We start from the raw sequence: 72,089 nt of genomic DNA, 5'->3' as shown, positions 1-72,089 counted from the left end.
TTATATGTTGGGGGCTGCCTATTGCTTTGGGGTCTACAATCCGATAGCTGCCAACCTCTCTGTTTTTTTCTGGACTTAGCTGGTATTTTGTTTTTTCCTCCTTCGGTGACTCATCATAACAGAATCACCAGCCATACCGCAGATCCTAGGGTACTCAATAGCAGGAGAGAATGGTAAAAAAAAAAAAAGTGTCAGAATATTTTTTTTTTTGTGTGTGCATATTTTTTCCTCTATATCTCTGAGGCCGTAGGGGGAATTTTTCTCTCAACGGAGATGAAGCAATTGTCTGATCATGTGGAGCAGCTCGCTGCTGAAGTGTGGGGAATTTCCGCCTATCTTGCTCATTCACATGCTGCTGAACCAAAGATTCCCACTCCGGATGTGCTTTTTGGGGATCGGTCTAAATTCTTGAATTTCAAGAATAATTGTAAATATTTTTTGCCTTGAAGCCTAACTCATCGGGGAACTCCGCGCAGCAGGTTAAAATTGTCATCTCTTTGCTGCGCGACGATCCCCAGGATTGGGCGTTTTCTTTGAAACCTGATGATCCTATTCTGAATAATGTGAATGCATTTTTTCAGGCCTTGGGGTTGTTGTATGATGAACCTAATGCTATTGATCAGGCTGAAAAGACCCTGTTGGCATTAAGCCAGGGTCGGGATTCGGCAGAGTTGTACTGTCAAAAATTCCGAAAGTGGGCGGTCCTTATTACCTGGAATGATGGTGCCTTGGCAGCCCTCTTTCGGAAGGGTTTGTCAGAAACTGTAAAAGACACTATGGTGGGATTTCCTGTTCCCTCTGGTCTTGACGATTCTATGTCATTAGCCATTCAGGTGGATCGGCGTTTACGTGAACGCAAAACTACACGAGAGATGTTGCCATCTGTTGAACAAATGTCTGAACCTATGCAATGTGATAGAGTTTTGTCTAGGGCGCAACGTCAGGAGTTCAGAAGGCGTAATAAGCTGTGTTTTTTTGTGGAGATGCCTCGCATATTATTTCTGTCTGCCCTAAACGAGAGAAACGTTGTGCACACACGTTTTCTGTGGGTGGTGTTCAACCTAAGTTTCTTCTGGCAATTACTCTGATCTGCTCGCTGTCCACATTTTCCGCCAAGGCTTTTGTGGATTCAGGAGCAGCTCTTAACCTGATGGACTTGGATTTGGTTAAACGTTGTGGATTTCCTATGACACCTCTGCGGATGCCTATCCCTTTGAGGGGTATTGATGATACTCCTTTGGCAAAGAATAAACCTCAGTTTTGGACCCAGGTGGTAATGCGGGTCGCCTCAGACCATCAAGAAAATTGCAGATTTTTGGTGTTGCATAATTTGCATGATACCATTGTTCTGGGGTTTCCCCTGTTGCAAATCCATAATCCAGTTCTGGATTGGAAATCTTTGTCTGTGGTGAGTTGCGGTTGTCGGTGTGCCCTTAGTGATGCTCCTGTTTTCTCCACCTCTCTCCAGTCGCATGATGTTCCTGACTATTTGGCTGACTTTTTTGATGTATTTAGTGAGAATGAGTCTGCGTCTTTGCCTCCTCATAGGAGTTATGACTGTGCAATTGAGCTGAACCCGGGGTGTAAATTCCCCAAGGGTCGGCTTTTCAATTTATCTGTACCCGAACACGAGGCTATATGCGATCCTATATTAAGGAGGCATTGGAGAAGGGTCATATTAGACCATCCTCTTCACCCTTAGGTGCTGGGGTTTTTTTCGTGGCTAAGAAGAATGGTTCATTAAGGCCTTGTATTGACTATCGTGCCCTCAACAAAATTACTGTTAAATATCAGTATCCGTTACCCCTGATTTCTGATCTATTCTCCAGAGTTAAAGGTGCTTGCTGGTTTACCAAGCTTGACCTCAGGGGGGCGTATAATCTTATTCGCATTAAGCATGGGGATGAATGGAAGACGGCGTTTAATACTCCGGAGGGACATTTTGAGTACCTGGTGATGCCTTTTGGGCTCACTAATGCCCCTTCTGTCTTCCAGTGCTTCATGAACGATATATTCCGAGACTTTGTGGATAAATTTTTGATTACCTATCTGGATGATATTTTGATCTTCTCCAAGAATTGGGACACTCATGTGGAACATGTTCAGACTGTGTTCCGGATTTTGAGGGAGAATTCCCTGTATGTCAAGGGATTGAAATGCCTTTTTGGGGTACAGAGGATTTCATTTTTTGGATTTATTTTGTCTCCGTCAACTATTGAAATGGACCCGGCCAAGGTACAGGCCATTTATGATTGGGTTCAGCCCACTTCTTTGAAGGCCCTCCAGAAGATTTTGGGTTTTGCTAATTTTTATCGGAAATTTATAGCTAATTTTTCTGGTATTGCCAAGCCATTGACGGATTTGACTAGGAAGGGTGCTGATGTGCTGAATTGGTCTCCGGAGGCTGTTTCTTCCTTTCAGGAACTGAAGCGAAGATTCACTTCTGCTCCGGTTTTGCGGCAACCTGATGTCTCACTCCCGTTTCAGGTGGAGGTGGACGCTTCTGAGATTGGTGCAGGAGCGGTGTTGTCCCAAAAAGATCCTGTGACATCTAAAATGAATCCTTGTGCTTTCTTTTCCCGAAAGTTCTCTCCATCCGAACGTAACTATGATGTGGGGAATCGGGAACTGTTGGCCATGAAATGGGCATTTGAGGAGTGGAGACATTGGTTGGAGGGAGCCAAACACCAAGTCGTGGTCCTTACTGACCACAAGAATTTGATTTACCTTGAGTCGGCCAAGCGCTTGAATCCTAGACAGGCTAGGTGGGCCTTGTTTTTCACACGTTTTTATTTTGTGGTCTCTTTTCTTCCGGGCACTAAGAATGTCAAGGTAGACGCCCTCTCTAGGAGTTTCCTTGCTGATTCTCCTGTTGTGACTAAGCCTGCTACCATCTTAGGCGAGGGGGTAGTTCTTTCTGCCATCTCGCCCGATTTGAGACGTGCTCTGGAAGAGTTTCAGGAGGACAAACCTGAGCGTTGTCCCAGTGGAAAGTTGTATGTTCCTGACCAGTGGAGGAAGAGAGTGATGTCTGAAGTTCATTGCTCTGCATTGGCTGGTCATCCAGGTATTTTTGGTACTAGAGATCTGGTGAGTCGGTCTTTTTGGTGGCCCGCCTTGTCTCATGATGTCAGGAATTTTGTGCAGTCCTGTGGGACTTGCTCCCGGTCTAAACCTTGTTCTCGCTCTAGTGGCTTGTTGATGCCTTTGCCGGTGCCCAGGAGGCCATGGACCCATATTTCAATGGATTTTATCTCTGATATGCCTGTCTCTCAGAGAATGACTGTTATTTGGGTGATTTGTGATAGATTCTCTAAGATGGTCCATCTTGTACCACTCCCTAAGTTGCCATCTTCCTCAGAGTTGGTGCCCTTGTTTTTGCAACAGGTGGTTCGCTTGCACGGGATTCCTGAGAACATTGTATCTGACAGAGGAGTTCAGTTTGTGTCTAGATTTTTGAGGACTTTCTGTTCCAAGCTGGGAATTCAGTTGTCCTTCTCCTCTGCGTTTCACCCTCAGACCAATGGGCAGACGGAGAGAACAAACCAGACTTTGGAGTCGTATTTGAGATGTTTTATTTCTGCCGATCAGGATGATTGGGTTTCATTTTTGCCCTTGGCCGAATTTGCTTTAAATAAAAGAGCTAGTTCTGCCACTTTGATGTCACCTTTTTTTGTAACTTTGGTTTTCACCCCCGATTCGCTTCAGGGCAGGTGGAGCCTTCTGCCTGCCCAGGTGTTGACACTGTGGTGGAGAGAATGCACCAGATCTGGGACCAAGTAGTGGATAAGTTGTCTCTCTCCCAGGAAAAGGCCCAGCGGTTTTCCAACCGGCGTAGGACCGTTGGTCCCCAGTTTAAGGTGGGTGATCTGGTTTGGTTGTCATCAAAAAATATCGCTATGAAGGTGGCTTCTCCTAAGTTTAAGCCTAGATTTATTGGACCTTACAAGATTTTGGAGATTATTAATCCGGTCTCTTTTCGGTTGGCTCTTCCTGTCACATTTAAAATTCATAATGTGTTTCATAAGTCCTTGTTGAAGAGGTTTGTTGAACCAGTAGTTCCTGTGGTGGCACCTCCTGACCCTATATTGGTTGAAGGTAACATGGAATATGAGGTAGAGAAGATACTGGATTCCTGTCTGGCTAGACGGAGACTCCAGTATTTGGTTAAGTGGAAGGGTTATGGTCAGGAGGATAATTTCTGGGTCTCTGCCTCTGATATTCATGCCGAAAGATTGGTGCATGCCTTTCATCGGGCTCACCCGGATCGCCCTGGTGGCATGGATGAGGGTTCGGTGACCCCTCCTCAAGGGGGAGGTACTGTTGTGAGTTCATTTTTCCCTTCATTATTGAGGTCTGATGAACTCCCTCCTCTGGTGAAATCAAGGTAGTGAGGCTGATTATCAGACACCTGGGCAGCTAGATGATGACTGGGTGGCTGGAATTGAGGACTGGATATAAGGCTGCCGACGCCCTTCTTCCTGGCTGGTGATTTTCCTGCTGGATTCTTGGAGACCAGTCTGATTCCTGCATCTCAAAGCTAAGTTTTCTGCTCTTCTTTGCACTCTTCAGTTTTGTTTTTGTTTTGCCTTGCCTTTTTGGGAGTTCTGCCATCCCCGGTCGGGGGTGAGCTGAACTCCATTTTTGTCTCTGATCTGTTGATATTTTGCTCTGTCTTTTTATAGGGTTTTTGCGGATGGCAGACAGCAGCTTTCCTATCCTGTCCTATGTAGTTAGCTTGGGCCCCATCATTTGCTCAACCTTTCTTTCTATCTGTGTTAGTGTTTTCATCTTGCTTCACTGTCATTATATGTTGGGGGCTGCCTATTGCTTTGGGGTCTACAATCCGATAGCTGCCAACCTCTCTGTTTTTTTCTGGACTTAGCTGGTATTTTGTTTTTTCCTCCTTCGGTGACTCATCATAACAGAATCACCAGCCATACCGCAGATCCTAGGGTACTCAATAGCAGGAGAGAATGGTAAAAAAAAAAAAAGTGTCAGAATATTTTTTTTTTTGTGTGTGCATATTTTTTCCTCTATATCTCTGAGGCCGTAGGGGGAATTTTTCTCTCAACGGAGATGAAGCAATTGTCTGATCATGTGGAGCAGCTCGCTGCTGAAGTGTGGGGAATTTCCGCCTATCTTGCTCATTCACATGCTGCTGAACCAAAGATTCCCACTCCGGATGTGCTTTTTGGGGATCGGTCTAAATTCTTGAATTTCAAGAATAATTGTAAATATTTTTTGCCTTGAAGCCTAACTCATCGGGGAACTCCGCGCAGCAGGTTAAAATTGTCATCTCTTTGCTGCGCGACGATCCCCAGGATTGGGCGTTTTCTTTGAAACCTGATGATCCTGTTCTGAATAATGTGAATGCATTTTTTCAGGCCTTGGGGTTGTTGTATGATGAACCTAATGCTATTGATCAGGCTGAAAAGACCCTGTTGGCATTAAGCCAGGGTCGGGATTCGGCAGAGTTGTACTGTCAAAAATTCCGAAAGTGGGCGGTCCTTATTACCTGGAATGATGGTGCCTTGGCAGCCCTCTTTCGGAAGGGTTTGTCAGAAACTGTAAAAGACACTATGGTGGGATTTCCTGTTCCCTCTGGTCTTGACGATTCTATGTCATTAGCCATTCAGGTGGATCGGCGTTTACATGAACGCAAAACTACACGAGAGATGTTGCCATCTGTTGAACAAATGTCTGAACCTATGCAATGTGATAGAGTTTTGTCTAGGGCGCAACGTCAGGAGTTCAGAAGGCGTAATAAGCTGTGTTTTTTTGTGGAGATGCCTCGCATATTATTTCTGTCTGCCCTAAACGAGAGAAACGTTGTGCACACACGTTTTCTGTGGGTGGTGTTCAACTTAAGTTTCTTCTGGCAATTACTCTGATCTGCTCGCTGTCCACATTTTCCGCCAAGGCTTTTGTGGATTCAGGAGCAGCTCTTAACCTGATGGACTTGGATTTGGTTAAACGTTGTGGATTTCCTATGACACCTCTGCGGATGCCTATCCCTTTGAGGGGTATTGATGATACTCCTTTGGCAAAGAATAAACCTCAGTTTTGGACCCAGGTGGTAATGCGGGTCGCCTCAGACCATCAAGAAAATTGCAGATTTTTGGTGTTGCATAATTTGCATGATACCATTGTTCTGGGGTTTCCCCTGTTGCAAATCCATAATCCAGTTCTGGATTGGAAATCTTTGTCTGTGGTGAGTTGCGGTTGTCGGTGTGCCCTTAGTGATGCTCCTGTTTTCTCCACCTCTCTCCAGTCGCATGATGTTCCTGACTATTTGGCTGACTTTTTTGATGTATTTAGTGAGAATGAGTCTGCGTCTTTGCCTCCTCATAGGAGTTATGACTGTGCAATTGAGCTGAACCCGGGGTGTAAATTCCCCAAGGGTCGGCTTTTCAATTTATCTGTACCCGAACACGAGGCTATATGCGATCCTATATTAAGGAGGCATTGGAGAAGGGTCATATTAGACCATCCTCTTCACCCTTAGGTGCTGGGTTTTTTTTCGTGGCTAAGAAGAATGGTTCATTAAGGCCTTGTATTGACTATCGTGCCCTCAACAAAATTACTGTTAAATATCAGTATCCGTTACCCCTGATTTCTGATCTATTCTCCAGAGTTAAAGGTGCTTGGTGGTTTACCAAGCTTGACCTCAGGGGGGCGTATAATCTTATTCGCATTAAGCATGGGGATGAATGGAAGACGGCGTTTAATACTCCGGAGGGACATTTTGAGTACCTGGTGATGCCTTTTGGGCTCACTAATGCCCCTTCTGTCTTCCAGTGCTTCATGAACGATATATTCCGAGACTTTGTGGATAAATTTTTGATTATCTATCTGGATGATATTTTGATCTTCTCCAAGAATTGGGACACTCATGTGGAACATGTTCAGACTGTGTTCCGGATTTTGAGGGAGAATTCCCTGTATGTCAAGGGATTGAAATGCCTTTTTGGGGTACAGAGGATTTCATTTTTGGGATTTATTTTGTCTCCGTCAACTATTGAAATGGACCCGGCCAAGGTACAGGCCATTTATGATTGGGTTCAGCCCACTTCTTTGAAGGCCCTCCAGAAGATTTTGGGTTTTGCTAATTTTTATCGGAAATTTATAGCTAATTTTTCTGGTATTGCCAAGCCATTGACGGATTTGACTAGGAAGGGTGCTGATGTGCTGAATTGGTCTCCGGAGGCTGTTTCTTCCTTTCAGGAACTGAAGCGAAGATTCACTTCTGCTCCGGTTTTGCGGCAACCTGATGTCTCACTCCCGTTTCAGGTGGAGGTGGACGCTTCTGAGATTGGTGCAGGAGCGGTGTTGTCCCAAAAAGATCCTGTGACAGCTAAAATGAATCCTTGTGCTTTCTTTTCCCGAAAGTTCTCTCCATCCGAACGTAACTATGATGTGGGGAATCGGGAACTGTTGGCCATGAAATGGGCATTTGAGGAGTGGAGACATTGGTTGGAGGGAGCCAAACACCAAGTCGTGGTCCTTACTGACCACAAGAATTTGATTTACCTGGAGTCGGCCAAGCGCTTGAATCCTAGACAGGCTAGGTGGGCCTTGTTTTTCACACGTTTTTATTTTGTGGTCTCTTTTCTTCCGGGCACTAAGAATGTCAAGTCAGACGCCCTCTCTAGGAGTTTCCTTGCTGATTCTCCTGTTGTGACTAAGCCTGCTACCATCTTAGGCGAGGGGGTAGTTCTTTCTGCCATCTCGCCTGATTTGAGACGTGCTCTGGAAGAGTTTCAGGAGGACAAACCTGAGCGTTGTCCCAGTGGAAAGTTGTATGTTCCTGACCAGTGGAGGAAGAGAGTGATGTCTGAAGTTCATTGCTCTGCATTGGCTGGTCATCCAGGTATTTTTGGTACTAGAGATCTGGTGAGTCGGTCTTTTTGGTGGCCCGCCTTGTCTCATGATGTCAGGAATTTTGTGCAGTCCTGTGGGACTTGCTCCCGGTCTAAACCTTGTTCTCGCTCTAGTGGCTTGTTGATGCCTTTGCCGGTGCCCAGGAGGCCATGGACCCATATTTCAATGGATTTTATCTCTGATATGCCTGTCTCTCAGAGAATGACTGTTATTTGGGTGATTTGTGATAGATTCTCTAAGATGGTCCATCTTGTACCACTCCCTAAGTTGCCATCTTCCTCAGAGTTGGTGCCCTTGTTTTTGCAACAGGTGGTTCGCTTGCACGGGATTCCTGAGAACATTGTATCTGACAGAGGAGTTCAGTTTGTGTCTAGATTTTTGAGGACTTTCTGTTCCAAGCTGGGAATTCAGTTGTCCTTCTCCTCTGCGTTTCACCCTCAGACCAATGGGCAGACGGAGAGAACAAACCAGACTTTGGAGTCGTATTTGAGATGTTTTATTTCTGCCGATCAGGATGATTGGGTTTCATTTTTGCCCTTGGCCGAATTTGCTTTAAATAATAGAGCTAGTTCTGCCACTTTGATGTCACCTTTTTTTGTAACTTTGGTTTTCACCCTCGATTCGCTTCAGGGCAGGTGGAGCCTTCTGCCTGCCCAGGTGTTGACACTGTGGTGGAGAGAATGCACCAGATCTGGGACCAAGCAGTGGATAAGTTGTCTCTCTCCCAGGAAAAGGCCCAGCGGTTTTCCAACCGGCGTAGGACCGTTGGTCCCCAGTTTAAGGTGGGTGATCTGGTTTGGTTGTCATCAAAAAATATCGCTATGAAGGTGGCTTCTCCTAAGTTTAAGCCTAGATTTATTGGACCTTACAAGATTTTGGAGATTATTAATCCGGTCTCTTTTCGGTTGGCTCTTCCTGTCACATTTAAAATTCATAATGTGTTTCATAAGTCCTTGTTGAAGAGGTTTGTTGAACCAGTAGTTCCTGTGGTGGCACCTCCTGACCCTATATTGGTTGAAGGTAACATGGAATATGAGGTAGAGAAGATACTGGATTCCTGTCTGGCTAGACGGAGACTCCAGTATTTGGTTAAGTGGAAGGGTTATGGTCAGGAGGATAACTTCTGGGTCTCTGCCTCTGATATTCATGCCGAAAGATTGGTGCATGCCTTTCATCGGGCTCACCCGGATCGCCCTGGTGGCATGGATGAGGGTTCGGTGACCCCTCCTCAAGGGGGAGGTACTGTTGTGAGTTCATTTTTCCCTTCATTATTGAGGTCTGATGAACTCCCTCCTCTGGTGAAATCAAGGTAGTGAGGCTGATTATCAGACACCTGGGCAGCTAGATGATGACTGGGTGGCTGGAATTGAGGACTGGATATAAGGCTGCCGACGCCCTTCTTCCTGGCTGGTGATTTTCCTGCTGGATTCTTGGAGACCAGTCTGATTCCTGCATCTCAAAGCTAAGTTTTCTGCTCTTCTTTGTACTCTTCAGTTTTGTTTTTGTTTTGCCTTGCCTTTTTGGGAGTTCTGCCATCCCCGGCCGGGGGTGAGCTGAACTCCATTTTTGTCTCTGATCTGTTGATATTTTGCTCTGTCTTTTTATAGGGTTTTTGCGGATGGCAGACAGCAGCTTTCCTATCCTGTCCTATGTAGTTAGCTTGGGCCCCATCATTTGCTCAACCTTTCTTTCTATCTGTGTTAGTGTTTTCATCTTGCTTCACTGTCATTATATGTTGGGGGCTGCCTATTGCTTTGGGGTCTACAATCCGATAGCTGCCAACCTCTCTGTTTTTTTCTGGACTTAGCTGGTATTTTGTTTTTTCCTCCTTCGGTGACTCATCATAACAGAATCACCAGCCATACCGCAGATCCTAGGGTACTCAATAGCAGGAGAGAATGGTAAAAAAAAAAAAGTGTCAGAATTTTTTTTTTTTTGTGTGTGCATATTTTTTCCTCTATATCTCTGAGGCCGTAGGGGGAATTTTTCTCTCAACGGAGATGAAGCAATTGTCTGATCATGTGGAGCAGCTCGCTGCTGAAGTGTGGGGAATTTCCGCCTAGCTTGCTCATTCACATGCTGCTGAACCAAAGATTCCCACTCCGGATGTGCTTTTTGGGGATCGGTCTAAATTCTTGAATTTCAAGAATAATTGTAAATATTTTTTGCCTTGAAGCCTAACTCATCGGGGAACTCCGCGCAGCAGGTTAAAATTGTCATCTCTTTGCTGCGCGACGATCCCCAGGATTGGGCGTTTTCTTTGAAACCTGATGATCCTATTCTGAATAATGTGAATGCATTTTTTCAGGCCTTGGGGTTGTTGTATGATGAACCTAATGCTATTGATCAGGCTGAAAAGACCCTGTTGGCATTAAGCCAGGGTCGGGATTCGGCAGAGTTGTACTGTCAAAAATTCCGAAAGTGGGCGGTCCTTACTACCTGGAATGATGGTGCCTTGGCAGACCTCTTTCGGAAGGGTTTGTCAGAAACTGTAAAAGATACTATGGTGGGATTTCCTGTTCCCTCTGGTCTTGACGATTCTATGTCATTAGCCATTCAGGTGGATCGGCGTTTGCGTGAACGCAAAACTACACGAGAGATGTTGCCATCTGTTGAACAAATGTCTGAACCTATGCAATGTGATAGAGTTTTGTCTAGGGCGCAACGTCAGGAGTTCAGAAGGCGTAATAAGCTGTGTTTTTTTGTGGAGATGCCTCGCATATTATTTCTGTCTGCCCTAAACGAGAGAAACGTTGTGCACACACGTTTTCTGTGGGTGGTGTTCAACCTAAGTTTCTTCTGGCAATTACTCTGATCTGCTCGCTGTCCACATTTTCCGCCAAGGCTTTTGTGGATTCAGGAGCAGCTCTTAACCTGATGGACTTGGATTTTGCTAAACGTTGTGGATTTCCTATGACACCTCTGCGGATGCCTATCCCTTTGAGGGGTATTGATGATACTCCTTTGGCAAAGAATAAACCTCAGTTTTGGACCCAGGTGGTAATGCGGGTCGCCTCAGACCATCAAGAAAATTGCAGATTTTTGGTGTTGCATAATTTGCATGATACCATTGTTCTGGGGTTTCCCTTGTTGCAAATCCATAATCCAGTTCTGGATTGGAAATCTTTGTCTGTGGTGAGTTGCGGTTGTCGGTGTGCCCTTAGTGATGCTCCTGTTTTCTCCACCTCTCCCCAGTCGCATGATGTTCCTGACTATTTGGCTGACTTTTTTGATGTATTTAGTGAGAATGAGTCTGCGTCTTTGCCTCCTCATAGGAGTTATGACTGTGCAATTGAGCTGAACCCGGGGTGTAAATTCCCCAAGGGTCGGCTTTTCAATTTATCTGTACCCGAACACGAGGCTATATGCGATCCTATATTAAGGAGGCATTGGAGAAGGGTCATATTAGACCATCCTCTTCACCCTTAGGTGCTGGGTTTTTTTTCGTGGCTAAGAAGAATGGTTCATTAAGGCCTTGTATTGACTATCGTGCCCTCAACAAAATTACTGTTAAATATCAGTATCCGTTACCCCTGATTTCTGATCTATTCTCCAGAGTTAAAGGTGCTTGGTGGTTTACCAAGCTTGACCTCAGGGGGGCGTATAATCTTATTCGCATTAAGCATGGGGATGAATGGAAGACGGCGTTTAATACTCCGGAGGGACATTTTGAGTACCTGGTGATGCCTTTTGGGCTCACTAATGCCCCTTCTGTCTTCCAGTGCTTCATGAACGATATATTCCGAGACTTTGTGGATAAATTTTTGATTATCTATCTGGATGATATTTTGATCTTCTCCAAGAATTGGGACACTCATGTGGAACATGTTCGGACTGTGTTCCGGATTTTGAGGGAGAATTCCCTGTATGTCAAGGGATCGAAATGCCTTTTTGGGGTACAGAGGATTTCATTTTTGGGATTTATTTTGTCTCCGTCAACTATTGAAATGGACCCGGCCAAGGTACAGGCCATTTATGATTGGGTTCAGCCCACTTCTTTGAAGGCCCTCCAGAAGATTTTGGGTTTTGCTAATTTTTATCGGAAATTTATAGCTAATTTTTCTGGCATTGCCAAGCCATTGACGGATTTGACTAGGAAGGGTGCTGATGTGCTGAATTGGTCTCCGGAGGCTGTTTCTTCCTTTCAGGAGCTGAAGCGAAGATTCACTTCTGCTCCGATTTTGCGGCAACCTGATGTCTCACTCCCGTTTCAGGTGGAGGTGGACGCTTCTGAGATTGGTGCAGGAGCGGTGTTGTCCCAAAAAGATCCTGTGACATCTAAAATGAATCCTTGTGCTTTCTTTTCCCGAAAGTTCTCTCCATCCGAACGTAACTATGATGTGGGGAATCGGGAACTGTTGGCCATGAAATGGGCATTTGAGGAGTGGAGACATTGGTTGGAGGGAGCCAAACACCAAGTCGTGGTCCTTACTGACCACAAGAATTTGATTTACCTGGAGTCGGCCAAGCGCTTGAATCCTAGACAGGCTAGGTGGGCCTTGTTTTTCACACGTTTTTATTTTGTGGTCTCTTTTCTTCCGGGCACTAAGAATGTCAAGGCAGACGCCATCTCTAGGAGTTTCCTTGCTAAATTCTCCTGTTGTGACTAAGCCTGCTACCATCTTAGGCGAGGGGGTAGTTCTTTCTGCCATCTCGCCCAATTTGAGACGTGCTCTGGAAGAGTTTCAGGAGGACAAACCTGAGCGTTGTCCCAGTGGAAAGTTGTATGTTCCTGACCAGTGGAGGAAGAGAGTGATTTCTGAAGTTCATTGCTCTGCATTGGCTGGTCATCCAGGTATTTTTGGTACTAGAGATCTGGTGAGTCGGTCTTTTTGGTGGCCCGCCTTGTCTCATGATGTCAGGAATTTTGTGCAGTCCTGTGGGACTTGCTCCCGGTCTAAACCTTGTTCTCGCTCTAGTGGCTTGTTGATGCCTTTGCCGGTGCCCAGGAGGCCATGGACCCATATTTCAATAGATTTTATCTCTGATATGCCTGTCTCTCAGAGAATGACTGTTATTTGGGTGATTTGTGATAGATTCTCTAAGATGGTCCATCTTGTACCACTCCCTAAGTTGCCATCTTCCTCAGAGTTGGTGCCCTTGTTTTTGCAACAGGTGGTTCGCTTGCACGGGATTCCTGAGAACATTGTATCTGACAGAGGAGTTCAGTTTGTGTCTAGATTTTTGAGGACTTTCTGTTCCAAGCTGGGAATTCAGTTGTCCTTCTCCTCTGCGTTTCACCCTCAGACCAATGGGCAGACGGAGAGAACAAACCAGACTTTGGAGTCGTATTTGAGATGTTTTATTTCTGCCGATCAGGATGATTGGGTTTCATTTTTGCCCTTGGCCGAATTTGCTTTAAATAATAGAGCTAGTTCTGCCACTTTGATGTCACCTTTTTTTGTAACTTTGGTTTTCACCCTCGATTCGCTTCAGGGCAGGTGGAGCCTTCTGCCTGCCCAGGTGTTGACACTGTTTTGGAGAGAATGCACCAGATCTGGGACCAAGCAGTGGATAAGTTGTCTCTCTCCCAGGAAAAGGCCCAGCGGTTTTCCAACCGGCGTAGGACCGTTGGTCCCCAGTTTAAGGTGGGTGATCTGGTTTGGTTGTCATCAAAAAATATCGCTATGAAGGTGGCTTCTCCTAAGTTTAAGCCTAGATTTATTGGACCTTACAAGATTTTGGAGATTATTAATCCGGTCTCTTTTCGGTTGGCTCTTCCTGTCACATTTAAAATTCATAATGTGTTTCATAAGTCCTTGTTGAAGAGGTTTGTTGAACCAGTAGTTCCTGTGGTGGCACCTCCTGACCCTATATTGGTTGAAGGTAACATGGAATATGAGGTAGAGAAGATACTGGATTCCTGTCTGGCTAGACGGAGACTCCAGTATTTGGTTAAGTGGAAGGGTTATGGTCAGGAGGATAATTTCTGGGTCTCTGCCTCTGATATTCATGCCGAAAGATTGGTGCATGCCTTTCATCGGGCTCACCCGGATCGCCCTGGTGGCATGGATGAGGGTTCGGTGACCCCTCCTCAAGGGGGAGGTACTGTTGTGAGTTCATTTTTCCCTTCATTATTGAGGTCTGATGAACTCCCTCCTCTGGTGAAATCAAGGTAGTGAGGCTGATTATCAGACACCTGGGCAGCTAGATGATGACTGGGTGGCTGGAATTGAGGACTGGATATAAGGCTGCCGACGCCCTTCTTCCTGGCTGGTGATTTTCCTGCTGGATTCTTGGAGACCAGTCTGATTCCTGCATCTCAAAGCTAAGTTTTCTGCTCTTCTTTGTACTCTCCAGTTTTGTTTTTGTTTTGCCTTGCCTTTTTGGGAGTTCTGCCATCCCCGGCCGGGGGTGAGCTGAACTCCATTTTTGTCTCTGATCTGTTGATATTTTGCTCTGTCTTTTTATAGGGTTTTTGCGGATGGCAGACAGCAGCTTTCCTATCCTGTCCTATGTAGTTAGCTTGGGCCCCATTATTTGCTCAACCTTTCTTTCTATCTGTGTTAGTGTTTTCATCTTGCTTCACCGTCATTATATGTTGGGGGCTGCCTATTGCTTTGGGGTCTGCAATCCGATAGCTGCCAACCTCTCTGTTTTTTTCTGGACTTAGCTGGTATTTTGTTTTTTCCTCCTTCGGTGACTCATCATAACAGGAGATCTTGTGAAGATCAGAGGTTGCGTGCAGGTGAGTACCAGGAGACTAGGTCACAGATGTATGGAGGTTTTAGATGGCTGTGTATGTCAAACTTAGGATTTTGAACTGGAGTCTCTGGGAAATGGGGAGCCAGTGCATGAATTGACAGAGGGGAGAAGCCACGGAATAGCAGGGTGGCAGGTGAATCAGTCAGCCAGCAGAGTTCTGGGATAGATTGGAGGGGTGCGACAGTGTTAGAAGTGAGACCACAGAGCAGGAGGTTGCAGTAGTTGAGGCAGGAGATCATGGTGATTTTAGGCACTAGTGTTTTTATAGATTCATGGTTGAGGAATCTGCAGATTCGGGAAATATTTTTGAGTTGGAGTCGTCAGGAAGGGGAAAGGACTTGGATCTAAGAATTGAAGGAGAGATCACAGTCAAGCTTGCGGACTGGGGAGAGTGGGCAGCCATTGCCTATGATGGATAGGTCAGTTGGGGGGACTTAATGAGATGATGGAAAGATGATGACTTCAGTTATATCCATGTTAAGTTTTAGAAATATAGCAAAGAAGAAAGGTAAAATAGCGGACAGACATTGTAGGATTCTCGTTAGAAAGGAGGTGATATCAGTGCCATAGAGGTAGATCTGTGTGTCATCAGCATAGAGGTGATATTGAAAGCCGTGAGACTATGAGCTGCCCAAGGGAAAAGGTATAAATGGAGAATACCAGGGATCCTAGAACTGAACCTTGGGGGACACCGACAGATAGGTGGTGAGATGAGGATGTGGTGTGAGTGGGAGACACTGAATGTGCAGTCTGTTAGGTATGAGGAGATCTAAAATAGGGCCAAGTCTGTGTTGCCAAGAGATCAGAGAGTCGATAGTAAGAGGGAATAGTCTGTATAGGTTGGCCAGGGCAGTAGTCGTGGCTGAGATTGTTGGGCATTGTATACCCTGGCCTCCCTCTACAGGAAAACATTACTTTCTATCTTGCATGAAACGGTCAGTACTCACTGTGCTGTCAGCATCTTCTTCGCCGCACTGGCAAGCTGCTATTCCTGGTTTCCCATTAATTGAATCACAGTCCAGTATAACTCTTAACTGAATCATTTTATTCACTTCAGGACACAGCACATCCACGTGGTTTCCAGCATTTCCATCATAAGAGAAACGGTACAACACTTCACCTTTCCTTTCACTGTTTCTTACTTCACTAAGTGTTTCCGTGGGATGGAGTGTCTCAGTTGACCCCCCAGTGTCTTCTCTGTCGAGTGTTACCATGGTGAAGCACTCTCCCATCCGTTTCACCCTGGACATCAGAGACTCAGCCCTCAAAGCAATACGCCACATTATGAGATGACCTGCCCATACACTTTTACAGTGGCCGGTGTGCCTTCTCTACTACTTCCTTTCTTCTTCCTACAAGGGAAACTACTGTGCTCCCATTCTTCCAGTGTAACCTGGATGGCTGGACACACTCTTAAACTTTGCAGGGTTATAAGGCAGGTCAGGAATATAGCCCTTCCGAGCATGATGGGGGCTGGCACCTAACTAACTATAACAGGAAAACCTTTTTAACTTATTCCCCCATGAACCCCTCCTACAATTAACTCCTATATGTCCTACAGTGTACCTAACATGTAATGGACTCAGTGCCCCCATCTAGTGACTACTTTACAAGCTGCACTGTCCCTATCATATACATGTTACAACATATTATACATGGGTAATACAGCAACAACAGTATATATACATAATAGATATATACACCGTATGAAGGATTACAAAGGATTAAATCCCCAACCCCCTTACAAGTCCACTGTGTCAAAGGCAGATGACAGGTCCTCCAGGAGGAGGACAAAGTAGTGTCGCTTGGATGTGGCAGTTAGTAGGTTGTTGGTGACTTTATTTAGGGCAGTTTCAGTGGAATGGTGCTGTCGGAAGCCAGATTGTAAGCGGTCAAAGAAGGAGCAGGAGGAGAGGTGGGACGACAGTTCAAAATGGATGAGTTGTTCCAGTAGTTTTGAGGCATAGGAGAGAAATGATTTGGGGCTATAGCTATACACAAAGGATGGGTCAAGGGAGTGCTTTTTGTGGATGTGTGATCGAGGTATGTTTGAAGGATGAGGGGAAGTCACCAGTTTTTAATGACAGGTTGAAGAGGTTATTTAGGATTGGAATGAAGACTGTGGTAAGGTTTGGAATGATGTAGGATGGGATTGGGTCAAATTCACAGGTGGTGAGATGTGATTTGCAGAGTAATAAGGAAAGTTTATCATCCGTGATGGTGAAGAAGTTGGTTTTGGAGGAGGAGAGTTGAGTAGTTATGAGGAGGGGCTATGGGGACTTTAAGCAAAAGCTTTGTCTTATGTTGTCAATCTCCTGCTTGAAGAATGAGGCAAAGTCTTCAGCTGATATGAGTAGATGGGGAGCTGGGAGAGGGAGGAAAGAATTGAAAGTACTGAATAGCTGTTTAGGATTGTGAGACATGGAAAAAATGAGAGATGAGAAGTATATTTGTTTTGTTGCAGTGAGTATTTGCACAGCATTTTGACAACTTCTATTACTGGAAGAGCTACTCGACTCCCTTTCTTTGGCAGCCGCACAGCGATACACCTTGTAGATGCCAGAAAGAGCATGTGCTCCAGTAGGTGGCAAGCTCTGAATCAAGTGGCCTCTTCTACTCTTGCTCCACCTTAGCATCACACACAGTATAGTACTTAGAGGTAGAATTCCAATTACCCTTGTTTCCCCTGCATCACAGCTCTCCAACCGCCCAACTGACTGAGGGAAACAACACATAGGTGAGTCTGCAGTCTATTCAATGGGCATCAGAGTTCTGCTCCAAAGATTCAAGAGGAAGACGAAAGAGAAAAAAAGAAGCTGTACCGATGGGCAAATTTTTTTCAGTTGGATCCAGGGCTGGACAAAGTAAGATCCGAGCAGAATCCAGACCCTTGTCACCAGATGCTGACTTTACTGTGCTGTCGGGGCAAGAAGAGTGACTCTCAGAGCGAGGAGTGGTAGAACAGAGAGGATAATGATGAGGTTGTAGATTTCACTTTGTGTGAACCCAAAAGCACAAAGCTGAGTAGCTCAGCAGATGAAGTGGAGGAGGAGGAAGACAGGTAAGTTATATTGGGCTTCCCGAACAGACACAGAGTGACACAACCATGATAAGCACTGCATCCTCAGCCTCAACTCTGGCTGTGGCAAGCAGCAGTCGCACGGATCTGCAGCTTGCAGGGGCAGCAAGGGTTGGCTAGCCTGGCCCCTTTTTGAGACTCCAAAGGATGAAACAACTCACGCTATCTGCCATCTTTGTAAAAAGCGACGGAGTAGAGGCCAAAAATTCAATAATTTAACTATTACATGCATGAACCGGCACATGTGCAATCAACATGCATTACTCTGGGAATCTCACTGTGCTAAAATGCAAACTAGTGGGCTACCTCATCAACCGCATCTCCTGCTTCTTTCTCCTCCATCACTGTGGAAAGTGTTCTAGCACAGGTCTCCATCCGCAGAATCTCCATGTGATGGTCAACGTGTGACTGGACACACCGCCTCCAGCAGGGCGAATTTCTATTTCACACGTGACCCTGGATACACCGCCTCCAGCAGGGCGAATTTAAATAATATAACGTGCAGCCGGATACACCACCTCCAGCAGAGCGAATTTAAATAATAAAGGGAAACACCAGGGAAACTGATACAATGGAGGGCCCTGCGATAGGGAACGGGGACGTGGAGACCTCCTGCACTCCCCTGAGTCAGTGTCTCTACACTCCTAATGATCCCTAGGCCGGTTCCACACCAGGCGCCGATCAGGAACCTAAAAACCCTAGCTCGCTCTGCACCTAGCCCTTTCTAGTGAAATGGACGGTGCAGAAACTAATCCCACCACTGCACTGAAACACACAAAAGGAAAGTTACAAAACAGGGGTAACACCACTTAGCTTTGCTCTGTTTCTCTTGCTCCCAGCAACAGAGTCCACCACCAGAATGCAGCTTTCCTCCAGAATAGCTGCTGCTTCACCAAGCTTTGTCAGAGCTGCAAGGAACTCTCTCTAGCTCCTTCCACACCAGGGCTCTGACTGAGCTGCCAGGAACTCTCTCTAGATCCTTCCTCTACCAAGGATGGTTGAAATGAACACTATCACCAACAGTGATTGCAACACCTGACACTCTTTTATAGCAGAGCCAGAGCAATCACACCTGCTTTATAATCACATGCACTAAACTAAAGAAACCAGAGTGCAATGACCCTAACGGCCACCGGGGGCAAAACTAGAACTGAAACCACCACAATGCAATGACCCTAATGGCCACCGGGGGCAAAACTATCTTTAAGCACCACAGCTTAAGGAAAAAAAAAGGTTACTAGTGCATTTTATCTGTCATGATCCAGCATGGATCATGACATTACACTTGTTTACCTGCTACCATCGGGGTGAGTGAGAGCCCGTCAGCTGTTACAGAAGTGAAGATGTCTCCTGACCGATCACAGACACTGAGCAGATCAACTCTTTATCAGTCCACCAAAACATCCCCACCTGCATGTAAGTCAAAGTCCAGCAGTTTGTTGCTATCACTCTTCTCCACTCTGCCATCACAGCAGCCAGCCCTCATTCCTGCAGTTGAGGTCATGTAAAACACTGTTTCTTCCCACACATGGCAAAGCTAAGAGCTTGAACTTCACCATCTCCAATTTGTTGGCAATGGAAATGCTGCTTTTCTGCTTATTGTATACAGATTTAGGTCTTCAAAATTGGAAGAGTAGCCTGAGCTCACCAGTTACATCTTGGAGATTTTTCATATCTCTCAAAACGTGTCTCTAGCACTGCTGTTGGTGTCCTAACAGATAAGCAGCTGTCCCCTGAAAGTGTAGACCACCTAACTTTCATCAAGATGAACACGTCATGAACCTCGAATAACTTTTGCGCCCTAGGTGCAGACTGGGCAGAATAGGCGATTGTGTTGTTTTTAGTGTGCTGCATTGATCTTCCGTTATTGCAGTCTGTGACACCTTTGTTGTGGCTTCTGTGCCTGCTGTTGTTACTGCTGTTGATGTTACTGACTATTTTATGAAATGTGGAGACTCCTAGTTGGGTCTCCATCTGATGGGCTGCCTTTAGTGGAAGGAGTGTCTGAGCCTCATATACAGTACTATTTTTACTGTGGGGAAATTGATAATGTCTGTAAAGTGCGGTGGAATTAATGGTGCTAATTGCATAAGTAAAATAAATTAAATAAATTGATGCCACTTTAGTGGTGTCTGTCCCTAATTTTTGGAAATGTTTGGACTCCAAGTTGGGTTTCCTTCATGTGTATTGCCTGAATTTGGAAGGATTCTCAGATCACCAGGCCTACACCTGTCACTCATCCACCTGTTACTGATCAATGTTTAAGCTAGAAATGCTGGTCCAAGCCCTGTCCCAGGCCCTGTCCCATGCTAAAATTTGGCCTGCTGGCTGGACAACACAATTAGCACAAAGGATTTATTCAGCTCTGGCAAAAATTAAGAGACAACTGCAAAATTTTCAGTATGTCTGATTTTTGACTGTATAGGTATATTTTTTAGTAAAATGTAAATTGCTCTTTTATTCTATAAACTACTGACAATATATCTTCGAATTTCCAAGCACTAAATTTTGTATTTATTTTCAGAAAATGAAAAATGGTGAAAAGAACAAAAAATGCAGTGCTTGCAGATGTCAAATAATACTGTCAAATAATGCTAAGAAAACAAGTTCATATTAATTTAGAAACAACAATACAAATGTCTTAACTCAGGAAGAGTTCAGAAATCAATATTTTGTGGAATAACCATGATTTTTAATCACAGCTTTCATGCATCTTGCCATGGTTTCCACCAATCTTTCACACTGCTTTTGGGTGACTATCCATCTTCCTCTTGATTACATTCCAGATGTTTTCCATGTGGTTTAGGTCTGGAGATTGGGCTGGCCATGACAGGGATTTGATGTGGTGGTCCTTCATCCACACATTGATTGACCTAGCTGTGTGGCATGGCGCATTGTCCTGCTGTAAAAACTAGTCCTCAGAGTTAGGGAACATTGCCTGAGCAGAAGGAATTAATTGTTTTTCCAGGATAACCTTGTATGTGGCTTGATTCATACGTCCTTCGCAAAGATTAACCTGCCTAATTCCAGCCTTGCTAAAACATCCCCAGATCATCACCGATCCTCCACCAAATTTCACAGTGGATGCAAGATACTGTGGCTTGTTTGCCTCTCCAGGTCTCTGTCTAACCATTAGACAACTGTCATGATCCATGCTGGATCAGGACTGATAAAAAGCTCAGGTAACCTTTCTTTTTCTTAAGCTGTGCTTAAGTTTGGGTTTTTGCCCCCGGTGGCCATTAGGATTATTGCACTGTGGTGTTGTTTGTTCTAAGTTTGCCCCCAGTGGTGGTGAGCGTCATTGCACTCTGGTTTCTTTAGCTAAGTGCACATGATTATAATGTAGGTGTGATTGCTGGCTCTTACCTATAAAAGAGTCACAGGTGTTGCAATCAGTGTTGGTGATAGTGTTCATTTCAACCATCCTTGGTGGAGGAAGGAGCTGGAGAGCGTTCCTTGCAGCACTGTCTTAGCCCCGGTGTGGAAGAAGTCATAGGAGATTTCCTTGTAGCTCTGACAGAGCTTGGTGGCAACGAATCGGGAGGAGAGCTGCATTCTGGTGGTGGACTCTGATGCCAGGGGCAAGTGCAACAGAGTAAAGCTAAGTGGTGTTTCCCTGTTTGTGTTTTTCCTTAGTGTGTATTAGTACAGCGGTGGGGCCAGTGCCTGCGCCACCCAGCTCCCTAGCAAGGGATAGGTGTAGGGTGTGCTAGGGCGACAGGTTCCTGATTGGCACCCGGTGCGGAACCGGCATAGGGAACGTTAGGAGCGTTAGGGACATTGACTCAGGGGAGTACAGGAGGTCTCCACATCCCCTTTCCCTATCGCAGGGCCCACCGTTGTAACTGTTTCCCCTTTCCCCGTGTCTTGATGTATTACTTACTGGCCTGCGGGCCGTGTCACACAGGACAGTATCACGTGCCGCGTCTTGTTGTTTTAGTTACCGGCCTGCGGGTCGTGTCACACAGGACGGGTCATCGTGACAACAACCAGGTGTTGGGCAAAGCTGAAAATTGGACTCAACAGAAAAGATTACCTTACTCCAGTCCTCTATGGTCCAATCCTTATGGTCTTTGGCAAACATCATCCTTGCTTTCCTTTGCTTTCTCATTTATGAAAGACTTTTTCCTAGCTTTACATGACTTGAACCCTTCCTCTTGGAGCCTGTTACGAACTGTTCTTGCATTTCACCCCAGCTGCCCTTTGTCATTCCTTTTGTAGGTCAGTTCATGTCATCCTGCGGTTGCTGAGTGACATTCGAATAAGATGACGGTCATCCCGGTCACTGGAGAGTCATTTTTGCCCTCTGCCAGTCTGTAGCTTTTTTTGTCCCAATGTCTGCTGCTTGACCCTGTTGTAATGGACTGCCATCTTAGAAATTTTAAGGATGGAGGCAACATGACTCTCACAGTATCCCTCTGCTAGTAAAGCCAGAATTGAGCCCTTCTTTTCCTCACTCAAGACTTTTCTTTTCAACTCCTTTGGCCTGGTTAAGTTATTTTTCATTCCTATTACTTTTGGGATATAACTAGCACTTGATTTGCCATCCAGCTTGTCATCTTGCAAGTGGATTGTGAACACCACAGCAGGGTTTTTTATACTTTCCTTCATTAAATAAAATTTGGTTCAGGTGATCACCTAATCAGAAGTACCTTAAGTTTTGGAAAACTGTGCAGTGTTTTCTTAATTTTTGCCAAAGCTGTATATTGTCTATGTACTCCTGGCTGACCAAAACTATTACCTACCAATCTGAATTTTCAAATCTGTACTACTGGCTGGCCAAAAATATTACCGGCACAAAACATTTTTCTGCAGAAATGTGGCCTGGTTTTAGGAACATACTATTAGCACAAAGAATTTGTATTTGCAAATGTGCACTCCTGGCTGGCCAAAACTAGTACCAACACAAAATATTTTTCTGCAGAAATGTGGCCTTCTTTCTGGAGCATATTATTAAAACAAACAATTTAGATTCTCAGATGTGGACTCCTAGCTGAAGCACCATATTTGCAGCACTAAAAAGTTGAAATATGCCTTTGTGTCTTTGAACCACACAATTAGCAATAACGATTGATCTGCTGGAAGGTTGATTTCACAGCCACACAGGATACTATGTATCTGAAGTAGTTAACTGACAATCGACCGCCTACCTATCTGATGATCCAGTAGCAGCAGCGGGAGCGGCCTCTCTGTACTGTTACACTGACAAAATGGTGCCAAAACAAGATGTCCGCTCTTTATTTTGCGAGAGACATATGACTTGTGCTACGTTCATGCCAAATTTGAGATTGACAAACATTTTCCAAAAAAGTTCTCTCCTCTCTATTGGTGACCTATCTTTATGATAGGTCATTAATATCACAGCAATGGAGGTCTGACATCTGGCACCCCCCATCAATCAGCTAGCAATAGCTTTGGCGGTGAGATAGTTACCAACTTGCTGATTAGTGGAGTTGTGATCTCTAAGACCCGTACTGATCAGCAGATCAACAAATTTTTATCTAAGGGCTCATACTCACTTGCGAGAGACTCACACGATTCTCGTGCGAGACTGTCGCATGAAAATCTGGCACTGCCGCCGGCACTTGGACCGGAGCGTGCGGGTACATGCATTTCTATGTAGCTGCACGCTCCGGTCCGACAGCCGGCGGCAGCACCAGGTTTTCATCTGAGAGACTCGCAAGTGAGTATGAGCCCTAAAATGTATCCCTTTTTTGGGAGTAGAAACAGGTTTTTGGAAACTAAAAAATCAACATCTTTGCTTCTTTTAACTGTCAAAAAAATTATTATCCCATTTGATGGACTTCCAAAAAGTTTGATGTTTGTTTTTTTGTAAAGTGAATAAGGCCGGGTTAATACTGCGTTAAAGCAGCCCGTTCAATGCATAGTGTTGACGGGCTGCGTTAACGCTATAGCATAATGTGATCGCATTATGCTATACCGCTAGCACAGATGATTCATCTGCGCTAGCGGTGATGGAGCCTCAGACGCTGCAGCCCACATCCGAGTCTCTGTCACTGAATGACGGCACATCTCTAGCGCATGCCGATTATGGCATGCGTTGGCGATGCACCCAATAATAGAGGTTAATGGCAGCGTTAACAGACTGCGTTACACTGCGTTATGCCGCGGTGTAAAGCAGTCCATCTAACGAACTGCCATAACGCAGTATGAACCCAGCCTAAGCAATCATTAAAGGGGTTTACTCATGAGCAAAGTTAATTTTAATCAACATTTTAATCAATAGATCTTTGAATAATAGTGGAATAATGATAAGTTCCACAATTAGATGTGTTAAAAAAAATGTCCCTGTGCTGAGATAATCTTATAAATGTGCCTCTGCTGTGTACGTGTAATGGCTGTGTCTAGGGGCCCCTGTTATGAATGGGCACTGAGGAGGATAGCAGGCCCAGGCTAAGCCACAGAAACCCAGAGAGGTTGGTAACTAAGCGGATGCAAACCCCTGATCCTGTCCACACAACTAGCAGTAGCCATGGAGCGTACCTACGATGATCCTAGACACCTCAGCATAGCCGGAGAGCTAACTAAGCCTAAAGCAAGAAAGGGGAAATCTAAACTGCCCCAGAGCAGACCCCAAAGGAATAGATAGCCCCCAAAGATATATTGTCGGTGAGACAAGATGAAAACACCAATGCAGCCAGAAAAATAGACTGAGCAAACGATGGGGCCCACACTGAATAGACAGGACAGGAAAGGAAAGACAATGTCTGCAATCACGCAAAAAACCCTGCAAAAGTCCAACACGTCTGATGCAAAAAACACTGAAGTCACACGACTTCGCCCCCAACTATATCAGCACTCTGGTATATTCTGAAAGCAAAGCAAAAAGAAACCAATATAAAAGGGGACAAAACAAACTGGCACATGCAGTAACATATGGGTGGTGATTCAGCACAGCCCCAGCCGGAGCTTGCAGACCCGCACAAAGCAGAGATAAGCAAAACCAGATCCAATGCAAACAGAATAGCAAATGAACCACTTAGCTGAACTTGCAGGGAAAGAGCAGGAGACATCAGACCTCAGGAAGTGCAGGAAATAATCACCAGCAGGGATAGAGGGAGTCAGCTGTCTTAAATCCCATTGAGAAAACCAGATCACCAATCGTCTTCCTCATTATCAGATGGCAAGCCTCTGTCAGTCAGATCAACTCCACTACCTCCAGTAACCACCAGAGGGAGCCCAGAAAGAGAACTCTCAATCTGACCAGCTCCACTATCTTCAGTAATCACCAGAGGGAAGCCAGAGAGAGAATTACCAACAGGCCCCATTACATTTAGTGATGCACCAGCGATGCCGACCACGATATGACCCGGTCAGGATCGCTAGTGCATCGCTAAATGGTCGCTAGTGAGCTGCCAAACAGGCAGATCTCACTAGCGATGCAGCTGCGGTTGGCGGTCGATACTTACCATCAGACGCAGCGATGATGTCTTCAGCCTGTGTCCATGGCTCGCTCGTCGGCACCTGCTCTCACGCGATCACCGATAACCAGCGGGGGGCCGGTCGGAGGTGAGTGTCACATGTAGCGTTATCGCTAGCGGTATCGCTATGTGTAAAGCCCCCTTTACTGTGCAGGAACAAGGTCTGATCATATCACAGCTCCTGAGCAGAGAAGGATACAAAAGAGAGTATACAGACAGGACAGCAGGTGACCGTAGCTTGATTCTTTATATGAGGCACACATTCATTAACAGGCAGTGAAAAAAAGAATCAGCTGTAATCCCATGCTGTTCTGTCTGTATACTCTTTTGCTTCCTCCCTTCCCCAAGACGTGTGGTACATTTGTAGGATTGTGGAAAGTTTAACCGACAGGGATGGGGGTAACCCGCTTCTTGCCGCAGACAGACACGAGACTGAGACAGAGTTTGTATTCAACAGGTCCGTTTTTATTGGCCGTCTTTCTGACGACCACCCCAATTCACCACAGCAACTTTACACTTCTCTTGTACACAGACCCAGGTACCTTCACTTCCTTTGTTACTATAATTGTGGCATCCTCTGTGGCTCTTTTCACTGTGGCTGCTCTAGGCCCATCCACCACAGCGCTTCACCAGTCTGAGTACACCGTCCGTTCAATACCCACAGGCCGTCTTCGTCTGTGGCTACCATCCTCTGGGCCACCCCCCGTGACCACCTAAACTGTCAGTTCTCTCTGAAGCCTTTCTACTGTCTCTATCTCTGCAGCAGAACTTCCTATCTAATGTGCTCCCCTCGCTGACTGAACCTTCCAGAACCTTCCCTCAGCCTTTTATACTCCCAGTACTGGTAGCTCCACCCACTATCCCCTGACAGTTCCTCTGACCAATGGCAGTTATTCAGTCCCACTCTTACACTCTCTACTGCCCTCTACTGGTCAAACTATAATACGGCACCCTTTCTCTTTATCTCAGCTCTTTCACAACTACACTGCGCTACCCCTCTGCCTCTCAATACAGGCAGGTCTGTCCATCAGTCCAACTTCCATACACATTCAGAACATATTTCTGTATGGTCAGACACAGCCATTACACAGTACACAGCAGGGGCACATTTATAAGATTATCCCAGAACAGGAACATTTTTTGAACACATCCAATTGTGGAACTTATTATTATTACAAGATCTATTAATTAAAATGTATTTTGTTCATGGGAAAACCCCATTAAGCACCGGGGTTAAAACAGTAAAGTCAATGCAGAAGCAGTGAAAAGGCCAGGGACCAGATGGTATGCCCCATGAAAAAGCCTGTCGCACAATCATTGTAGTTGTGACTAAATAAATTTTATAAAATGGCAGATAAACCTAGAACTCTTGGGAGTAAAAATGCTGCTTTCTAAATGTCCATTTTATGGAGTTTTTGTAGGGTTTTTCATGCTTTGTTTGCAGCAGTTTTTGGGGTGCATATTACATGTGTGCTTTGTCTATGGTACATGTTTAATAAAGTTTATTGTATTCACCAAGTACACTTCAAAAATGCCTCGAAAAAATTCCTCAAATGCGTTTTGTTGCATTTTTTGCAGCATTTTTTTATTTTCCTATTACTTTCTATGGGTGAAAAAAAGAAAAAACACTGTAAAAAGCTGAAAGAATTGATATGATGCAGATTTAAAGAACATGGCCGTTCTCAAATTAATTCAGGAAATAAAAAACAAACATGCATGAGATTCCTGAACTCTAATAGCTTTTGATGATACTGTAAAAAGCTGCTTTTACTTTGCCTTAAAAAGGCAGCAAAAAAATGCTTCCTGTGAGCATAGCCCTATACCTCCCAACTCTTAGGGTATGTGCACACGCTGCGGATTTGGCTACAGGTCAGCAGCGGATTTGGCCCTGCGGATCCGCAGCAGTTTTCCTTGCAGTGTACAGTACCATGTAAACCTATGAAAAACCAAATCAGCTGTGCACATGCTGCGGAAAATTCCACGCAGAAATACAGCGGTTTATTTTCCGCAGCATGTCACTTGTTTGTGCGGATTCCACAGCGTTTTTACATCTATTCCATTCTAGCAATCCACAGGTGTAAAAACGAAGGTGAAAGCAGCAGAAAATCTGCAGTAAATCTGCAGTGAATCCGCAGGTAAAACGCAGGTCATTTTACCTGCGGATTCTGCAGATTCTGGTGGAAAAATCCTCATAGCAATCCGCAACGTGTGCACATACCCTTACTGAAGAGAAAGAGGAACAAGCAATGCTGTACACATATTTTTGACCATATTCTGATCAACACCCCTATTCATCCCCATTTACAGTAGGGTGTAGACCCAAATAAGGCACTGAACCGCTGTCTCCGGGATGGTTGGGACCTATGGATATATTTTTTGTTCATTCATTCAAAGTTATGGCAGCCATAACTTTTTCATTTTTACAATAACTTTACTATATGAGGTCTTTTGTTTTTTTGTGAGATGACAGCAGGTTTTTAACCCCTTAATGTCCATTGATGGGGATAGCCCATCATGGCAGGATGTAGCTTCCCATACTATGACGGGCTATCCCCGTCATGCATTTGAACTACCACTGCGTGTAAACACACAGTGGTAGTTCAGTGCCGACAACTGTCATAGACAGCTGAGAGGCATGGCAAGGGGTGCAGGGACCCTTGCAGTCGGTCCCTGCATCCCAAGCTCTGTGATTGGTCAGTCAATCTGACTGACCAAACACAGCATCGATCAGGCAGAAGATGCTGAAATTTCAGCATCTCCTGCTCGATCAGTGCAGTAGCTCAGCGCTGCAGTGGCTGAGCTTCCTGCACTGACAGCCAGGAGTGGCACCCCTGCCGCTGATTAGAAGGGCCAGCTCTGTCCTGGGATGCCCCCTTGATCCAGTTCAGGAAGTAGGCGACAGGAGGATACTGGCCAAGGTGAGCTACATGGTGCAGAATGATTCCCATCCCATGCATGAGACCGTGACAAAGATGTGCAGTACTGTCAGTGACCGGCAACTTCATCCTAAATGTGAGAGGGAGCACTATCGAAAGTCGTTCCTTCCTGCTGCAGTTAGGCTGTATAACCTGTATAACAAACTGTATATACAGCAGTTAGGCTGTATAACAAACACAGACAGCCCCCTCATGCCCTCTCCTGCTCCCACCTGCTAACACTTTCTCTGCTCCTTCTCACTGCTGGTGATATCTCTCCAAATCCTGGTCCTCCTCACCACATTCCCACAGTCATTTCTACCTCCCATCCACACTCTATCACAACCTTCCGTAACCTCTCCAACCTTATACCCATTCACCCAGCCCCCGCTTCCCCAGTCCCACTAACAGGAGCTCTGTGGAACGCTCGCTCTGTCTGCAACAAGCTTTCCTACATCCATGATCTTTTTGTTACTACCAAACTCTCCTTCCTCGCCATCACCGAAACCTGGCTCACCCCTTCTGACACAGCCTCTCCTGCTGCACTTTCGTATGGCGGCTTCCACCTTTCTCACACCCCCCGCCCCAGCAGCAAACATGGTGGAGGAGTTGGTTTTCTCCTGTCAGATACCTGCTCCTTCACCCCAATCCCACTGCCACCCTCTGTTACCCTCCCTTCCTTTGAGGTGCACTCTGTGCACATCTACTCCCCCTCCAACCTCCAACTGGCTGTCATCTACCGCCCCCCAGGGCCAGCCACCACCTTCTTTGACCACTTCACCACCTGGTTACTTCATTTCCTTTCCGCGGACATCCCTACTATCATCATGGGCGACTTCAACATCCCCATTGACACTTCCCTCTCAGCTGCCACTAAACTTCTATCTCTCACTTCCTCCTTCGGCCTCACTCAATGGTCTTCTACAGCCACCCACAAAGATGGCCACACACTGGACCTCATCTTCACCCGCCTCTGCTCCCTATCTAACCTCTCTAACTCACCTCTTCCTCTCTCTGACCACAACCTGCTCACATTCTCTTCCCTCTTCACTCCATGTCTACAATCCCCACCCCACAAACTTTCACACCCTCGCAGGAATCTTAAACACCTTGACCTACACTCATTCTCTGAATCCCTCCTCCCTCTTACAGATATAAGTTCCTTACACAATGCGGATGACGCTGCCGCTCTATATAACACCACAATAGCTGTAGCTTTGGAATCCGCTGCCCCACTTACACATACCAAAACTCGCAAAATCAACAGACAGCCCTGGCACACCAGCCTGACCAAAGAGCTGAGGCGAGCTTCCAGGGCTGCTGAGCGCAGATGGAAAAGATCCCACTCCAACGAGCACTTCATCGCATTCAAACAGTCCCTCACTACTTTCAAGACCACACTCGCCACAGCTAAACAAACCTACTTCTCATCTCTCATATCCTCCCTGTCTCACAACCCTAAACAGTTATTCAACACCTTCAATTCTCTCCTCCGCCCCCCAGCACCTCCTCCCTCCCCACTCATCTCAGCTGAAGACTTTGCCTCATTTTTCAAGCAGAAAATTGATAACATCAGGGACAGTTTTGGTCAACAACCCCCAGAGCCCTTCCTCCCGACTTCCCAGCCCTCCACCTTCAAAACCAACTTCTCCACCATTACAGAAGATCGACTCTCCACTCTACTCTCAAGATCACATCTCACCACCTGTGCACTCGACCCGATCCCATCCCACTTCATCCCAAACCTCACCACAGTCTTCATCCCAACCCTAACCCATCTCTTCAACCTATCACTAACAACTGGTGTTTTCCCCTCAAGCTTTAAACATGCCTCCATCACACCTATCCTCAAAAAGCCCTCTCTTGACCCATCCTCTGTATCTAGCTATCGCCCTATATCACTTCTCCCATACGCCTCCAAGCTACTGGAACAACACGTCTACCTTGAACTGTCCTCCCATCTCTCTTCTTGCTCCCTCTTCGACCGCTTACAATCTGGCTTCCGGTCACACCACTCCACTGAAACTGCCCTTACTAAGGTCACCAATGACCTCTTAACTGCCAAGAGCAAGCGACACTACTCTGTCCTCCTCCTCCTGGACCTGTCGGCTGCCTTTGACACAGTGGACCATTCCCTATTATTACAGACCCTCTCATCCCTCGGCATCACAGACTTAGCCCTCTCCTGGATCTCATCATACCTAACAGACCGGACATTCAGCGTCTCCCACTCACACACCACCTCCTCACCTCGCCCCCCTATCTGTCGGAGTCCCACAAGGTTCAGTCCTTGGGCCCCTGCTGTTCTCTATTTACACCTTTGGCCTGGGACAGCTCATAGAATCTCATGGCTTTCAGTATCATCTTTATGCTGATGACACACAGATCTACATCTCTGGACCAGATATCACCTCCCTACTAACCAGAATCCCTCAATGTCTGTCCACTATTTCATCCTTCTTCTCCACTAGATATCTGAAACTCAACATGGACAAAACAGAATTCATCATCTTTCCCCCATCCCACGTGACCCCCCCTACGAACCTATCAATTACAGTAAATGACTGCCCACTCTCCCCAGTTCCACAAGCTCGCTGCCTCGGAGTAATCCTTGACGCTGATCTCTCCTTCAAACCACATATCCAAACCCTTTCCACTTCCTGCCGACTTCAACTCAAAAATATTTCACGCATCCGTTCATTCCTCACCCAAGAATCTGCAAAAACCCTAGTCCATGCCCTCATCATCTCTCGCCTTGACTACTGCAACCTCATGCTCTGTGGCCTCCCCTCAAACACTCTCGCACCCCTCCAATCTATTCTAAACTCTGCTGCCCGACTAATCCACCTGTCCCCCCGCTATTCCCCAGCTTCTCCCCTCTGTCAATCCCTTCACTGGCTCCCAATTGCCCAGAGACTCCATTACAAAACCCTAACCATGACATACAAAGCCATCCACAACTTGTCTCCTCCATACATCTGTGACCTCGTCTCCCGGTACTTTCCTGCACGCAACCTCCGATCCTCACAAGATCTCCTTCTTTACTCCCCTCTTATCTCCTCTTCCCACAATCGCATACAAGATTTCTCTCGCGCATCACCCCTACTCTGGAACTCTCTACCACAACATATCAGACTCTCACCTACCATCGAAACCTTCAAAAAGAGCCTGAAGACCCACCTCTTCCGACAAGCCTATAACCTGCAGTAACCACCGATCGACCAAACCGCTGCACGACCAGCTCTACCCTCACCTACTGTATTATCACCCATCCCTTGAAGATTGTGAGCCCTCGCGGGCAGGGTCCTCTCTCCTCCTGTACCAGTTATGACTTGTATTGTTTAAGATTATTGTACTTGTTTTTATGTATACCCCTCCTCACATGTAAAGCGCCATGGAATAAATGGCGCTATAACAATAAATAATAATAATAATAATAATAATAATAACCAGCACTGTCCAAAACGGAGAACGACCCAAACAATGTACTGATAGATCCAAAGTTGTAATACTCCGGTTATATCTTTTCTTTTTTTTTTTCGTATATGTACCTACCTACTGTCAATGTAATGCCTGCTGCTGTAATGCTCTGAATTTCCCCATGGTGGGACGATTAAAGGATTATCTTATCTTATAAACATGGTACCGCTGAATACGTCATCTTGGCCCGCAAAAAACAAGCTGCCATACAGCTCCATCAGTGGAAAAATAAAAAAGTTATAGCTCACAGAATAAAGTGATGCAAAAATAATTATTTTTTCTATAAAAGTTTTTATTGTGTAAAAAACACCAAAACATAAAAACCGATATAAATGAGGTATCACTGTAATCGTAGTGACCTTTGGTCTGGTCAGGAAGGTGAAAACAGGCTTGGGATGATGAGGTTTAGGATAATGCAAGAGTCATTTAGGCCTCTTTCACACGTCAGTGGCTATGGTACATGTAGTGACAGTTTTCTCACGCACCGGTTACACTGACACACGAAGACCCATTTAAATGAATGGGTCTATGCAGATGTCAGCGTGTTTTCACGGACCATGTGTCCGTGTGCAAAACATGAAGACATGTCCGTTTTAACACGGACACATGGCCCACAACACATGCTGCACATGTGCACATGGAGAACAGTTCACACTGTCCTCCGTGCTCACTGACGGCCGCCGGAAAGAAGCGGCTACAATAAACGCTGTTCCCGGTGACTGTTGTTGACCGCGGCTGTGATTCTTCTCTCCTGCTCTGCCGGCAGGAGAGAAGAATGAATGAAAACCCCACGTGGGGTCCCCCTCTGTTTGTGAACCACCCAGACGAAACACAGCTGGGGGCTGCAACCCTCAGCTGCCAGCTTCATCAAGGTTGGTTCTCAAGAATAGTGGGGTCCCCATGCTGTTTTTTTAATTATTTAAATAAATAATTTTAAAAAACGGCGTGGGGTCCCCCCTATTTTTGACAACCAACCTGACTATTAATCTTGGCCCCCCCACAGCCTAAAAACAGCAGCCCCCAGCTGCCCAGAAAAGGCGCATCTATTAGATGCACTTATTCTGGAGCTTTACCCAGTTCTTCCCACTTGCACTGTAGCAGAGGCAAATGGGGTAATAAGGGGTTAATGCCATCTTTCTTTTGTAAGGTGACATTAAGCCCGGATTAGTAAGGGAGAGGTGTCAATAAGACACCTCTCCCTTACTAATCCTATAGTAAATAAATGGCTAAACAAACACAGTTTGCAAATGTTCAATAACTAGCGATGATGTCACTGCTCATCATTGAGTCTGCGCTCTGCTTCCATTCATTACCCAGTCATTTACAGTCGGCTGTGTTAGTAGCGTTCCGCCTGTAAACATATTAACCCCCTGAGATGGTTTTACGCCGTGGGACGTGACTGAGCACCGGACAGGTAATGTACAGTCATGGCCAAAAGTTTTGAGAATGACACAAATATTAATTTTTACAAAGTCTACTGCTTCATTTTTTCTAATGGCAATTTGCATATACTTCAGAATGTTATAAAAGAGTGATCAGCTTAACAGCAATTACTTGCAAAGTCAATATTTGCCTAGAAAATGAACTTTATCCCCCAAAACACATTTCAACATCATTGCAGCCCTGCCTTAAAAGGACCAGCTAACATCGTTTCAGTGATTGCTCCATTAACACAGGTGTGGGTGTTGATGAGGACAGGGCTGGAGATCAATCTGTCATGATTAAGTAAGAATGACACCACTGGACACTTTAAAAGGAGGCTGGTGCTTGGCATCATTGTTTCTCTTCTGTTAACCATGGTTATCTCTAAAGAAACACGTGCAGTCACCATTGCACTGCACAAAAATGGCCTAAAAGGGAAGAGTATCGCAGCTAGAAAGATTGCACCTCAGTCAACAATCTATCGCATCATCAAGAACTTCAAGGAGAGAGCTTCCCTTGTTGCCAAAAAGGCTCCAGGGCGCACAAGAAAGACCAGCAAGCACCAGGACCGTCTCTTAAAAGTATTTCAGCTGTGGGATCGGGCTACCAGCAGTGCAGAGCTTGCTCAGGAATGGCAGCAGGCAGGTGTGAGAGCATCTGCACGCATTGTGAGGCGGAGACTCTTGGAGCAAGGCCTGGTCTCAAGGAGGGCAGCAAAGAAGCCACTTCTCTCCAGGAAAAACATCATGGACAGACTGATATTCTGCAAGAGGTACAGGGAGTGGACTGCTGAGGACTGGGGTAAAGTCATTTTCTCTGATGAATCCCCTTTTCGATTGTTTGGCACATCTGGAAAATGGCTTATTCGGAGAAGACCAGGTGAGCGCTACCACCAGTCTTGTCTCATGCCAACTGTCAAGCATCCTGAAACCATTCATGTGTGGGGTGGCTTCTCAGCCAAGGGAATGGGCTCTCTCTCAGTCTTGCCTAAAAACACAGCCATGAATAAAGAATGGTACCAGAATGTCCTCCAAGAGCAACTTCTCCCAACCGTCCAAGAGCAGTTTGGCGATCAACAATGCCTTTTTCAACATGATGGAGCACCTTGCCATAAAGCAAAGGTGATAACTAAATGGCTCAGGGAACAAAACATAGAGATTTTGGGACCATGGCCTGGAAACTCCCCAGATCTTAATCCCATTGAGAACTTGTGGTCAATCATCAAGAGACGGGTGGACAAACAAAAACCTTCAAATTCAGACAAAATAAAAGCATTGATTTTGCAAGAATGGACTGCTATCAGTCAGGATTTGATCCAGAAGTTGATTGAGAGCATGCCAGGGAGAATTGCTGAGGTCCTGAAGAAGAAGGGTCAACACTGCAAATATTGACTTGCTGCATTAACTCATTCTAACTGTCAATATAACCTTTTGCTACTCCTAATATGATTGCAATTATATTTCTGTATGTGATAAAAACATCTGACAAACACACATAAAAACCAGAGGCCAGCAGATCATGTGAAAATATAATATTTGTGTCATTCTCAAAACTTTTGGCCATGACTGTATATTGTTGGTTTATTACAGTATGTTCACCTTTTTTCCAGGAGAACAAGGGCATCGCAAAGGGATTATCAGTGTAATAAAGATTTAAACAATGTGTGTGTTGCCTTCTTTCATTAAATACTTTGCTCTTATTGTGTGTGTGTTTTCTTAACCCTTGAACAACTCTAGGATTAATAATGGACAGGTGTCTTATTGACACCTCTCCATTACTAATCCGGGCTTAATGTCACCTTACAATAGAAAGGTGGCATTAACCCCTTATTTTCCCACATGCCATCACTACAGGGCAAGTGGGAAGAACCAGGTAAAGCACCAGAATAGGCGCATCTAATAGTTGCACCTTTTCTGGGCAGCTGGGGGCTGCTGTTTTTAGGCTGTGGGGGGCCAAGATCAATGGCCCCTTACCAGCCTGAGAATATCAGCCCTCAGCTGTCAGCTTTAGTCAGGTTGGTTGTCAAAAATAGGGGGAACCCCATGACTTTTTTTTTTAATTATTTTTTTTTTTATTTTTTTAATTAAATAATTAAAAAAACAGCATGGGGACCCCTCTATTCTTGAGAGCCAACCTTGCTGAAGCTGACAGCTGAGGGCTGCAGCCCCCAGCTGTAAGTTTTGTCTGGTTGGTTCACAAACAGAGGGGGACCCCACGTCGGGTTTTCATTCATTCTTCTCTCCTGCCAGCAGAGCAGGAGAGAAGCATCACAGCCGCGGTCAGCACCAGATGCTGGGAACAGCGCTTACTGTAGCGCTTCTTCCCGGTGCCGTCCGTGTGGTCTTGATGTGGCTCACATGTGGCCCACGGTTGCCACATGTGTGCCACATGGAGGTACCGTAATTATCTGGACGTGTGAAACTGGCCTAAAGAGAAGAGGAAATGTTTACCGGAGATATGAATTTGAGGCAGACATACAGTGGCTTGCAAAACTATTCACCCCCTTGGCTGTTTACCTATTTTTTTACATTACCACCTGTGTTTAAATATTTTGTAATATAATTTGTGTGTGATATCTCAGCACTAAAAAATCTAAGTTGTTGAAGTGAAGTGAGAAAAATATAGGCATAAATTGAATTTATGAGATCAAATAACGAACAATTGGCATGTGCATATCTATTCACCCCTTTTGCGGTGAAGCCTCTAAAAATTTCTGGTGCAAGAAAATACCCTCATAGGTCACATGCTCAGTGAAAGGAAGTCCACCTGTGTGCAATCTAAGTGTCACATGGTCTGTCAGGATATACACAACTTTTCTAAAAGGCCACAGAGACTGCAACACCGGTTTTGATATCTTAATTATAGTAGCAAATATTTACAATACATTTTAAATATTATTTTGATGATTGGTCGCTGAGGCTGTGACATACAGTGGGGAAAAAAAGTATTTAGTCAGTCAGCAATAGTGCAAGTTCCACCACTTAAAAAGATGAGAGGCGTCTGTAATTTACATCATAGGTAGACCTCAACTATGGGAGACAAACTGAGAAAAAAAAATCCAGAAAATCACATTGTCTGTTTTTTTTTCATTTTATTTGCATATTATGGTGGAAAATAAGTATTTGGTCAGAAACAAGCAATCAAGATTTCTGGCTCTCACAGACCTGTAACTTCTTCTTTAAGAGTCTCCTCTTTCCTCCACTCATTACCTGTAGTAATGGCACCTGTTTAAACTTGTTATCAGTATAAAAAGACACCTGTTCACGCTCTCAAACAGTCTGACTCCAAACTCCACTATGGTGAAGACCAAAGAGCTGTCAAAGGACACCAGAAACAAAATTGTAGCCCTGCACCAGGCTGGGAAGACTGAATCTGCAATAGCCAACCAGCTTGGAGTGAAGAAATCAACTGTGGGAGCAATAATTAGAAAATGGAAGACATACAAGACCACTGATAATCTCCCTCGATCTGGTGCTCCACGCAAAATCCCACCCCGTGGGGTCAGAATGATCACAAGAACGGTGAGCAAAAATCCCAGAACCACGCGGGGGGACCTAGTGAATGAACTGCAGAGAGCTGGGACCAATGTAACAAGGCCTACCATAAGTAACACACTACGCCACCATGGACCAATGTAACAAGGCCTACCATAAGTAACACACTACGCCACCATGGACTCAGATCCTGCAGTGCCAGACGTGTCCCACTGCTTAAGCCTGTACATGTCCGGGCCCGTCTGAAGTTTGCTAGAGAGCATTTGGATGATCCAGAGGAGTTTTGGGAGAATGTCCTATGGTCTGATGAAACCAAACTGGAACTGTTTGGTAGAAACACAACTTGTCGTGTTTGGAGGAAAAAGAATACTGAGTTGCATCCATCAAACACCATACCTACTGTAAAGCATGGTGGTGGAAACATCATGCTTTGGGGCTGTTTCTCTGCAAAGGGGCCAGGACGACTGATCCGGGTACATGAAAGAATGAATGGGGCCATGTATCGTGAGATTTTGAGTGCAAACCTCCTTCCATCAGCAAGGGCATTGAAGATGAAACGTGGCTGGGTCTTTCAACATGACAATGATCCAAAGCACACCACCAGGGCAACGAAGGAGTGGCTTCGTAAGAAGCATTTCAAGGTCCTGGAGTGGCCTAGCCAGTCTCCAGATCTCAACCCTATAGAAAACCTTTGGAAGGAGTTGAAAGTCCGTGTTGCCAAGCGAAAGGCCAAAAACATCACTGCTCTAGAGGAGATCTGCATGGAGGAATGGGCCAACATACCAACAACAGTGTGTGGCAACCTTGTGAAGACTTACAGAAAACGTTTGACCTCTGTCATTGCCAACAAAGGATATATCACAAAGTATTGAGATGAAATTTTGTTTCTGACCAAATACTTATTTTCCACCATAATATGCAAATAAAATGAAAAAAAAACAGACAATGTGATTTTCTGGATTTTTTTTTCTCAGTTTGTCTACCATAGTTGAGGTCTACCTATGATGTAAATTACAGACGCCTCTCATCTTTTTAAGTGGTGGAACTTGCACTATTGCTGACTGACTAAATACTTTTTTTCCCCACTGTAACTATGTCATGATACAAAAAAAATAAATTTCCAGAAGACAATCACCTAAGCCTTTAGGTGTCCTTTTGGCACAAACTGGTTTAACTTGTAGGCGTTAAAGGAAAATTTACATATCAGAATATGTTTAATGGTGCAACATAATTTTGTTTTAACAAATACATCTAAATGTTTACTTTATACTTACCAGGGAACAATTACAGTACTTTTCTGTTGCTTTTCTTTACATTTTAAAAACTTGTACCATAGCATGGTGATCTGTCAGATGTTTCGATTGGCAGAAGTAGGACCGCTCGGCCGAATGTGGTGCCCCTTCAGTTATATTGACTTTTTCAGGCTGTGTGTAACCTAAATACAGCTAACCATTCCTCTCTGAGTAAAGCTTCTTTAGCTTTTTTCTAGGCTTACCGTACCTGTACTTCCACCAATTAAAACAATAGTTACCCTTTGGCCTTTACTAATAGTAATCTTTATTTTTATATAGCGCTAACATATTCCACAGCGCTTTACAGTTTGCACACATTATCATCACTGTCCCCGATGGGGCTCACATTCTAAATTCCCTATCAGTATGTCTTTGGAATGTGGGAGGAAACCGGAGTACCCGGAGGAAACCCACGCAAACACGGGGAGAACATACAAACTCCTTGCAGATGTTGTCCTTGGTGGGATTCGAACCCAGGACCCCAGCGCTGCAAGGCTGCAGTGCTAACCACTGAGCCACCATTGTTATATTAAATATTGACAATAATAATAATTTTGTCATTTAAGCTAACATTATATGATACATTGATGAATGCAGAATAGGATCTGAACACCATATTTTTTGACACTTTTAATCCAAAAGTGATCATTCTGATCTATTTTCTTCTATATAGCATAAAACTGACTACAACTTTATCCAGTCCTTAGTATGCAGAACTATTGAATAGCTTTCTTTTCACAGATGTTGGAGGCCAAGTTTGAAGGCTGTGTAGTGAGTAAAATTCTGTTCTGTCTAGCACCGTAGTGTTGAGAAATCAATACACGTATATATAGTATAGCTGAAGTTGTTATGGTTGAGGTCAAAGATCAAAAAAGCTATTATGCTAGCACCCTGACATAAAAACAGTGCAATAACAGGTTTAGACTTCTGGGGCTGAGACCTCCTGGTTTAGGAATTAAAAAGCAATGCCATAGAAGGAATGAGTTGTCACAAAACTAGCCTTACTACACAGCAATGCTATGGAAACCAATCAAACCCGTAAATATGGGAAATTCAAGCAAGTTTTCTGTAAAATTTTGCAGAGGCCAAAAAGTCCCTATTAGACTGGTCTTAAATTATAGGATTTTGTCGAGATCTAACTTGGAATGTGAATAGTTTGATGATATTGAATGATTGTATGAGGCCTATTGTTATACAATGACTTTTAAATATTTTGCCATTTGGAAACCATCTGTTCTATCCATCCCTTTATTCCTCTCTACCCTTGGTATTTTTTTCTGTAAGTTGCTTTTTGTTATCCCTATTTGTCTTATATGTTTATACACTAACATATCTGTCCCTGGCCTACTGGGAGAGGGGGAGGAGACAGCTTAGGTCATTAACAGGAGCATAGAAAGGTCGGAGAATCGGCTATCTCTACCTATGCCGAAGACCGTTACAGCGTGACACATACCTACTATTACTCCCAGCTTACTCCTAGGATCTGCCAGATATAGGTTATCTACTCTTGTTCAGTCCTGTGTTTTCAGCTTCTGCTTTGTTCATTTGTATTTCTGTTATTTGTCTTAAACCTGTTTCCTGACCATTTTGTTGCCTTCTCATTTTGTACCTTTACTGCTCTCTTAGTATTGACCCAGCTGCGTCACCACTCCTGCCAGCCTGCACCATCGGCAAGCAGTAAACTCTATGGCCCAACCCAGTGGCCCTTGTGTATGCCCAGATTCCCCTATGATCTGGTACTCAGAATTGCTGCCACTAGCCCTGTCTGGGTTAGTCACAGTATATCTGGTAGCACCAAACAGTAAGCCATGAGTATTAATAGAGTGTGGTGCTGTCCCATTGGCAAAAGCAGGGAGATGGTAACTCCTGCTAGACAGCGCACAACCCTACTGCCAGACTGAATGGCAGTAAAGGTCCCAGCCACCCTAGTCCCAATGGCTGAACAGAGAATGAACATCTCACAGCTTCAGAAGTAGGTGTCACAAGAAAAGTTCCTGAAGGAAATGTACTCTGTCAGTAGATAGAAAAATATTAGATTTGAAGGAAATGTGACATTAAGATAATGACTAAAATATACTGATATGTTTAAATGTGTCCACAATAGAGATAAATCTGCTTAATGTCAGACTAATAGTGGTAGTCTTTATCATTAAAACAAAACAAAAAAGTGATTCTGAGCAGATGAGACTGAGAATTAGGCCACGTTCACAAGTTCAGTATTTGGTCAGTATTTTACATCAATATTTGTAAGCCAAAACCAGGAGAGTAACAATCATTTGAAGAGTATAATAGAAACTCATGCTCTGTAACAGAAGTAGAATAGAAACTTTTGCATTTTTCACCCCTCCTGATTTTGGCTCACAAATAGTGATGGGCAAACCCAAACGCTAAAGTTTGGGGTCCTTACCTGACACCTAGTGTCCATGCTTGGACTCCGAACATTCACTTCTCATGGAAGTCCATGTTAATGTTTGGGTTTAGCAGCCCAAGCATGGCTTGTTGAAAGGCTGCAGCCAGTCAACAAGGTTTTCCATTTTGTGGGCACTCCCTGTCCCATCAAAGCCACGCCAAGTATTGGCAAGGCTTTGATTGGCTGGAGTACCATGTGAAAAATTAAATAAATAAATATAAAAAGTTGTAGTGTCCCCCCTATTTTTGATAACAAGTGGAAGTAAAACAGACAGCTGGGGGCTGGTATTCTCAGGCTGGAAAGGTCCATGATTATTGGGCCCTACCCATCCAGAAAATAGATTAAAAACATATTAAAAACATATGTGACGTGCACAAGTGTGAACAAGTCAGTAAGACAATGCTCACACCACCCAATGGCTGAAACACACCAAGAGAACACAAAATGACAAATTTGCAAAAATACTCTGCAGTAAAAAACATGACAGTAATCAGCAAGTGCTGTATAACAAATACAGGGTATTTAGTCGATACGTTTTTTGCAAAAAATGTATACCAAGCCGCTTCACCACGTCACGGAAACCCTTCACGAAGCAGTCCCTATCTAATGTATTTAAGACCTGAACATGGTCTAAATGAACAGGATACAGACAGGCACCTCCTAGTATATGGGCTTGTGGTGTAAGACAGCTCATTTATGTGCATGTCACACAGGAGAGGGGTGGGGCCTCCCAAACCATGTTTAGCAAGGAAAAACGGATTAAAAACATAGGTGACATGCACAAGTCCAGAAAATAGCAGCCCACAGCTTCTCCAGAAAAGGTGCATCCATTTGATGCACAAATTCTGGCGCTTTGTCCGGCTCTTCCCGCTTGTCCTGGTGAGTTGGCAAAAGAGGTAATATTTTGGGGGTGATGTCAGCGGTGTAATGTCTGCTGACCTCAATACCAGAGGTTAGTAATGGGGTGGCGTCGGTGGTCGGCACTCATAGCAAGTGAGCATTTCTGTTACACACAGGCAATCTGATCATTACCTATATGTAGCAGAGCCGATCAGTCAACTGCAGCTTCTAGTCTTCCATGGAGACTATTGAAGCATGCAAAAAGTAAAAATAGTTAATAAAAATAAAACAATAAAAAAATCAAATGTACACATATTTGGTATCGCTGACCTCATAATCGCCCGATCTATCAATAAAAAAAGGGATTAACCTTATCGTTAAACGGCATAAAGAGAAAAAAAAGTCAAAATGCCAGAATTACGTTTTTTGATTGCTGTGACATTGCTTAAAATGCAATAATGGGCGATCAAAAGATCATATCTACACCAAAATGATATCATTAAAAACTTCAGCTCGACACGCAAAAAATAAGCCCTCACCCAACCCGAGATAAAAAAAAAAGGGAGATGCTACTGGTATCGGTAAATGGCGCAATTTTTTTTTTAGAAAAGTTTGGAATTTTTTTTCACCACTTAGATAAAAAGAACCTAGACATGTTTGGTGTCTATGAACTCGTAATGACCTGGAGAATCATATTGGTAGGTCAGTTTTAGCATTTAGTGAACCTGGTTAAAAAAAACAACTGTTGACTTGCACTTTTTTTGCAATTTCACTACACTTGGAATTTTTTCCTGTTTTCCAGTACATATATGATATGCTAAAACCAATGATGTTGTTCAAAATTACAACTTATCTTGCAAAAAACAAGTCCGCACATGGCCATTTTGACAGAGCAATAATAAAGCTATGGGTCTGGGAAGAAGGGGAGCAAAAAACAAAAAGGCAAAAATTAAAATACCTCCGGTCATATAGGGATTAAGGTTAAAATTGTCTCGGTCACTAACGAGTTAATATGTAATTTTGCAATATAATTAATCACAAATGCACAAAGTGTAGAAAAATGTCAAACTCTTATTAGCTTATCAATGGTATTAATAGACAATATTTATTTTGTTACTACAGAAACCTTTGTTTTCCTCATCCACTTCACTATTAGATCACAGGAGAAAGATTATCTTTTGTGTAAGGTATTTCTGCACCTATTTATACTGCTGCTTGAGTAATGTGTTAAAATGGCAATACACATCAGATAACTGTCAGTTGAATGCTTGTCCAGCTGACAGTTATCTTCCCATGCACACGCTCACTTACGTAAAGGTATATATATGTTCTGTAGGACAACTTTATATCCATCAACAGGGCCGTGTTAGCGGCAGACAGACCAGGCAGCTGCCTAGGGAACCTGCTCCCCCAGGGGCCCCCAGCTAGCGGCACATCACGCAACTGCTATGGGGCCCGTGAGGCAGGGGGTCCCACCGCCACCGCATTGAACTATACCAGCGATATAGACGCTGGTAGAATTCAAAGCAACGATGGAGGAGAAAGCGGCAGCTGATGCTCCCTCTTCCATCATTCCCCTCTGACACTGCGGGTGCGCGATTATGTCATATCATCATGCCCCCACTGTGTGCCAGGCAGACTGCAGTGCAGCCTCTGAGACCGGAGCCAGGAGCAGCGTGGGGCATGAGAAGAGGTGAGGATTGTGGGTTTTTTTAATATAACCCTGAGTACTGGACTGTCTGTGGTGCTATTTGTTGGGGGGAGGCTGTGCTATATACTATGGGGGGGTGAGGAGGATGTGTTATATACTATGGGGGGTGAGGAGGCTGTGTTATATACTATGGGGGTGAGGAGGCTGTGTTATATACTACGGGGTGAGGAGGCTGTGTTATATACTATGGGAGGTGAGGATAGTGTGTTATATACTATGGGGGGTGAGAAGACCGTGTTATATACTATGGGGGGTGAGGAGGCTGTGTTATATACTATGGGGCATGAGAAGGCTGTGTTATATACTATGGGGGGTGAGGAGAGTGTGTTATATACTATGGGGGGTGAGAAGACCTCAAAGCGGGTATCCTTACCAATGACGTACTATTCCATCATCGGTAAGGAAGGGGTTAAAAAAATGAACATTTAACTTTTTTTTCACAAAAAATCTACTTCAGATCCAATTTGTTTTATTTTACCAAGGGTAACAGGAGAAATTGGACAGTAAAAGTTGTTGTACAATTTGTCCTGAGTAAGCTAATACCCCATATATGGGGTAAACCGCATGGCAGATCTCGAAAGGGAAGGAGGGCCGATTGACTTTTCAATGCAAAATTGGCTGGAATTGAGATCAGATGCCATGTTGCATTTGGAGAGCACCTGATGTGCCTAAACAGTGGAAACCCCCCCAATTCTAACTCCAACCCTAACCTCAACACACCCCTAACCACAATCCCAAACCTAACCCCAATACTAACCCAAACCCTAACCCTAATGGGAAAATGGAAATAAATACATTTTTTTAATTTTATTATTTTTCCCTAAGGGGGTGATAAAGGGGAGTTTGATTTACTATTTATAGCAGGTTTTTATAGTGGGTTTTTATGTTTGGAAGCTGTCACACACTAAAAGACACTTTTTATTGCAAAAAATAGTTTTTGCATCACCACATTTTGAGAGCTATAATTTTTCCATATTTTGGCCCACAGAGTCATGTGAGGGCTTGTTTTTTGCAGGATGAGTTGACGTTTTTATTGGTACAATTTTTGGGCACATGACTTTTTTATCACTTTTTATTTCGATTTTTGGGAGGCAGAAAGTGCAAAAATCAGCAATTCATGAATTTCTTTGGGTGGGGCGTTTATACCATTCCCCATGTGGTAAAATTGATAAAGCAGTTTTTTTCTTCGGGTCAGTACAATTACAGCGATACCTCATTTATATCTTTTTTTATGTTTTGGCACTTTTATACAATAAAAAATATTTTATAGAAAAAATAATTATTTTTGCAACGCTTTGTTCTGAGAGCTATAACTTTTTTAGTTTTTCGCTGATGATGCTGTATGGCAGCTTGTGTTTTGCAATATAAGATGACATTTTCAGCGGTACCACGTTTATCTATATCCATCTTTTTGATCGCGTGTTATACCACTTTTTGTTCAGCGGTATGATGATAAAGCATTGTTTTTGGCTTGCTTTTTTTTACGGTGTTCACTAAAGGGGTTAACTAGTGGGACAGTTTTATAGGTCGGGTAGTTACGGACGCGACAACACCAAATATGTGTACTTTTATTTTTTTTATTTACATAAATATATGTATTTATTGGTAAAAAAAAAAATTTCTTTATTTGGAGATTTTTTTAAAAATATTTTTAGGTTGGTACATTACTATATAAAGTCAGATCACTGATCTGACACTTTGCATAGCACTGTGTCAGATCGAATATGACAGGCAGTGTAGGAGGCTTGCCACCTCACTGCAGGACCTGGAAGGACCCCGTGGCCATCTTGGAGCTGGGGATCGCCATGGAAACCACAGGAACAACACGATCGCATTGTGCTGTTCTTGGAGGAGAGCACAGGGAGCCCCCTCCCTGCGCAATTGTTCTGTATGCCACTGTCAGTTCTGACAGCGGCATCATAGGGGTTAAATGCCCACAATCGGTGCTAGCACTGATCGTGAGCATTGCTGTGGGGTGTCAGCTGTCACATACAGCTGACACTCACACCCGATCACCGCAGCACTCAGCGTGAGGCCGCGGTGATCGGGCCGCCATACTAGTACTGCTTTGGTCAGAAATGCAGTTCCCGCAGAGAGGTACTAGTATGGAAAGGGTCGGGAAGGGGTTAATTTTAACACTGCCTGATTGTGGTGAGCCCTGGCTGCACAGTATGCAGAAAGGGAGGAATCTATGTGCACTGTTGGAAAATGTGCCCTATAAAGGGAGAGGTTGAGGGAACAGGTGGAGGCCCTAGAGGAGGTGGAGGAGCCAGAAGCAGTGGAGGAACTGTTAGATACAGAGGTTTGTCCTGCAAGCTTTGGGGTTTTAAAGACTTGTGGAGCAGCCTCTTAACCGCCTGCCCCCACAGCCACCAAAGTCACCCAGTTCCCAGTCAGTGAGATGTAACGTCCTGTCCATGTTTGCTCATCCAGGTGTCAATGGTGAAATGCACCCTGGAAGACATAGATTTTTTAAGGGAATGGGTGGTGATGTTGTCAGCGACTTGCTGGTGTAGCACAGGCACAGCTTTCTCAGAGAAGTAATGGCGACTAGGCAACTGGTACTGGGGGGGCTGCGACGAACATCAACCTTCTGAATCCGTCTTTATCCACCAGGCAGAAAGGCAGTATTTCTGATTTCAACAGAGTGGAGATGGTAGAGTTCAAGTTCTTAGCTTTGGCATGTGTAGGAGGAAACATTCTTTTACGTGACCACACCTGAGGGACCAAAGAATGCCTGCTGTGCTGAGTGAGGGTGGAGTACAGAGAATGGAGAACAGGACAAACTGCTGGACTATGAGTGAGGTGCAGGTGGAAATGTTATGGTGGATTGAAAAAGATGTGTTGTGCTAGGTGACAAAAGCAGCAGTCATGTCCACTTCCATAACAGCTGCCGAGCTCTCACTCACCCCAACTGTAAGGGGTAATCAATAGTGATGAGTGAGTATACTCGTTGCTCGGGTTTTCCCAAGCATACACGGGTGTCCTCGAAGTATTTTGGCTTGCTTGGAGATTTAGATTTTGTCTCATCTGCATGATTTGAGACTGCTAGACAGCTTGAATACATGTGTGGAATGCCTGTTTGTTAGGGAATTCCCACAAGTATTCATCCTGCTACAAGTCGCAAATCATGCAGATGAGACGACAAAAACAAAATCTCCAAGCACACCAAAATACTCGGAGGACACCCAAGCATGCTCGGGAAAACCCGAGCAAGGAGTATACTCACTCATCACTAGTAAACAAGTGAAGGTTCTGCGGCTTGAGACCTGTGTGAGAAGACCTAGTATGGTGACAGAGGAAGAAGAAACAGCATATGGGGTTGATGGGATGGGCGCTGGTTGGCGTGGATTGCTATTCAGCATTTTAGTGCAGTAAGATTCCCATATAGTTGTCAAGTTATTGCAAATTTCGATTCTACTTGAGGTTTTTTTTTGCAAATTTCCCAGATTCCATTTCACCTTCTTAGGAGACACCAGCCCACAATGACTATATTTTAAAACCAGCACAGATAAAGCAGACAGCTGCAGGATTCTATGGCTCAAAAAAATTAAAAGAGAACACTGAAATACTGTATTATAGATATCACTGAATGAAATATTCCAGTTGAAAATCTTCACTCATTACATAGTGAAATACATTAAGAACAACAAAACATAAAAATGGCCTGGCACTGCTCCACCTGTTCCTCCTTACACAAAGTTGTTAAGACCAAGCAACACAAGAACAGGACATTAGCTCAGTGAAAATTTGTACTGTGGTCTGAAGAGTCAAAATTGAGATTTTTGGTACCAACCACCATGACTTGCTGAGACGCTGAAAAGGTGACCTAATGGTTAATACATGTGTGGTGCTCACTGAGAAGAATGTATGGGAGGATGTGATGTTGTGAGGTGAGCTTTTCTGTTGACACTGTTAGTGATTTATTCTAAACTCAACACAAGTACCAAGCATGACTACAACAGTTTTCTGCAATGACATATCATCCCATCTAGTTTGCACTTTGCAACAGGACAAAGACCTAAATCACACCTCCAGGTTATGTAACCAAAAAGGAGAGGGATAGAGGGCTCTGTCACATGACCTGGCCTCCACAATTCCGCAATTTTAACCCAATTGAAATGGTTTTGGATAACTTGTACCACACAGTGAAGGCAGAGCAGCCGTCAAGTTCACAGCACTACTGGGAATTTCTTCAGAACTATTGGAAAGTCATTGCAGGTAACTACTTAATGAAACTGCTTGAAAAAAATATACAAATACCACCAATGTGTAAAGCTGTCACCAAAGTAAAAGGGGACATTTTGAGGAACTTAAGGTTTGTTTCACATGTGTTCCTTTATTCCTTATTTCCATATGTGTTCGTTTGTGGTTCTGCTACATTTTCACACATCCGTGTGAAAATGTCCGAGTGCTGCCTGATTTTACTTCAGACAGTACATTGACCCATTGAGCTAAATCTAGTCATATACCCATTAAATGACAAATCTTAGAAGGCGTTCTGTGAAACTCAGAGCATGTCCTCTTCTGTTCTGATTTTTGATGATCATAATTATGCCTAAGCAATTAGTCTATGTGGTTTCCAATAAACTATCTGGTAGTAAATCAACAAATTACATGGATTTCTGAATTGACAGTGCACACATTTCAAAAATAACTGTGCAAACTTTTTACTGGTACTGTATAAGGTGAGCGAATCAATTCAATGCAAATTAAGGTGAGGCAAATCAAATTCATCTTAAAGTTTGCTAAGCATTCATATTTTCCAGAAAATGAATTTTATGCATTTTTGGGGGGAAAAATCAACAAAATGTTGACCGGAAAGGGTTTGAAAAAAATCTTATTCTTACCGCTCCAAGTCCTCTAGTGCCACCACTGGGTCTCCGATCAGCTCTTCTACCTTCTACTGTACAGTGGATATGGAAAGTATTCAGACCCCTTTAAATTTTTCACTCTTTGCTTCATTGCAGCCATTTGGTAAATTCAAAAAAGTTCATTTTTTTCTTATTATGGTACACTCTGCACTTCATCTTGACTGAAAAAAACAGAAATGTAGAAATTTTTGCGAAATTAATAAAAAAAAAAAAATATATCATATGGTCATAAGTAGAATTGAGCGAAACGGGTCGGACAAATTCAGAATTAGCCGACTTTTGCTAAAGTCGGGTTTCGCCGATCGAAACCCAATCATAGCGTGAGGTCGGCCATGAGGTCGCCGACTTGAGCGCCAAAATCGCGTTACCCACAATGCTTTCAGTGCCTTTTCTCATCCAATCATCAAAGACGCACACTGTGGGCAACGCGATTACATAGGCAGTGGCCCCCACTATGTTAGAGAAGGGCATTCAAGTGATTGGCTGGCTTTGTGTGGCGTCACAGTGCCTATAAAAGGCCGTGACTGCCGACCGCCATCTTACTTCTGCCGATCTTAGCATAGGGAGAGGTTGCTGCTGCTCGTTCTCAATAGGGAGAGTGTTTAGGCAGGCCAAAAAACAAAAAAATTGCTTCTGCTGATAGCGAATGTCACTGTACAACACAACAGTATAGTGTGCAGTGACAGGGGAGGATATATTTGTGTGCAACAGCTCTGTTGGTTATTAGGCTGCCTTATAAGGCTCCCTGATAGCTGCATTGCTGTTTGCACACTGCTGTGCAGAGTGCTTTTTTAAAAGCAAAAATATTTTTATTCCTTTTTTCTGCACAGTTACCAATCCTTCATTTTTTCACACTTTTTTGTGCAGCAGCTCTGTTGGTTATTAGGCTGCCTTTTAAGGCTCCCTGATAGCTGCATTGCTGTTTGCACACTGCTGTGCAGACTGCTTTTTTAAAAGCAAAAATCCTTTTATTCCTTTTTTTCCGCACAGTAGATACTGAGCGTAAGTTTTTTCACACACCGTATAGAGGTGTACGCTCCTCACACACTACCGTGTACCGGCTGGTATCACGGACAAATACATGCTATATGTGTGTGACTCCGTAAAAAAATACACGGAGATTAACATTTTTCCATACATACACCGTATAGAGGTGTCCGATTCTCAAACAGTATCGGATATCTGGTGTTCTTATTACGGTCACATCTACACAGTCAGCGTGTGTATGTGAGACTCCATAAATACATATACGGACATTTCCATTTCTCTATACACCGTATTGAGCTGTCCGATTTTCAAACAGTATCTGATATCTGGTGTTCTTATTACGGTCACATCTACACAGAGTCAGCGTGTGTGTGTGTGACACTCCATAAATACATATACGGACATTTCCATTTCTCTATACACCGTATTGAGCTGTCCGATTATCAAACAGTATCTGATATCTGGTGTTCTTATTACGGTCACATCTACACAGAGTCAGCGTGCGTGTCACATTCCGTAAATACATATACAGAGATTGACAGTTTCACCAACAACGTATACAGCTGTACACCTCTGATACAGTACCATATATCTGTTTGTTGGATTACGGTGAAATACATACTGGGTGAGCGTCTGTGACTCATAAAATATATACAGAGATTTCACTTCTTACATACACCTTACACAGCTGTACGCTACTCATACAGTACCATTTCTCTGCTGGTATTTTTGGTACATTTTCCCAAACATGAGGAAGTCTGGTGGAAGAGGCCGCGGACGAGGATGGGGGGGCGCAGCTGGCACTGATGGTGGTGGTGGTGCATCGGCTGGTTCTGGCAAAAGCACAATAGCAGCTAAGGCAGGAGGTGTTGAGCCTGCATCATCGTCTGGCACAAGAAGGCCTTTAAGGTTCCCTTTTCTGGGAGTAGGTAAACCACTTTTAAAGCCGGAGCATCAGGAGCAGGTTTTGGCTTACATTGCCGAAACAGACTCCAGCTCTATTGCCTCCTCTTCTGAAGTTACAAAAACTGCAAGCACAGAGTCGTCAGTGCAGGCCTCTGGTCAGGAACAACACCTTTCCTAGTGTCCTTCACCCACACCAAAAGTGAAGGATGCTGCAGCACACACTTCAGATTACTCCATGGAGCTCTTTTCACATACCATTCCTGGGTTGTCAAGTCAAATCCTGAATTCCCCAGTCCAAGATGAATCTGACATGGAGTGCACTGATGCACAGCCACTGCTAGATGAATCTGCTGTTACATTCACCCACAGCACTACATTGCCCTCGCACTTTACTGAGCCCGAATCAGACCCTGATGAAACTCAGGTGCCCCTTCCCGCATACTATACCACCTTACACGGTGACACAAAGGAAGGTACAGAGGAAGGTGCAGATGACATTGAAGACAAGGTCATGGATGACCCAGTTGTTGACCCGGATTGGCATCCATTGGGGGAAGAGGGTGCTGGTGACAATAGGTCAGAACAGGAGAAGGATCCACAGCAGGCATCGTCATCGCAGCAGCAGTTATCCGGCAGGCCCATAGCTGTCAAAAAACTTGGCAAGAAAACTAAAAGAGTTGCAGGACAGCTTGGCCAGACAGTCAAATTACCACAGCGTGCAAGCCCTGAAAATTTCTACCATAGTAGGAAGAGTGAAGTGTGGCACTTTGTTGAACAAAATCCTACAGATGACGCAAAGGTTATTTGTAAGAAGTGCCGAAGGACCTTTAGCAGAGGGAAAGAAATCTAAGAAATTTGAATACCAGTTGCATGCTTAGACATTTAACCAACATTCACTTGCAAGCGTGGACGGACTACAAAACCCCAGGTAGCACATGTGCACCTGCTCCGACTGAAGTTAGCTGGCAACGCTCCATCGCTTCCCCCACTGTAAGGCCACCGCTAATCACACCACCATCAAGAAATGTTGAGGTGTTGTCGCTAGGCCAAAGCAGTCAGGCAATCACAATTGTTACGCCCACAGGGCGTGCAGGTGTATAGAGGACCACTGATGGTGCAGTGGTAGCTGTATACCCGATGCACAAGAGACAGGAGAATGAGCTTCCAAAAACCAAGGATGTTTATTAAATGAAGCAAACAAATGGAAAAGGTGCCTGAGGGAAGAACCCTCTGGACCACGACACAGAACCACGTAGTGGAGCACCGGGCAAGGTGTACCTCTATACAGGGGCTCCCCTGTCACAACACCAGGTGACCTTAATGACGCGATACCCGGACCAGAGGGACGACCCTTACAGGCCAAATAGAGGAGGTGGCAGGAATCCTGGAAGGTCTGTGTGAACTTCTAGCTGGCAATGGTAACTGGCTGATTCCAAGATGAGAGCCTTGGTCAGTCTGGGGTAGAAACCGAAGTGTCCAGAAGGATCCAGGAGAGGGTACTGCTGATTCTGAGGAGACAGAGAGATTAAGATATAGAAACAGCCTTCAGTATGCAGGGCTAAGCTAAGTGTGGCCTGAGTGGAAGGCAGAGATCCCACAGATTGAACACGTTGTTCAGGCACCTCCGTCAAAGGGAGGATGCCTTTTATGCACAGAGCATCATAGCCCTAATAGAGAACAGGTGCCCTGCTGTTTTAAGTATGTGCAGGAAGCGGGGCACGTCTCCTAAGAGCATTACCAGGAGACGTGCCAAGAGCATGCAAGTTCTTAGCAGAGAAAGGGGCCACTGATTGTCTGGAGCCATGGACAGGGTGAGTAGTACCAGTGGAGCTGTGAGATAGGTGCCGGTCTCCCTGAGCAGCAGAGACCGGGCCTGCAGCTGAGGGCATGACAACAATATTTTCGCAAGGAAACACTGAATCTAGGCCATCAACACCCTCACCATCACCAACATCTTCTCAGTCCGTCATGTCCAATGCTAGTTCCCCCATAGGCAGCTCTCAAGTCCAGCTCACCCTACCAAACACTCTGAGTAGGACAAGAAAGTACTCATCCTCTCATCCACGTACACTGGCTTTGAACGCCTACATTGCCAAACTGATCTCATTAGAGATGATGCCCTTCCGTTTGGTAGGAAGCGAAGCTTTCCGAGAGCTCCTGGCCTACGCTATCCCATGCTATGACCTACCCAGTCGGCACTTCTTTTCTCAAAAAGCCATCCCTGCCCTCCACCGGCATGTGAAAGACTGCACTGCATTGTCCATGCACTAAAACAGTCAGTGAGTGGAAAGGTACACCTCACAACAGATGCATGGACCAGTAGGCATGGCCAGGGCTGTTATGAGTCCATCACTGCGCACTGGGTTAATGTGGTGGATGCAGGCTCCACAGGGGACAGTGGCGGTGGAACAGTGCTGCCTAGCCCATGGTATAGAAAACAGTTGGGTGTAGGCGTTCGAGCCTCCTCCTCCTCCAGAAGCGAAAGCTCGTTGACAGAGCATTCGCATGAGCACTCCGTCCACATCTGTCAGTGTTGCACATGAGGTGTCCCACTATCGAACAGCTAGTGGTAAGCGTCAGCAGGCTGTTTTAAAAATGATGTCTTTGGGCGACAGTAGACACACCGCGGAGGTACTGGCCGACTACTTGCATCGACAAACTGAGTCATGGCTGGGCAGTCTACATCTTGAGCCAGGCAAAGTAGTCAGTGTTAATGAGCGGAATTTTGTGGCAGCCATAGCCCTTTCAAAACTCACACACATACCTTGCCTGGCTCACACCTTGAACCTGGTGGTGCAGTGCTTCCTAAATAATTATCCAGAGTTAACAGCCCTGCTCCAAAAGGTGCGAAGACTGTGCTCGCACATCCATCGCTCAAACGTCCACTCCAGTGGTATGCAGAAGCTGCATCACTCAACCTCCCCAAGCACCGCCTAATCATAGACGTTGCTACAAGATGAAACTCCACCATGCACATGGTTGAGAGGCTGTGCGAACAGAGGCAGGCTGTAATGCATTTGTGGGAGGATACACGGGCAGGCAGTTTGAGGGCAGACATGGAATTGTCGGGTGTGCAGTGGTCAAAGCTGAAAGACCTCTGTAAAGTCCTTCAGTGTTTTGAGGAATGCACACGGCTGGTAAGTGCAGACGACACCATCATAAGCATGAGCATACCACTTATGCGTCTGGTCATGCAAACTTTGACACACATTAAGGATCAGGCGTCTGCAGCTGAGGAGCAACAGGAGGAGGAGGAGGGAAGCCTTGATGACAGTCAGCCATTGTCTGATCAGGGAACTGGCGTGGACGAGGTGGAGGAAGAAGAGGAAGATGAGGATGAGGATGAGGGGGATGATTATTTTGGGGAGGAGGATGCTTCTCAGGGGGCAAGAGAACATGTGGGCGTGCCAAGGTCAGGTACAGGGTTTGTGCGTGACTGGAGGGATGTGGATTTGCCAGAAAGTGCTCCTCCACCCACCACTGGCAGTGCAGCATTGACACCTGGAACCTTGGCCCACATGTGTGACTATGCCTTGCGGATCCTACAAAGGGACCCCCGCATGGCCAAAATGATGAGGGTAATACTGCATCGATCGAAAGTGACAGGAGACAGCAGTTGTCAACTATGGTTACAAACTACTCCTCCTCCCATATCGAGGTTCTCCCTCACAGGTCTTTCCCCTTTGATTATTGGGCCTCAAAACTGGACACATGGCCTGAATTGGCACAATATGCCTTACAGGAGCTCGCTTGCCCTGCTGGTAGTGTGTTATCTGAAAGAACCTTCAGTGCTGCTGGATCAATCCTGACAGAAAAAAGGACCTGTCTGTCGACCCAAAATGTTGATGATCTAACCTTCATTAAAATTAACCATGCATGGGTTTCAAAAGATTTTGTTCCACCCTCCCCTGATAACACATAGGTTGCCAGAAAAAAGGCTCACTTTTGTCCTCCTCTTCCTCTGACTTCTCCAATTCCTCCATTTGCAGCAGCTGAAAGTCCAGCCTACACATCAACATCTGCCATTTTTTAAACCACCCTAAATGGGCTGCCCCCCCACCCCAGGCAGGGGTCAACACGTGCCGCACCCGGGCAAGTGCTGTTGCCCTGAACAGGTGTGGCAACGGCACTGGCACAGGGCCTCTCATAGTACAATAAAGTGTCTCTGGCTGTGGGGGGGCCCACTCGCCGTCAGACACACTGGCGTACTATGAGGGGCCCTGTGCCAGTACCAGCGCCCACGAGTGGGTCCACCCTGCTTGCTCAGGGACACAGCACTTGCAATACTCATGTGGCACCCCGGAAGGTTCAGTCGCCACAGAGGTACTGCACCTCCACCTTAGGTGTGGTACCCCACCATTCAGCTAAGGTGGAGACACCTGACCACGCTCCAACACCTGCATCCCACACAACATAGTAGTGTAGCAAATCACCATTTGGTGGCTCCCTGCTTGGAAAACGAAGCATGCTGGGAGGTGGGTGGAGTTTAGTTGGCACCAAAAGAGCGGGAAGAGTTTAGGATTTGGTCAGTCTGTGAGAGAAGATCCCCTGAGTGGGATGGATGAAGGAAGTGCTGCAGCCGACCTCTGTGACCTGGGTCCACTAGCACAGGAAAGGAACATTGATGGAAAGCCTGACTCTCTCCATAAGAAAGAAGGATTAGGATTAGTACGGAACATAAGGAGTGGAGGACTAAGGATTAGGGTTAGAGCAGAACCCTTCCCAAGTTCACAGCGCAAGGCCGTGGTCCGGTCCGACTAATGGTCCTGCGACAGACATCTGAGGAATAGAAGTTGTCACCACTTTATTCCCACACAAGACTTGGAGGCACAACAGCAACATGAGTGAGCCGGGACTAGGTAGCAAGGCGTCCCTGAAGCAAACTACAGCTGTCTGCCATACAAGTAGAGTTCATAGGAACATCTGACAGGAGGAACTCCAGTGTAACTCAGTACTGTGAGTACTTCACTATAGGCGCAAGAAGGGAGACGTTCAGAAAAGGCACATATGTTGGCGGATTGTTGGAAGGGAGCACTTCATCTTGCCTGGAGGTTGGCTGAGCCCTTGACCCGGAGGACACGGCACGGATGCGGGCACCTGTATGCATACCAGACTGTGAGTAAAGCTTTGGAACTACATGCCCTGGTGTCCTCCGCTTATTCCTGCGCCAACCCATTCAGCACTACTACATCTTTGTGCCTAACACTGCACCATACACGTCTCCCCTCACCGTCACTTCACCTACTCTGCCCTAGGACTACAGTCCTACCTGTGGAGGGCCACACCATCATTGCTGCACTACACCATTTGTCCCAGAGGATCTGCTTGCAGAGTCGGCTTAACATCTTCATTGCTGAACACCACAGGTGGCTTCGCGAATCATTCACTCATAAACTTTATTCCACCACTTCATCCCTTTTACATTTGCGCCCAGGGCCACGGACCGGGTCACTGCTGCCGTGACATTCCCCTCTGAGAGACCGGCCCGGTACCGAGTACCCCACAGCCCTGGGAGGGCGACCCACTTACCTCTCCCTGCTCCACCGTTGTGTAGTCTGGCCAGTTAAATCCATCACAGGGACGGCCACTACAAATTTGGCGTACTGATCGATGATGGTTAAGATGTAGCTATGTCCTGTCCTGCTGGCCTCTACCTTCAGATTACCAATGGCTACCATTTGTAATGGACGTCAACCTCCGATCGGATGAAGTGGTGCTTTATGATCACCTTTCACATTTTTCATAGTCACAGACATGTGACCCTGCCACCATTTTTCAATGTCTCCTCTCATGCCAATCCAATAGAATCTCCTACGGCCTGTGGCTTGTGTGTTTTGCACTCCAAAGTGACCAGACACATCATGATAGGCAGTGAGGACCATGTCTACAGCTCTCCCTGTGATCACAATTTGATGGAGATCAGTTACGGTGATGGGATCGATGCTACTGCGATACAGCAACCCTTTCTTCACTAATTTGTGTTTTAGCTGTATCCACAGTTAAAGTTATTGAGGGTCAGCATTGCCTCTGTGAATTCTCCCGGGAGGTTTTCCCGTGATTAATAATTCCAAAACATCTAAAATCACTCGACTTTATGTCTGTACTTTTATCCATCTACCTTCCTCTAGCGGACAGTCTGGACTGGCTGACTGACACTGAAATATAAACGAAGATTTCAAAGTACTCCAACACTGTATAGTGGTGTACGTTTCGAATACATTTCCCTTTTTTCTCTTTTTATATTTGGGTGTACTCCATACTGAGCCAGTGAGAGTGTGTTTCTGACTCTGGAAATAAATACTGAGACTTACAATGCCCCATACACTGTATACAGCTGTACGCTTCTGATCCATTACCCTTTTACTGCTTTTTATATTGTGTAATCCATACTGACCCTGAGAGCGTCTGTGTCTGCCTCCTGAAATAAATAGGGAGATTTACAATGTTTAAACAATACTATATGTACCTTGTATCTGGTGATACAGTAACCTTTGTATACTTTTTGTATTCTTGGCTAATGCATACTGGGACTGAGAGCATCTGTGTCTGCCTCATGAAATGTCTACGGAGATTTAGAATGTTTAAACTATACTATATATACCTTGTATCTGGTCATACTGTACCCTTTTTCAACTTGTTACGTTATTGTCAAATCCATACTGAGCGTGTGAGCATATGTGTCTGCCTCCTGAAATACAGAGACATTTTTCTAATTTTGGTTCTAGACATTACCACAATGAATTTTTAAACAAAACAATTCAAATGCAGTTGAAGATCAGACTTTCAGCTATCATTTGAGGGTATCCACATTAAAATTGGATGAAGGGTTTAGGAGTTTCAGCTCCTTAACATGTGCCACCCTGTTTTAAAGGGACCAAAAGTAATTGGACTATTGACTCCAAGGCTATTTCATGGACAGGTGTGGGCAATCCCTTCGTTATGTCATTCTCAATTAAGCAGATAAAAGGCCTGGAGTTGATTTGAGGTGTGCTTGTATTTGGAAGGTTTTGCTGTGAAGGAAACATTCGGTCAAAGGAGCTCTCCATGCAGGTGAAACAAGCCATCCTTAAGCTGCAAAAACAGAAAAAACCCATCCGAGAAATTGCTACAACATTAGGAGTGGCAAATTCTACAGTTTGTTACATCCTGAGAAAGAAAGCACTGGTGAACGCATCAATGCAAAAAGACCTGGGCACCCACGGAAGACAACAGTGGTGGATGATTGCAGAATAATCTCCATGGTGAAGAGAAACCCCTTCACAACAGCCAACCAAGTGAACAACACTCTCCAGAAGGTAGGCGTATCAATATTCAAATCTACCATAAAGAGAAGACTGCATGAAAGTAAATACAGAGGGTTCACTGCATTGTGCAAGCCACTCATAAGCATCAAGAATAAAAAGGCTAGACTGGACTTTGCTACAAAAAAAATTTAAAAAGCCAGCACAGTTTTGGAAGAACATTCTTTGGACAGATGAAACCAAGATCAACCTCTACCAGAATGATGGAAAGGGAAAAGTATGGCGAAGGCGTGGTATAGCTCATGATCCAAAGCATACCACATCATCTGTAAAACACGGCGGAGGCAGTGTGATGGCTTGGGCACGCATGGCTGCCTGTGGCACTGGGTCACTAGTGTTTATTGATGATGTGACACAGGACAGAAACAGCCAAATGCAGCCAAACTGATTGGTCGTCGTTTCATACTACAGATGGACAATGACCCAAAACATAAAGCCAAAGCAACCCAGGAGTTTATTAAAGCAAAGAAGTGGAATATTCTTAAATGACCAAGTCAGTCTCCTGATCTCAACCCAATTGAGCATGCATTTCACTTGTTAAAGACTAAACTTCAGACAGAAAGGCCCACAAACAAACAGCAACTGAAAACCACCGCAGTGAAGGCCTGGCAAAGCATCAAAAAGGAGGAAACACAGCGTATGGTGATATCCATGAGTTCAAGAATTCAGGCAGTCATTGCCAACAAAGGGTTTTCAACCAAGTACTAGAAATGAACATTTTATTTACAATTATTTAATCTATCCTATTACTTTTGGTCCCTTTTAAAAACATGGTGGCACATGTTAAGGAGCTGAAACTCCTAAACCCTTCATCCAATTTTAATGTGGATACCCTCAAACGAAAGCTGAAAGTCTGAATTTCAACTGCATCTGAATTGCTTTGTTTAAAATTCATTGTGGTAATGTCTAGAACAAAAATTAGAAAAATCTTGTCTCTGTCCAAATATATATGGACCTAACTGTAGATCACCAAATTACCACGACACTGTATACAGCAGTACGCTTGGGATCCATTCCCTTTTACTGCTTTTTATATTGTTGTGTAAACCTTACTGGGCCTCAGAGCGTCTGTGTCTGCCTCCTGAAATAAATACGGAGATTTTGAATGTTGAAACTATACTATATATACCTTGTATATGGTGATACTGTACCCTTTTTCTACTTTTTAGATTGTTATCGAATCCATATTGGCCATGACAGCGTCTGTGTCTGCCTCCTCAAATATATACATAGATTTATAATGTTGAAACTAGACAATATATCCCTGTTATCTGGTGTTAAAATGAAACGCCATGCATGCCCGGGGGTTACTCAGTACCGGGCCTTTCAGGCTCTTTTAAGGGGGAATTATGTCATGGTGGTGATTGGGACCTGGTCCGTGGCCCTGAGTGTCCAATAAAGAAGATGACAGTTCAGATGAGGGGGAAGATGGTATGAAAGTTAATTTGGAAAAAGGGGATCGTAACGCCACCCGTGGTACTCGGCTAGGGTAGCCGACGCTGCAATGCAGATCCTCTGGGCCGGTGTTAAAGCAGCCAAGATGATGAAGCTCTCCACTGGCAGAGCTGTATTCCAGGGCAGTTGAGATGGTGTTTGTGAGCCGTTGACAGTGATGGTGAGTGTAGCGTGTGTAGCAGGCGAGTTGCAAAAGACACCAAGGACACACTTGGGTGCATTTTCTGAGTTTCTCCTCTAAAGTTTTGTGCACCAGATGACCCGATTGGTACTGTATCATCCGAGGGAGTGGTCCAGCAAACTCCAAGGTAGATCAGGAACACCTGTTCAAGACTCCCCCTTGTGTATCCTTTCTAGGCCGTGTCTCTATGCTGATCTCTCCCTTCCTTCCTGCTGTGTGCCTTCGCAAACAGTGTCCCAAGCCAGCAGCCAAGGATCACACCGGGGCGAAGTGGGTCAGGCTCCGGGGTCCTTTATTCCAACTGCTGCCTTTTTGAGTATTGAATGTGGCTGCGACTGAGGCACTTAAAGTTACCTCAGCCTCCATCTTTCTAGCTGAGCTCTGTATTTCTTCACTACCTTCAGGAGCCACCTTCCCCAGCAAGGCCTGGTCCTTCCTTCTTCAGAAACGGGCGTCACAGGTGGCTTATTGCACTTCCCGTGCCCCAAGGACCACTTCCTTCCAGTCTAGGAGCTTGGACAAGATTTTTCTCTCTTCTCTGACCCTGAGCCCTCTCACAGCAATCCTGCTCTTACTCTGTCCTGTCACCGACTGACAACTCTCTAGAAAGATCCATTTACTTCAGACTAGCTCCACCCATCAAGTGTCAGCTTGCTCTCTCTGATTGGATGCCCACAATCACTCCACTACCTAAGCTCCTCCCACTGTACCTACCTTCCACACTAACCCCCAGCACCCTTTCCTAGTCAGTCTGGGATGAGGCCATCCTCCCGCCGGGTACACCCAGAAAGCACTGACTAACTAGTGTGTGTGCTGCGTGCAGGGTTAGGAGTCCTGAGTGGTGATCCCTCCTTACCTGAGGGTGGGATACCACACCTTTGGATGAGGTACAGTACCTCTGTGGCGAACGTACCCTCAGGGGCGCCATAGTACCCTTTCTCAACTTTCTATATTGTTGTCGGATCCATACTGGGCCTGAGAGCATCTGTGTTTGCCTCCTGAAATGTATACGGAGATTCAATATGTTTAAACTATACTATATATACCTTGTATCTAGTGATACTGTACCCTTTTGAAAATTGCTATATTATTGTCTAATCCATACCCAGCCTGTGACCATCTGTGTCTGACTCATGAAATATATACAAGGATTTACAATTATCCCTAGACTGTATAGAGCTGTCCGCTTCTGAAACAGTACCATATATCTGCTGGTATTTTGAGTCCATTTTCACAAAAAATATTACGTATGGTGGAAGAGGCCGCGGACGTGGGTGTGGGGCGGCCAGCTGGTACTGATGGTGGTGCATCTGCTGGTAGTGCCAAAAGCACAATAGCAGCTGAGGCTGGAGTTGTTGAGCCTGCATCATCAGCTGGCACAAGAGAGCCTTTAAGGTTCCCTTTTCTGGGAGTAAGTAAACTGCTTTTAAAGCTGGAGCATCAGGAACTGGTTTGCCTTACATTGCCAAAAAAGCGTCCAGCTCTATCGCCTCCTCTTCCGAAGTTTAAAAAAATGCAAGCACTGAGTTGTCAGTGCAGGCTTCTGGTCAGGAGCCACCCCTTTCCTTGTCTCCTTTACCCCCAATAAAAGTGAAGGATGCGGCAGTCAACACTTCAGATTACTCCATGGAGCTCTTTTCACAGGCCATGTGTGATGTCCGCCTGCAAGTCTGGGCTGCAGTAAGATAGCACCCCAAGCAACCCCGATACCCTTTACCCCTATACAGGGATCTGGATTTACAGCAGAGCCCAGGAGGTACTGTCTGAATATGAGCAGCGGGCCAGAGCAGGACGGTTGCCGGGGAGGGGTTAAAAAATGGGACCAAAAGCGTAGTCAGGAATCCGAGTCTTAACCAGGTGGGCAGCAAAGGTACAAAAATGGCAGACAATAGCAGAGTCAAATTCTGGCCAAGGTCAGAGTCATAAACCAGGAGGACGGCAGAGGTACCAGGCAAAGGTCAGAATCAAAGCTAGCAAATAACAACTAGCACACTGGGGAAACCAAGACTATATCTGGCGGCCTGCAAGACAGGCCCCAAGGTTTTTGAAGGATCAGGATATCCCTCACAGGTTCACAGTCTGATGATGTCATTTGGACCGCCCCCAGGACCAGGCCAGATGGTGATGCCTCAACCCTTTCATGACTGACAGAGGAGCGGAGTCTGCGCCCACCAGATGCCTGCGCAGGAGCCCCTTCTCTGTCACCACCACCCACGGGGAAACCACGGTGCCTCCTAGTGGCCGAGGCAGGAACAGCCGTCCCCGAGTCTAACGGTGACGTGACCGCCCGGCGCCTCCCAGTGGTTGAGACCGGAACAGCAGTCCCTGATTCTAAGGGCAACGTAACAGTCCGGCGCCTCCCAGTAGCCGACGCAGGAACAGTAGTCCCTGTATCTGACGGGGACGTGACAGTCCGGTGCCTCCCAGTGGCCGAAGCAGGAACCACAGTCCCTATGTCTGACGGCGACGTGACACCATGCCTGTGTTATGAAGTGAAATTCTGAATTCCCCAGTCCAACATGAATCGGAGATGGAGTGCACTGATGCACAGCCACTGCTAAATGATTCTGCTGGTACATTGACCCACAGCACTACATTCCCCTCGCACTCTACAGAGTCAGAATGTGACACTGATGAAACTCAGGTGCCCTTTCCCGCATACTATACCACCTTACATGGTGACACAGAGGCAGGTGCAGATGAAAGTGCCGGTTCCCTGAGCAGGTGGGGGGGTCCTACTCATGGGCGATGGCAGTGGCACAGGGCCCCTCATAGTACGCAAAAGTGTCTCTGCCAGTGGGAGGGCCCACTCGCCATCAGACATACCGTCGTACAATGAGGGGCCCTGTGCCAGTGGCATCGCCCATGAATGGGCCCCCCATGCTTGCTCAGGGCCACAGCACTTGCAATCCTTACCTCTCCCTGCTCCACCGCTGTGACGTCTTCCGCCTTTCCTGATAGTGACATTCAGGTTACAGAGCGCGATGACATCACGTCTGTATGCCCTCTACCGAAACAGTACAAGTGCAGAGAGCTTTAAAATGGCAATGCTGAGGAGTCCCGAGTAGAGCAGTGCCCGGCAAGGAGAGGTATTTAATTTTTTTAAATGTTGGGAGCATTTTTTAGGGAGCAATATACACTGGAGAATGATATATGGGGCCCATCATACACTGGAGCATCATCCATTTGGCCCATCATATACTGGAGCATTCCAAATGGGGGACATTAGACACTGGAGCAGCATTTACGGGGCCCATTATACACTGGAGCATTAGAAATGGGGCCCATTATATATGGACTCTATGGAGCATTATTTGGGCCCATAAGACAGTGGAGCATCATCCATGGGGACCAACATATACTGTAGCATTATATGGAGCTCATCATATACTGTATAGAACTTTATATGGGACCAATTATTCTGCATGGAGAAATATATGGGGCTCATTATTCTGTTTGGCGCCCTAGGTGGTGGCCATAATGCTCTATGGAGTAATATACTGTCCGTTTTTTGAGCTATTGTAGAATTTAAAATAGATAGCAGTAATGTCATGTAAGCAGTGAAGTATTTTTCATTGTACTATACCTATATTTCTGTGCCGTATCAGAGCATTATGAATTGTGGTATGTGTTGAAAGGGGGCACTGACACTCTTTGGCCCAGGGCACACGAAAACCTGCCGCCAGCCCTACCCCCCCACAACTTGAGCCAAATAATCCCCAGTTTTCAATGCGTAGGTATTATTATAAAGTAAATTAAGGTTGCCAAGCTTAAGTAATAAGAATTGATGTTGTTGGCATTGAAATGGGCACTGTAGGTGTGTTTCCTGTCCTCCACTCCCTGCCGACTTTGCTTCCCCATTGACTTGCATTGGGTTTCGTGTTTCAGTCGGACCCTGACTTTTCCCTATAGTCTGCCGATTTCGGGCGACCCGACTTTTAAGAAAGTTGGGTTTCATGAAACCCGACTCGACCCGAAAAAAGGAAAAGTCGCTCATCTCTAGTCATAAGTATTCAGACCCTTTGCTCAGTATTGAGTAGATGCACGCTTTTGAGCTAGTACAGCCATGAGTCTTGAGAATGATGCAACAAGTTTTTCACACCTGGATTTGGGGATCCTCTGCCATTCTTCCTTGCAGATCCTCTCCAGTTCCGTCAGGTTGGATGGTGAACTTTGGTGGACAGCCATTTTTAGGTCTCTCCAGAAATACTCAATTGGGTTGAGGTCAGGACTCTGGCTGGGCCAGTCAAGAATGTCAAGCACAATCTGCTCCTAAAATCTGAATCTGCACCCAAGCAACGAGGATATCAAAGTCTCTAAAATCCAGCCAAGAGACCCAAATGTGAAAGAATGCATACCATCCATTTTGATCATCAGTCCTAAGTTCCTTTGTTCTCATTATTCCATTCAACTCGAGTCAACTCAGAAATAATTGGGACAGCTGAAGATTTCTTATGACGTGGAATAACAGCTCAAACTGCAGACAAAAAGAAATGTAACATTGATTTTTTTTTTTAGATATATTTTTGATAGAAGCAGGATAATGGAAAAAAAATCTTTGGATTATTTATAATAGCAACCAAACTTACTTGTAGATAGGTGTGAAGTATATTAGCACAGAAAAACTCTATCAGCTTACAAGTCCACAAAATATACAACAAGGTGCGTCTATCAAATATACACTATAGAACAATGACCTTCGGCACTCGAAAAGTAACAAAGAGATTAAGTTTCAATGATTTCCAATTTAATAGAAAGGCAACAAAATAGGATATACAGACATCAATCCATCCAACGTTTTGGCGTAAATGCCTTTATCAAGGGTGTCTGTATGAGGTATATGTAAAGCGTGCTCCAACGTTTTGGTACGAAGCAGCCCGTATGCTGTGGGTGAATGTCGGTGTGCTTCCAGTGTCTCTTTGTGATTTTTTGAGTGCCAAAGGTCATCGTTCTATTTTTTTTTTTTTTTCCTTTGGGCACCATTCTTCTATACATAGAGTGCACCACTTTTGACCAATTTTATTTATGCCTCTATCAAATAGACATCTCCAGCAAACATCATGGACTTCTGAGGGCAAAGAAATGCACCACCGCATGGCACCATCAGTAAACAATTTTATAATTATTTGAGCTCTACAAGCAATAATTATTGATGCCTTCTCTTTGTCCTCAAGACTAAAACAAAATGAACATGTACCCTTCAGTAAGTAAATAAGTAAAAGCTATATTGTATTTGAGCTGGACATAATGTTTGCTTAGCTTCCCATTTGCTGGGTATCCATTCGGGACCCGGTCCTTCTCTGTTCTTATTCACATTGAGGTCACTTTGACACATCAAAAGGTTTTAATACTAGAGATTAGGACCATCCTTATTGTGGCACACCTGACGCTGGTGGGATGGTGTTTGCACTTTTTTCTTATCAAAAATGAAGTTTAACAAGTACCCTACATTATTTATACGCACTATTGCTTTTACTTATTTACTTACAGCAGGATATATGCTCATTTTCTTTCTTTATTTGATGTCTGTTTATTGGCCAGTGTGAACATGCTCCTATATTGCATGTATACCATTACCAACTTAAAATACAATTAATTTTATTCGGTTAAGTTTCTGCATTTAGTGCAGGTAAGGGTGTGACCTGCCTTTCTTTGAGCTGGACAAAATATTTATATAGCTTCCCATTTGCTGGCTATCCATTCGGGACCTGGTCCTGCTTTTCCCTTATTCACACTGATGTCACTATGACACATTGTAAGGTTTTAATACTAGAGGTTAGGACTAGAGATGGGTGATCAAGAACTGTAAAGTTCGGGGTCTGTGCACGGACCCCGAACATGGACTTCTTCCGTCCCCATCAAAGCCATGTCAAGTATTGTCTTGGCTGTGATTGGCCAGTGAAAAAAATAAAATGTGGGGTCTCCTATTTTTTATAAAAGGCACAGTTAAAACAGACAGCTGCAGTCCTCAGCTGTCTTGTTTAACTTGGCTGGTTATCAAAAATAGAGGTGCCCCATGATGTTTTCTTAATAATTAAATAAATAATTTTAAAAAATGGCATTTTTTTTACAAGCCAAGCAAAAGCAGACAGCGGTGGGCTGGTATTCTTAGGCTGGGAAGGCCTATGGTATTTGGCCCTCCCCAGCCTAAAAATAGCAGCCCACATCTGCATCAGAAAACATTAAATGCTCCCATTCAGCAACTTTGCCCGGCTCTTCCCACTTGCCCTGGTGCATTGGCAGGCGGGGTAATTGTTTTGGGGTTGATGTCAGCCAAGGGGTTAGCAATGGAGACCCCCTCTATCAGACACCACCATTAAAAACCCTGTACTCAAAAGTAATAAAGACACACACAGAGAAAAGTCCTTTAGTTGGACAATAGAAGTCCAGAATTAAAGTGGTCACTGGGGAGCGCAGGGAAGTGACGACAAGATGTTTTTGAATTAGTGGTCCAATGCAACTCCATCCGTAGACGTCCAATGGAGGATGATAAGCTAGGACTGTGTGAGTAAACGGTCAGAGGAGCACCAGGAATAAGGGAAGAGAGCAGTAGTTTCTTTCAATGGGAAAACCATCTTCATCAGGTGGCTGCCACCTGATGAAGACGGTTTTCCCGTTGAAACGTGTTGTGGACTAAAGAAACTACTGCTCTCTTCTCTTATTCCTGGTGCTCCTCTGACCGTTTACTCACACTGTCCTAGCTTTAGTTGAACAAAACACTCCCTGACAAATCGCCTCTTTTACCCATTTATGAAAATAAAATGAAAAATAAAAAAATCAAAGTAATCTTACCTGTCCTCCATTGATCCATAATGATTAGGTCCCACTACGATGCCTAACTATGCTACATCTAGTGTAAGGAGTTCCTTTCAAATACACATCTGTTGTGCACTGAGGTGATGACTGATAGACATCTCTCCATTACTAACCCCTGGACTTGATGAAAAGCAGCTGACATCACACCTCCCACATGCCAACGCACCAGGGCAAACAGGAAAAGCCGAGGCTAAGCCCCTAAATTGATGCATCTAATTGATGCGCCATTTCTGAGGTGGCCAAGGTCTGGTGTTATTAGCCTGGGAGGGGACCAATATCCATGGCCCCTTTTCAGCCTATTAAAATCAGCCTGCAGTTGTCTGTTTAACCTTTGCTTGTTATTAAAAATAGGGGGGACTCCATATCATTATTTTTTGGGGGGTTACCCTCTTTTTAATAACCAGTAAAGGCTACACAGACAGCTGTGAGCTGATATTAATAGCTTGGGAAGCTCCATGTTTATTGCCTCCTTCCCAGAATAATAGCACCAGACCTCAGCTGTCTGCTTTCCCTCAGCTGTGTATTAAAAATAAGGGGGACCTCCCTCTATTTTTTTCAATTATTTATTTATTTATTAGCTAAATAAATGTACAGTAAGCTACACATGAACTGCATTAATTACATATCACACTGACATCTTTATTACTATGCACAGGCCCTGGCTGGTGAATAGTCTCATCAGTGTTGCCTGCTCTCACTGCTAACAGTGAGACTAGACATATGCTGATGAAAGTAGGAATCAACAGCCAATGCCTCATCGGCAGTAACCTTTTCACTGCCGGTCACAGCTATTGGCTCACATACTGTCCTCTCTATGACAGCGTGGGAACCGCAGCTCTGTGACTGGTGGTAATGTGAGAAAGTTATCTGCTAGTGATGAGCGAGTATACTCATTTGTCAGGTTTTTACGAGCATGATCGGGTGATCTACGAGTATTTTGGCTTGCTCGGAGATTTAGTGTTTGTCGCCGTAGCTGCATGATTTGCAGCTGCTAGACAGTCTGAATACATGTGTGGAATTCCTAACAAACAGGCAATCCCTACATGTATTCAGTCTGTCTAGCAGCTGCAAATCATGCAGCTGTGTCGACAAACACTAAATCTCTGAGCACGCCAAAATACTCGGGAGATCACTCGAGCATGCTCGGGAAAACCTGAGCAACAAGTATACTCACTCATCACAAGTTACTGCAGATCAGAGGCCTAACCAAACTTTTTCATAAAGTTCACCCGAACCACGGGTCCACCCATCCTTATTTGGGACCATTATGGTACACCTTGAGGCTAGTGGGTTGGCTTTTATGCTTTTTTTACTAAGTAAGTAATCTACATTATTCATATACACTATTTGCTTACTGGCTTACTGCAGGGTATGTCATCATTTTATTTCTGTCTTTGAGGATGAAATTAGTTATACTTTCAGACAGGAAGACAGAGCACACCTAACTTGCATCTTCACTCCACCATGGCCAGGACGCTCCTCCAAAAAAAATGTATGCAAAATTCTCGTGTTGAAAACTTTTTCTTATTGTTGAGTGTTTGGTAAAAAAAAAAATTCAATTGTGTACAATTAAAATAATTGTCCAAGAGTGCTTGAAATTTGGGAAATGCTTCAAAACAGAAATCTGTGAATGGAAATCTTATGGCTTTATTTAAATTCTCTCAAAAACTCATGAAATAACAAAATATTTAATGTACCTGTTTGCATTAACGGCTAAGATACTTCAAACAGGGCATGATAGAAAATAGTCTGGAAGGTGTCAGCTAGACAGATCCTGGATGGGAGATATGTGTCACTGAGGTGGTTAGACTCGGTGATATGAAATAGCAGGTTCCAGCACAGATAGTGCTGAGAGGTTTTTTAATGGGCTTCGATTTTGGTTCTGGGTTTTAGGAACAGCCAAAATAGCTAGGTGGGACTGGCCATTTCCATATTCTTCTATCTAGGTTTTGCAGCCCATTTAAAAGGCAGCTGAGATACCTCATTCACTGTTCTGTGTGTGGGAGGAGGTAAGAACCTTGTGGAGTTGACTAATCTCTGCCAGAGATTCAGAATGGACATTAATCTGTTCTGGTGAGGCTGAACTGCCATATATTCCCTTTTGTAGGAACTGTTTATTTTCTGTTATATCTTTGTGCCCAGAAGAGGCTGTTTTGTTTTTGTAACTACTAAAGTTATATGAAAACAATAAAACTTCCCTTTGTGAGACCAGAGACAATACCTGTGTGAATGCTAATGGATGCCAAAGGAGTATGAATTCCCTACAAATCACATATTGATTCTTTTGCTGTTTCAGTGCCACCTCTTGGATGGTCCCTGTTGGTCTTCCATTTGCAATGTAATGCGATTTGGCCTTTCATGCAGTCAAGCACTGATTCTAGCAGTCTCATGCCATACATTCAGGCATTACTACTGATGCCAGTGTTTGGCTGTAGCATTCATATACACTTGTATGGAACATCACAAAATCATTCCAAAATATATTAATGGAAATAACAGATTTGCTTATTGTTATTACATAAATATTAATAATGTATATATTGTAAAGGGCAATACTTTATTATGGTGGATGTTTTTGTTCCTACTGGACCTTTATCACTAGTACCGCAGGGGCAGTAGAAGTGTGGAGAAATGGACACAGTCATTGACTCCTGTGATGTTGGAATTGTCTTAACTGTAGCTTATTTGTCTTTCCTTTTTCATTTGCAATTTTAATTATTAATTGAACAGTTTTGATGTAATTATAAAGTAAATGCATAATTATTAAATATATTGATTATGTGAGATATATAGCTTCTGTTCTGCTGTCTAGTTAAAGGGTTTAAGTCTCTGTTTATAATACATAAATAATTGTGTATTTCTTAAATATTATTCAGTGTTAATACCATGCTTCACGTTCTCTCAGGCCAAAGTATATATTTTCAGTTATGTTTTCCACTAATACTTGAAAAGTTAAAATGTACTGGCCAACATAAATAGGGTATTACAAGCTGAGAAACGGTTCCTAAGGCACCGATTTATTGGAAGTAGTGTTTATATGAAACAATACATTCTAAGTACTCTCTATTAAATTTGGACAAATCATTTGCCTCAGGATTGTGGTGTTTTGCCATGGAAATGTAATTCTTCTGTTGATTTTGCACATGCCAAACCAAACACAGTAATCGAGATTTCCATTTAAAAAGTATGATTTATTAAAAAAAGGCTCTTAAATATCCCTATCTCCAAATCAGGAAAAGGAAAAATACAAGCTTAGCCAGTCCGTCTCACCAATGGGGTTTTAAACAATAGATCTTGACAAACAGTATAGTAAAGCATATTCCTTTAGTTACAAGTAAAGCTTATTTAATTTGAAACCAACCATTAAAGGCTGTTCTTTAACCTTGCATGATCGGCCCTTCAGGCAATAGTGCATTAAAGGTATGCAAAACGTGTTGCTATTCTTTGTTCACAGAGTACCTGTTCACCGCATGGGGCAAAGGTCAATTAGGAGACAGTTGTACCTTCAGAAAGGTGTCCTTGCTGCTTCTCCCGGTTTAACTGCACTACGAGATTCAAGTAAAGAGGAAAATAGAGCTTGCAAAATTACCTTTCTAATCCGGTTTCTGTAATGCACCTTGAAAACCCATGATAAACCTGCAGTATGTTTGCTGGCTCTTTATAAACACATATTATGTTTTGGAGACTGACGCCTAAGGGATAGAGGTGTGCAGTACTGTACGAGAAGCTCTGAAGTCAGCACCGGTACATGTTCAGACTTGATATTGTAAAACTGCTTTTGCTAAAGATCAAAGGAAAGTATTTCAAACATCTGAGAATCTGACAGATCCAAAAATACTTCAGTTTGATATAGCGATGTCCTAAATAGCAGTCCTGATTTGTTCCTCCACAAACTGACTATCCTAAAATAGCTGCATTAACTCACATGGCCGAGTTTTCTGATTTTAAGCAATTTGTGCAGCAAAAAGCAAACTACATACAATATGAACCTATATAAAGAAAATTCTCCAAAGAAGCATTTTTAGTCCATTACTGTAAATACAAGAATTATGCCTCATGTAGTCTCAATCGACAGAGACGACTCCCACTAAATTGGAAAGAAACAAGAGAATGCTGGAGTCCAGATCTACCTAAAGCAGTGCAAAATTTTATTGACAAAAAACAGGCACATATAGAGTAACAGAACAATCATGATAGTATAATAAAAAGGCAATAAATGAATGTCCGGAGCCCACTGAAACAAACAAATCAGCAACAAATAAATTTGTTATCATGTGAAAGTCACTCAGGCCCTTTGTAAGGGAAATGAATTAGTGCAGGTAAAAAGTGCTGGGGAATCTGCACTAAAAAGAGTTAATCCAAAAAGTATATTGCACTAGAGCCTGGCAGTATGAATCTATAATGCTGTGGCAATGAGTGTAACCCCCACTGATATCTAATTCGCTGTGGACAATATAATCTAAAAATACAGCATATCATGAGGGGGGCAATAAGACCACCACCGGACCAGCGTCCCCGCAGTAGCGAGTGCAGTACAATCCACGCAGAAAAATGATCAGCACTATATATTATATCTATTGCACAGATGCCCATTCATAAGGGAAGAAAATTATCATTGTATGTACATACCCATCATGTCCTGGTGCAAAGAGAGCGCTGATTTGTGCACCCCAATGCGCCTGTTTTTTGTCAATAAAATTTTGCACTGCTTTAGATAGATCTGAACTCCAGCATACAATATGAACCTGTTTAGTATGTCTACACTGAGTTGCATGTATTTTTTGAAGTGGGATTTCCATGGAACTAAATCTTTCCAAATAAATACAAGATCTACACAAGTGGATATCTGAACTCACAGACTTGTCGCGCAAATTTATGATATATTTATGAGCCTTGTGGTACCTCAAAATGTCCTTTAATTGGGCACGTGAATAATTTCAATAATTTTAAGCATAAGGCCAAGGTTAAAGTACTTTATCGTTCAATTCTCAGATAGAAAAGTAACATTCATTAGTAGGATAACAGTCATTTAGGAAAGAGTCCTTTAGACACCATAAAGTTTTTCCTACCTAGCTGTGGAGGTTGGCACCCTAAAGATTGCGATCAATTGGAAATATACTATCAAAGAGAAATTACCCCAAAATAGACATATTAATTTTCTAAACCTTTCAATGTCCTTTTACAATTCAGAAAGGTGGCAGACGGTGGCCGCTATTTTGCTGAATCTGCACAGAGGCGAATTACAAAAATTTGCATTTTAGCAAATATGGATTTTTGTAAAATTTGAGTGGAATGCAATTCTACTCACATTTATTTGCTATTTTTTTTCTGCAGAGATAGCCAGTAATCTGAGCAAAGAGCATTAAATTATAGAACTAAAAATTCTTCCAATCTTGAGTTTGGGGAGGATTTTTAATTAGAAGTAAATTGCAAAATTGCTTGTTGTTATAAGCACTTTGCGATTTGAACCATGTATGATGTTAACTATCCCCGTGAATCATTGCTTTTCTTATTTCCTCCCATTAACGCAACAGGATGCCGATATGCGGGCTATGGATTGAACTTTAGCAAATGTTTTGAAACTTTGCAACAACAATCAAAAAAGAAAAAGGAAACTCAACAAATGACTTGTTATAATGAAATCCAGGTAACGTGGATAATAAACATTACCACAGACCAGCAAATCAATGGGAAAACAGTTCTATAAGAAATTAAAGATAGGAACAAGATCAAGAGGCATTTAAAGTTTATGAATTTTAACTCCAGTTTATAGTATTTGTTAGACACAAATACTATATACTGGAGTAAAAATGCATAATCTTTAAATGCCTCTTTACATCTTGTCATTTATTGCTAATGTTCTGTAAAAACAGAGCCACTTTTCTTATGAAAAAGGTTGACAAAATTACATTTACTACAATTGTAACCCAAAGGAAGCAGCTCTAACATATCTGCTTATAAGTTTAGAAAAATAGAATGTAAGCAGCTCCCATTGGTAATAAGTAAAAAAGGTAGACTCTATTCACCCAGATGTATGTTAATAATTTTAGATATTTGTGTCACGCTCGCGCCTTGGCTGATTGGCGCGAGCTGGGGGTTGTGGCCCCACTGTGCCACAAGCCAGACTACGCTGGAAGGGGCGTGACTACGACAGCTACCGTGGTCTGCACTGGAGCCTCTGATGGTGAGGTCAGGCTTGTGCGGCAGGTAGCTGCCGGGTGCCACTCCAGGGTGGTGTCTGGCTGTGGCTGCTGATCCCACTCGGGAACAGGACACCTGGACAGGTGCGAGTGACAAGCAGGCTGAGACACAGGGCAAGCAGGCACGGCTTGAGACACAGGGCAGGCGGGTACGGCTTGAGACACAAGGCAGGCGGGCACAGCTTGAGACCCAGGGCAGGCAGGCACGGCTTGAGACCCAGGGCAGGCGGGCACGGCTTGAGACACAGGGCAGGCGGGCACGGCTTGAGACACAGGGCAGGTGGGCACGGCTTGAGTCACAGGGCAGGCGGGCACGGCTTGAGACACAGGGCAGGCGGGCACGGCTTGAGACACAGGGCAAGTGGGCACGGCTTGAGACACAGGGAAGGCGGGTACGGCTTGAGACACAAGGCAGGCGGGCACAGCTTGAGACACAGGGCAGGTGGGCACGGCTTGAGTCACAGGGTAGGCGGGCACGGCTTGAGACACAGGGCAGGTGGGCACGGCTTGAGACACAGGGCAGGCGGGCACGGCTTGGAGACACAGAACAGGCGGGCACGACTTGGAGACACTGGACAGGCGGGTACGGCTTGGAGACACTGGAAAGCCTGGCACGGCTTGGAGACAGGACAAGCGGGCACGGCTTGGAGACACAGGACAAGCGGGCATTGTATGAGAAGGAACAGGCAGGCGTC

The 72,089-nt window shown here is 44.5% G+C and overlaps 1 long non-coding RNA gene across 1 annotated transcript; it reads right to left on the bottom strand.

Moving 5' to 3' along the window:
- Positions 1-46,274: 46,274 nt before the first annotated feature.
- On the bottom strand, positions 46,275-68,846 carry LOC141080909 (uncharacterized). Its single transcript, XR_012229215.1, has 3 exons — positions 68,784-68,846; positions 62,737-62,855; positions 46,275-47,709 (listed from the first exon to the last, which is right to left on the bottom strand). It is a non-coding gene; the product is annotated as an uncharacterized lncRNA (long non-coding RNA).
- Between the last annotated feature and the right edge of the window lie 3,243 nt (positions 68,847-72,089).

The sequence above is a fragment of the Dendrobates tinctorius genome, unplaced genomic scaffold, assembly GCF_039654945.1.
Source record: "Dendrobates tinctorius isolate UK_male_01 unplaced genomic scaffold, ASM3965494v1 ptg000004l, whole genome shotgun sequence".
NCBI lineage: Eukaryota > Metazoa > Chordata > Amphibia > Anura > Dendrobatidae > Dendrobates > Dendrobates tinctorius.
The sequence above is the reverse complement of the archived record's forward strand: the minus strand, read 5'-3'. Positions and strand labels throughout refer to the sequence as shown.